Source organism: Alligator sinensis, unplaced genomic scaffold, assembly GCF_000455745.1.
Source record: "Alligator sinensis unplaced genomic scaffold, ASM45574v1 scaffold1283_1, whole genome shotgun sequence".
Classification (NCBI taxonomy): domain Eukaryota; kingdom Metazoa; phylum Chordata; order Crocodylia; family Alligatoridae; genus Alligator; species Alligator sinensis.
In genome coordinates, this window is record NW_005842091.1 from 2,113,131 (window position 1) to 2,184,503 (window position 71,373).

At 45.7% G+C, this 71,373-nt stretch overlaps 3 protein-coding genes across 4 annotated transcripts in view; 1 reads left to right on the forward strand and 2 right to left on the reverse strand.

Annotated features, from left to right (window-relative positions):
• Positions 1-2,611, forward strand: part of LOC102385357 (B9 domain-containing protein 1) — a 15,238-nt gene extending 12,627 nt beyond the window's left edge. The window contains exons 6-7 of the mRNA XM_006024027.2: positions 234-301; positions 483-2,611. Coding sequence (XP_006024089.1) covers positions 234-301; positions 483-628 — 214 coding nt within the window. The 3' untranslated portion in view covers positions 629-2,611. The remainder of the gene's footprint in view (positions 1-233; positions 302-482) is intronic.
• A 2,296-nt stretch (positions 2,612-4,907) lies between these two features.
• On the reverse strand, positions 4,908-10,698 carry LOC102370390 (melanin-concentrating hormone receptor 1-like). The gene is made up of 4 exons (XM_025204670.1): positions 10,634-10,698; positions 10,354-10,509; positions 5,411-6,111; positions 4,908-5,364 (listed from the first exon to the last, which is right to left on the reverse strand). The coding sequence occupies exons 3-4, from the start codon at positions 6,098-6,100 to the stop codon at positions 5,032-5,034; spliced, it is 1,023 nt and encodes a 340-aa protein (XP_025060455.1). The 5' UTR covers positions 6,101-6,111; positions 10,354-10,509; positions 10,634-10,698; the 3' UTR covers positions 4,908-5,031.
• Positions 10,699-26,320: 15,622 nt separating this feature from the next.
• Positions 26,321-53,691, reverse strand: EPN2 (epsin 2). Of its 2 annotated transcripts, XM_006024029.3 has the most exons (8): positions 53,061-53,691; positions 40,491-40,603; positions 38,959-39,051; positions 38,555-38,711; positions 33,195-33,368; positions 31,299-31,391; positions 30,187-30,402; positions 26,321-27,804 (listed from the first exon to the last, which is right to left on the reverse strand). In XM_006024029.3, the coding sequence occupies exons 1-8, from the start codon at positions 53,653-53,655 to the stop codon at positions 27,467-27,469; spliced, it is 1,779 nt and encodes a 592-aa protein (XP_006024091.1). In that variant the 5' UTR covers positions 53,656-53,691; the 3' UTR covers positions 26,321-27,466. The 2 variants fall into 2 exon arrangements, with proteins under 2 accessions (XP_006024091.1, XP_006024092.1); XM_006024030.3 differs by lacking the exon at positions 30,187-30,402.
• Between the last annotated feature and the right edge of the window lie 17,682 nt (positions 53,692-71,373).

Below are 71,373 nucleotides of genomic sequence, written 5' to 3' on the forward strand. Positions count from 1 at the left end.
ATGCTCCCCGCTTATAGCGCGCCACTACGGCAACGTAGCAAGCAAATCTAAGCCTGCGCCGCCCGCATGGCACGGTACGGACCCTAACTGCACCAATGTTAGCTCTTCAAAAAGGAAATGCTGAAACGTGGCAACGCGTAGACGCACCGTGTGGAGCTGATCCAGTGCTGACTTACGTCAGTAAAACAGCGTGGTCAATCTGTTTATAGCTTTCTTTTCTCTTTTTTTCCCAGCTGGCTCACAGGAAGGCGTCCGGAGTTCACCGACCCAAGGGTGGTTGCCCAGGGAGAAGGACGAGAAGGTAAATGATCGGGAGTTTCAGTCCCTGCTTCCTGTGTGCCGGTATTGGCCTTTCTTTTGTTTGCCAAAACTTCACGAGTGAATTGAGCGTGGTGAGAACAGCTCCATGCAGGTATTCTGGGGGGGCTGTAATGACTCTTCAGTGCGCTCTGCTGGCTAACGTTGTGTCCTCCTATTTCCAGTGACCAGGGTGCGTTCCCAAGGCTTTGTGACCATTTCCTTCAACGTGGTGACTAAAGACATGAAGAAGTTAGGTTACGATGTAAGCCTGAGTGACATGCAGAACCCTTCCCTAATGTCTCTGACCGAGGGGATTCATAAATATTAAAGTAGACAGGAGCTTTCCCAAGGCACGAACGGGAGTGACTGCCCACGCTGACTTCTGTTCTTCCGCTGGAATTGAATGACTTCCTGTTCTTAGAAAGTTTTGCCTGGAGCTCTACTTTCCGAATAAACTCCAGCCGGTTTGGCCTCTGTATGATATTATATCGCACGTACGTACAAAACGCAGTGCAGCGTGTTAAGCATACAGGGTTTTTGAAAATGTGTATGAATCCTAATGCTGTTGGATTAGTAAATGGTTATCGTTTTAAGATATTGTAAGCAGTTTCAAGACACACGGTGCATAACAAAACACTTTTTGTAAAAGAACCTTTTGTACATTTTTATTTACTTACAGAATTGCATGTTTTTACACTGTTAAATGTTTTCCTCATACTCAGAACATTAGCATGAACCCGAAGCCATTTACTAATGCTTTTATAATAGTCGTGTGAAATCCAAATTGAAATACCTTCAAAAGAAAGGGAGCCTGAGAATGTTTAATGAAACAGTCATGCTCTTTCCTCTACCACGGCAGTGTTTCTTGTTTGTGCAGCTATTGCAGGTTTCCATTATAATCCCATTTCAGTGCTTTAGAAGTTGCCTGTGACTAAGATGTTGAATAAACTGTAAAAGTAAATCCTCCCAAAATTATCAGCAAGAGCAATTTGGCTTTTGCTTTTAAAACAAGTACTGGGCACGCATGGACACATGCACATACTGCTTTCCCATTTCCAGATTTTTTTACATTGCTTTCCCATTTCCAGATTTTTTTCCCCCAATCAAGCCCAAAGCAAATCCTAAGTGGTTCATTTTCGGGGGGGAAATAATTCACTGTGTTCAGCGTGTCCTTGCTGCAAGCTCTTCAGTCTCATTTACGTGCAGCGAGGGTGAGGATCTGGGAAAAGGCAAATACAGTCCAAGCACACAGGATATGGGCACAGCCACAAGCAGTGGGCACTCCTCTACCCCAAAGGGCAGTAGCTGCCGCAGGGGTAGCTGTCAGGCCACATCTCTCTCCCCGCGTGTCCATTTGAAGTCTGCGCTCTGTCCAGTTCTGCCAAAGACATTTCTCCCGTCGGCCCAGCTCTACAAAGCAATAACTCTCGGATGATGGCCCCGGGCCTCTGCCGATGCAGCACCTGCAATACCTCATTCTACCGCCTGGGCAAGATCAACCGACAGAAGAGGGGCTTTGACAGAGGTGTATTTGTTTACCCTGGAATTACACCGTGGCTTCCTGTACTTGGCCCGCACGGTAAAGAGAATAATCAAACCGCACTGAATTTGACAGGCAGGCTTTTCTCCGCTCCTTAATTCTCTCCCTGGGGTTGGGCAGTGCTTGTTCAGCTCATCACAGTGACTGCTCCCTGGGCTCAGGGGTCTGCAGTATGAGGGTGCTGAAAATGACCTTCGTTTTGCAGAGCTTCTCTTGATGCCGTCTCCTGATGCTTTTCGATGAGTCCTGTTGTAAGCCAGGACTAGTGATCTCTGCCTTTGGAGTGAAAAAAACCAAGTACAAACATTTCTCTCTGTGTCCTCTGTGCTGCTTTTTCTGTCTCGGGGAAACGTGTTAATCCAAGATCATCTTGTGCCCTTTGTACCTGAGGTGAGTGTGTAAAATCTACTGTGAGACAATGTAGTCAGTTTGAGAGTAAATTCTGGGCATGCAGATTTGCAAAGTTTGGTCTCAAAAGCTAGAAGACCAGATTTAACGTGATCCCTGTCCCTTATGGAAATCAGAGACACATTAAAAAAACAGCACAAACAAAAAGTACTGGGCATTCGGCGTACGTACGTATTATACAAAGAGCATTGCTGGTAGGACTCTAGTTCCTCATGCTATAGAGCAGTCCACATGAACACTTTATTTGGAAATATAGTTTGCAAAGCTAATATAAAGCATTTTGGAATTTTTTTCTGTTCCCTAGTATGTTTTGTATGGCCAATGAATGGTTTTATAAAGTGCGTTCTCCATAAATTACTTTTTCATACATTAATTCTTGGTCTTTTTCTTCCTTTTCATCCACTCTGTATGATTTAATGAACGTGTTCTACCTGGTGCTTTGGCTACACCATACTGCCCCTTCTCCGTGACTAATTAGTTCAGGCACCATCCTTTCATCCCAGCCAACGGGAGAGGGATTTTTTTTTCTTCTTGTAAAGAATAATTGGGAGAGATTTGGTTACAGTGGTAATAATGGCTGTACCGCTGCCGAAGTAGACGAGATCTGACATACGTGAAAAGCAGAGTTAAATAACGTAGAACAGCTCAAATGCAACACGCTGGAGATTTTTACTCGTCTGGGATGATTTAACCTCAGTTCAAATGAGAGCAAAGCAGCATGACGGTTATCCCGTGCACAAAAATCTACGAAACTATGATTAAAACCTAAACTTTACTCTCGGAGACATGCGGTGATTTTATGCAGAAATAGCTTTTATTGTGTGGTGCTGATACACAAGCCTTTACATGATGCTTGCCCGCTCTAACGCAGTAGTTTGATGTTGGCTGTTTGTGCATTCGTTGGTTCTTCTTCCTCCGTCTTTTCTGTTCTTCTTCAGGGTGCCTCCATTTCCAAGACATAGAACGCTTTCCCCATTTGGCCCCACAGACCCTATATAAATGGGATGTCACTGAATGACATAACTCTCAATGCTGGCAACACTCAGGCATTAGGAGCTCTAAACTGGAATAGATTTAATCTTTATTCCACAGATATTTAAAAGAAAACAGCTGCAAATACCTTCGAGACAAAGCGTGTGGATCCGTATATTCATAGATAGTAAGGGGCTGGAAGGGACCTTGCAAGATCATCAGGTACCATAGGTGACAGGGGTTTGACCTGGCCCCATTTTTGTCCGTTACCTGGGTCCCTTTTGCCTACCAGGGACTCTGGGCATCCTGGGTGGTGTGTTTAAGATGGTCCCACTTCCTTCGGGATGCTCATTGTGCATGTCCGTCTTTCAGTCATCTCCCAGCACCGTCTAGCACGGTTCACCTATTACACCGCACCGCGTGTGCTTCTCGTGCTAGGCAAGCAGCAAACACCAGTGCTGTTCTTGGAGGATTTGCCAGCAGGCTGCCGCTGTCACGCCTTCATCTGCCACGAAGGGTCACTGTTGAGGTACGTAATCAGCACATCCTTTTTCCAGGGAAGGGCTTGCTCTTGCCTCCACACGAACGGAAAACAAGTGCAGCTGTGTGTACGCCCATAGCAGACCTAAAGCAAGAGTCCCCTGCCTTTTCAGGCAGTTGTCTATCAAAAAAAAATCTCCCGTTCCCGTTCGCATACCCATGCACGTGCTCCGTAAGACATACGTAAAAACAAAATTCAAACACTCGGTGGGGTTGCCCACATAAAAAAGCAGAACAGACCTGGGTATCCCAAGGCCCTGCCGCTGCAACAGCAGAGAAGTCTTGAGGAAGTTGAGCGCGGTGACGGGGGTACAGCCATATTCCCTTACAAAAAAGGGAGCAAACCTACATGCGTACCCCCTGCATGGCTGCGGTGATAACGCAGCGAGGAGGGGACCACGCTGTCACACCCAGCAGGGAGGAGGGTGACCGATCGAGCCCTAGAAACCAAATCCTTAATAACGAAGGTAGTGGTAGCTTCTGAGAAACCTTGCTGCTCTCAGGTTTGCATCTACTGCATTGAAAGGATTCGTATTATATATAGCCCTAATTTAGAAGCCCTCTGGCATGCTTTCCTGCTCTGCACACCCCTGGGACCTGTAACAAGCTCCCTGGCTTTATTTATTGGATAATTTTCCCTTTTCCCACAAACCTTTTCCTACCCACTCCTGCCACAAGGTTTCCCATGTGGCTCAACTGTGGCAATAACCCCAAGCATGTTATTGGGTTACATATTATAGGGAAATCTCTTCCAGCCAGCCAGATGGTTGACCTTAAGCCAAATGCTTGTGCCCATCCAAAACCGTGACATTTATAACACGTATGTCATCACCAACAAAGGGAGCAGCATCAGAAGAACACATTCTCCTTAAACTGAATGATTCGGCTTCCGTTCACAAAAAAATACCACCAAGATGATGGAAATCAGAGGCAAATAAGGGCCGTGTCGTCATTTAGATGTTCTCTTCCCAGGCAGCAGCCTTCCCGGCAATGAACCCATGCATGCTCAGTCAAATCAAGTGCAAGAAGTTCAGGCGATGGATGGGGCTTCCACCGCATTCCTTATTAAAATCTCCCACCATCTCGAAGCTCCTCGCTGGTAGGAACTCTTCAGCCTAAGTAGTCTCGTTCTTAAATTCACCCTCGTACCCCTAGTTGTGTCCCGCGTGAGCCAGTCACCACCATACTTCTCCCCCACAAAAAGGCCTACAATCTTGCAGTGTGCTCTCTGCAGCTTGATCGCGGTTCTGCTGAGTTTAAGCCCGGCCGCTTTAAGGAACCGAGACCGTGAGATAGTTGTCAGTATTGTGAGAGTACATCAAGCTCAGCGAGGTCTCCTGATGTGGCCCCGAATTTAGTTTCACGGAGGGACTGACTTTCCCGGCGGAGCGTCTCTTGCCTCTCCTGACCGGGCGCCCGGGGCAAATGGCCTTGACCAGGTTTCTTTGGAAAGTGTCACTCAGCACGATGTAGATGAATGGGTTGATGCAGCTGCTTGCATAACCGAGGCTGATGGCGACGTTGTAGGCGTAGAGAAAGGCAGTGGTGGGCTGGGGGACTCTGAGATGCACCAGCTGCAGTATATAATAGGGTGCCCAGCATGACTTTGAGATGAACCAGCTGCAGTATATAATAGGGTGCCCAGCACACAAAAAATGCGGAGCAGATGGTCACCGCGATCCGCGTGATTTTCTTAGTCCTGGCCCTGAAGTCCCTCTGGGGCAGTGGTAACACCACGCATGAAATGTGCTTCTGTATCTTCAGGTACACGATACAGATGACCAAGAGAGGAATGATGAACGCCAGGAAGAACTGATACAGCGTGTACCAGTAGATATCCACCGAGAGGTTGGGCAAGATGATGCCGCACCCCGCTTTGCTGCCTGGCAGGGCAATGGGCTGGCTGTACATGAACACCGGCACGCTGGTTAGCAGAGACAGGAGATAGAGCAGCAAGATCACCACCGCAGCCATGCAGGGGGTACGCACGTAGGCAGAGCGGATGGGGTGCACCGTGGCCAGGTAGCGGTCGATGGACATGGCCGTGAGGATGTAAGTACTAGCAAACTGGCTGTTGGCATCTAAGGCTGTGATGATGGTGCACATGGTAGCCCCGAAAAGCCAGACGCCGTTCCCAAGGAGCTGGTGGATGAGGAAGGGCATTCCCAGCAGGAAGAGGAGATCGGTGATGGAGAGGCTCACGATGAAGACATCTGCCGTGTTGCGGTTCCTCTTGGGCTTTCTGGTGATGGTGTAGATCACGATGCAGTTCCCTACGGTGCCCACGAGGCAAATGATGCCAAAAATGACGGGGAGGACGACGCTGCTGTGCTCTTCCATCTCGCCGGTGCCTGCAGAAGCAAAGAACGACATGATGGTAAGTATAGTCACTTGGACACGAGCCTCTTGAGGCAGGGAAGGAAGGAGCTTGAGCCGTTCCTCTGCGGCACTGCTTCTCGCCCATCCTTAATTAATCAAGAACAAAGCTCAACTTCCACTTGAGAAATCAAACCCAGAGTGATGCTGGAAAACCTTTAATTAACCCGCTACTCATTTTTGTAGCGCTCTCTCCAATCCCCGGCCCGGAAGCAGATGCACGAGGTATTCTTCACCTCTGTTATTTTCTACCCTACGTTTGAGACTTGCAAGAGCAATCAGGCAGCGCTCTCGGTTGCTCCTACACGGAATAAGGGAAGAAGTCGTGATGATCCTCTGACTATTGCTGTGATATGAACAGGGACAGCTGCTTGGCCGGCAAAACCATGTTTGCACACAGGCAATGACACCCTAATGTTGCCTAGGAAAATTTCTCAGAGGCTGAGGATAGCTACTCTCCCAAGGGTGTCATTAGCAGAGGAGAATAGCGAAGGCCATCCCCGCACAGAGCCAACCTTCAATCTTTCTTCTTGGCTGGTAGTCGGCAGCCTCGGCCATTGGATTTCCACCCGTTCCCCCCCCAGCGTATGAGCTGGGGCTGAGCTGATGCACAGCCAGCCTCCTGCACGCTTTGTAAGACCCTGAGTAAGGGGCTAATTGGACGCTCCAGTGGAAAGTCAGCCTTGAAAGGTGAACTGCTGCGGAAAGCCAAAAGTTCAGGTTAATCAAAATAAAACAGGCTTGTTCTGGCGGACGCTGCTTGTATCTGCAGCCTGTCACGCCTTGTACAAACAGCGCTTCCTGCTCATCCGCCGGCGGCAGGAGGACCATTTGCACTACTTCTGGCACGTGTTCCCACGGGTGTGCAAAGGGCTGCTCTGGCTGCTACCAGAAAGAGCAACCCTGACTTTGATGGGAGGAGGGCTAGGCTCTGTTAGCTCTCTCCGATAATCATCTACAGTAAACAGCGCGATGATCCATCGAATACATTTTACAGCGTTCACATTTAAGCAGCCAGCTATGATGCACCATTGCCTTCAAACGGATTCAAGACCAGCACAAAAGAAACGTATCTGTTTCTCCTTTTCAGGAGCAGGAGACGATTGTCAAATATTCCTTTTAAAAAAAAAAACACGGAAGAAAAAGGAAATGATGGTTTCTTTAAGTAAAACAATCTTCCTTTCATGTGACCTCCTGAATTGGGCAGATGAGTGCCATGCAATGCATGAGAAAGGGAAGCCAAGCAAAAGAAATGAAGAAACTCAGAGTTGCTGCCAAACTATGGGAGAGGGGGTTTTAAGAAGCAGGAAAGCCTGAGCTAACGAGTTAGTGCTTTTCTGGCTGCTAATTTATGCAGCGTGCTCGAAATGAGTGTTCAGAGGGACACGAATCAAGGTGTTGGCGCTGAGCTGACCCTCGCGGCCACGGCTTGACTCATGTGCGACGGGCCGCGGGCACGTTACGTCCTTTTGTGCTGGCGGAGGGTTGTTCCCGTGACGTGGCACCAGCGATGCACGTAAGACTCTCTCCCCGCATTCAGGTGACGGAGAGGCCCACCATGCCGTGTGAGTCACCGCATAAAAAGACCGGGTCTAAACCCATCGAAGTTCGCGCGGATGCAGCAGTGGTTTGGGCTCCACGGGACAACCCGACGCTGCGAGCCTCGCAGAAAGCCGGGCAGGTGGGAGGCCAGCTCTTGTGTCCTGCAACTCAGGGGTTTTTCCCAGCGGGTTTCAATGCCCGCCAGAGCTTTCCAAAGCAAGCCCTGACCCCTGCTTCCCAACACTGTCTGCCGTCATCCTGAAGCATGCCATTAACTCAGTGCTTCTGCCTGAGCTGAAACAACGACTGAGCCTGGAACGATGACTGGAAATCAATTGGCAGATCATTAGCAGCAGCACTTGTGCTTTCGAGCTGCGTTTTGACCATTAGCTCCCTGGCAGACGGAGGGGAAAACAACGCATGTGTCCATACCTTTTTATTAAAGTGCAGTTTAAAGACAGGGAACATTAACCCTTTATGTGAGGCGCGCTAGAGACAGCACGGAGAACACCTGCTCCGCGGTTGGCACGTGGGTAACCTCGCGGCCCGCCCTTCTCAGCCCCCACGCGGGGAAAGTGAGGCCCCGGGGAATGAAGGGACATGTTTGTTCAAATGCGGCTCTTAAAATCAAGCGCTAGACACTGACACTGAGCACCCAAAAACTGAAGGACCCCAAATTTTGAACGTTTGGACCTGAATGACTTGCCTAAGCTCACCCTGCAAGTAGGAGGCACAAAGGAGCTTGCGCATCCTGCTTTCCCATCCAGACAGAGAGAGGAGGACAGTCCTGGCCTCGTGTGCCAAACCCGAATGCGGGGGCCGTTTCACGACCTGCCCTCAGCACTTCAAACTCAAGGATCCCTTTGCTAGGCAGTGGGAACGGCACTTCAATTTTAAAGACTAGCTGCATTGCCTTTACATCGTGTAGCCACGGCGCTCTGTGCCCCCGTTGGCCCTGGAGAGCCCTCTCGCAGGGGAGGAAGAGCCTTAATTTGCTGCAGCGGTCGACGCAAGGCTGCGGCACACAGCTCACCGTCTCCCTCATGGACCCATTGTTGGTTCGTCACTCCCAGACAGGGTTGGGAGAGCAGAGCCGGCGGTCTCTTTAACTCCCTCTGGCCTGCATTTGTTGGTAGATCCGGCTGCCCCCGACTGCTGATTTGCATCATTCATCCCCAGTTTAGGGAGGGGAGCAGCATGGCTCACCAGGCACGTGCAGCCCCGTTTTAAGAGAGCTGTGAACCCAGTGGTATTCTCCATCTGTACACCTGGCCCCAAGCCAGCGTGTGGGCAGCATCCCCCGTGTCTCTGGGTCGGGGGCTCTGCAGGGACTCACCCCTGGCTGTGGCAATCGCAAGGGACTGTGAATGCAGGCAGGGACTCCTCCAAGATGAAATCAAATCCCATCGACTGTCTCGGCCCCTCCCCGCCCTACCTTGGGGGAGCTCGGGCCTGGCGGCATCGCTGCAGGACACATGCATGCACGGAGCCTATGCAACGGGTGTTTTCATCGTCGGCCCGCTCAGCAAAGCCAGGGCGGCAAACCTCACGCTCCGCACCCGTGGCAGGGCGTGCTCGGGGTGGCCGCCCGCTGCTTGCGGTACAGTTTTTTGCCCTGCTAATGTAATCGCGTCGCTGTTGCAGAGCAGAATAATTTCAGGGCCCGGTTACGTACGAGCCCCAATTGTGTCACCAGGAAAGCAGCGTGAAGTGGGACGCCCTGCGCGCCGCGTCAGAGGAACAATCCCCAAACACACTCGGTCTTGCCCTGGCAGCATTGCACTTGCACGTACCACCCGCCTTCAAATCGCCGATCCCTCGGGCACTGCTTAATGACTCACGGGGGCCGGGATGAGCCCTGGGTGGACTGTTCCCCACCAGAGCCCCTTCCCCTCCTAGCCTAACCTCAATGCTGTTGTGAGACCTCAGCGGTCCATGCAGGACTGATGTCAGCCAGGAGCAGGCTGAGATTTCACCTCTTCAGCTACATGAGTCCAAAGCCCCCTGAAGTCATTAGCAAATCTCCTGACGACTTTAATGAGCCCTGGCTCAGGCCAGGGAGGGAAAAGCTGCACTTATTGGGCTACACAGACTCAGTGACCAGTACTTCAGAGCATCCTATGGGCAGCTCTACAGGTGGCTCTAAAACAAGCTCAGGGTGGGAGTAACAAGGCTGAGGGGCTTTGCAGTGGAGAAGCAGGTGATATCCCTTACCCCAGACACACGACACCCGGAAAAGCCACCTGGGCTGCAGCTGCTCGAGCTTCCCAGCACTCGAAGGGCCAAGAGCTCAATGCACCAGGGAGCACGGGCACCGCGGTGCTCTCTGCCAGCCCCTCTTGCCCTCCCCAAGACAGCTTCAAAGGAGCAACCTCAGAGACCCGGTCCAGCCCGGCTGCAGCAGCGCAGCCCTCCGCGCAAGCCATAAAACCTTCCTGCAACACAGGGCAAGTGCTTGGGCAGTTACCCCAAGCCAAACCCTGCGCTCTCGGGGCTCGAGCCAGCTTTAAGATGCCTACTCCACTTCGTAGGCAAACATCTGCAGTGCAGACATGCCTAGCAGTGGGTGCTGGCGAGCCCCTTGCAGCCAGAAACTCTCCCCCCGGAGGCAGACCCTTATGTTATCCCTCCCTCTCCAGGCCTGGCCAGAGACCCCCACACCTTTCCTCACCCACCTGGGATGTGAGAGACCCAGGATCACGGCTTCTGTCTGCGTGAGAGACTTGTCCCCCAGCTCCTAGGCCCTCCGTCTTTGGGGCTGGGTGGTCTCAGTCTGTCGTGCGGCAGCTGCTGCACTTGGTGGGAAGCAACGAACTCGTCCTTGGGCCCCGCTGTAACAGAAGTAAAGTGAAAGAGCAGCACGCTAGCCCGGAGCCTGCCCCGGCACACCACACCGGCGTCTGGAGATGGGACCGGGAAGAGAAAGAAGCAGAGAGCGGAAGGGAGACACGTTACCTGCTGCAAGCACCACTGTCACGGGGAGATCATTCAGGCCCTCCCCCAGCTTGCTGAGACACGGCTCTGGGGCACGGTCATCTCCATGGGACACGCAGCAGCTGCCGCGGCTGTTACCGGAGCATCCAGCGTAGGAAAAACAACTTTCTAAAAACCCAGCGGAGCGAACAGGAGCTCCATGCACTGCTGCAACCGGGTGCTCGGCCTTTCTTCTGCAGCTCAGCGAGCTGCTTTGAGCCCACCGATGACCCTAAACATCTTTCCAGTGATTATAACTCGCTATTCTGCAGCATAGCACAGATAGTCATGCACGGCAGAGCTCACAAAATGCTCACAGAGGGAGAAGGAGAGGAACAACGACTGACGGGGAAACCAAAAGCCACAACAAACTCATTGCACCGCAGTCTCTCGCATGCAGGTCTCTCCGCACAAAGCGATGCTTTCATTTAAAAAAATAGGAATAACCAAAACGGCTTGACATGCAATGGTCAGGAAGTATTTGGTACGGAGCAGGCTGCGGGGTGGGGAGCAGCATCGGTGTGTGCATGGGGCGTAGGTCATCGTCGCCTAACCAGACCACACATCATTGCACGGGCCATGTCATGCTGAACTGTGATCGCAGGTTGTGGTGCAGCGAGTGGCATGCATGTCCTGGTTCCCATGGGTGATGACACAGGATGCATGTCAGTTTGCATGGATGATGACATGGGATGCATGTCCTGGTTCTCACGGGTAATGAGTGACAGGATGCATGTCACAGGTCTCATGAGTGATGACACGGGATGCATGTCGCAGGTCTCATGGATGATGACATGGGATGCATGTCACGGTTCTTCCGAGTGGTGACACGGGATGTATGTCACCGTTCTCACAGGTGGTGAAATGGGATGCATGTTACGGTTCGCATGGGTGATGACACGGGAATGCATGTCGCATGGGATGCCATGTCACAGTTGTCAGAGGCGATGACACAGGATGCATGCTGCCGTTCTCATGGGTAGTGGCATGGGATGCATGTTGCAGCTCTCCAGGGTACTGACATAGGGTGCGTGTCGCAGGTCTCACGGGTGACGGCACAGGATGCATGCTGCCGTTCTCATGGGTGACGATGACATCATGGTTCACAGGGGTGACGTGGGATGCATGTCATGCTCAACAACAGGCACAAGACACACCGAGACAGGGTCAAGCAGCTCCCAGGCCCGGCGCCACGCGGGAGAAGCCCTCGCGAACAGTGGAGAGAAAGTCCTCACCTGCTAAGAAAAGAAAGAAAGGAGCAGTACCTGCAAAGCCGGCCTCAGCAGCCCCCAGTGCCGCTCCCCTCCTGCCCGGTGCCTGGCGCGTCTGGCTGCTGAACGGAGCCGCTTGCAGAGCTCGACCGCGCTGCGTGGAGCACGGGCAGCCAGTAACGAGCAAGATCAGCTTGAGCGATGCGAGCTCCGAACAAGAGACTTCCCCTGCTAGGCTGGCGGCTCGCTCGGCTCAGGTAACGCGCTTCACCTCGAAGCACAAGTCGCTCCTCAGAGAGCAGCGAAGGACTGACACGCTCTGCACAGTCGTCACTGCTCTCGCCTGCCGCAGCCGTGCATCAAGCTACAGGTGGGAGCTGCACCCGGCTCCCAAAGACAGGGAGTTGGTGCAGCTGGAGCGGGGGACACCGCCTTCCCCCGGGTGGGTCCCACAGCACCCATGCCCCCATGCCGGGCACTTCACGGTGGCGGGATGATGGATAGGCAGCCCCCGCCAGGGAGGGGCCAACATGAATGAGGACAGCACGAATGTAGACCACTCGGGGGGGGGGGGGCACCCCAAGTGCCATGAATTAGCCCTGCACTTTCTGAGTCCTGCCACGATCCCTTCCCTGGGCTCTGCTTTCTGCTCCCTGCCCTGTGCCATGCACAGGGGCTGCCTCTGCCCCTTGCCGCAGGTCGGGCACCCCTGCCGCAGCACGCGGTCAGACGGCTCGGACACCGCACTGCAGGAGAGACCCCTGCAACGCACCCCCGGGCTCCGGCCCTGCGGATCATTTCTGAATCTACTTGGCTGGGCCCAGAGGCTGCGCTGCAAGGGCCGCGGACACAGCGGGATGCAGGCATCACTGTACCCGCGTGCCCTGACTGGGGTTCACCGGCATCAGAGTAAAAGAGGGATGCAACGTACCCCTGGGAGGGAGGGAAGGAGCCCTCTGAGCAGCTGCTTCCCAAACCCCGAGGCCGTAGGGCTCCCCAAGCAGAGCTGTGCCAAGCTCACCGGGCAAGGCTGTTTGCTGGACGCTAGCACGTGAGAACGGAGACGTGGGCTCCAGCCCCTGCTCTGAAGCCAGAGGGTCTAAAGAAGACTCTCCCTCTGCCTCAAGAAGGGGGTTTGCACCCAAAAGCTTGCAAAGAACAATTTTTCCAACTATTTAATTGGTCTAATAAAAGACATCACATTTGCCCCATGCAAGGGTGCGAACAGCTGGATTCTTGGGCTGGGCTATGCACAGCATGTTGGGGGGCAGGGGCCCGGCTGTTTGGGGTGCCCCGAGCACTGCGTGACCCTCCGGCCCTTCTCTAGGGAGCCGTAAGTTTAAACTTTCCAGCTTCCCACTCAGCCACCAGCCTGCATGGCTGCCACTGAGCCGGACGCCACGTGCCAGGGGAACAGCGCCTGGCCCAGGCCATTAGCGTGGCTGGGAGCCTCCTCAGGGCACCGCTGGAGCCTCGAGGGCCAGGCTGGCATCGTCCGAGCCAGGCGCTGCGCCCAGCTCTCCGTTGCAAGGTCAAGGCCCGAGGACGCATCTCACCTGCAGGTGCCACAGCACAGGGACGCGGCAGCCCCTTCTGAAAGCAGCTCGCAAAGCGGCCCAGCTGTGGCAGGGCAGGGTTCACGAGAGCGAACGCCCATGTGCTCGCTTGGCGTCTGGGGCTTTGCTGAGCCCCTGCCACGTGCCAGCTCGCTCAGAGCCACGCCACGCGGCAGCAAGGGCCCCAGATCCATCTTTGCCCCCGCACCCTGCAGCCTGGATGCCAGGAGCCCAGAGCACCCCCAACGAGAGGCTGTTCACGGGGGCACAGAGCCATGCAGCTTGGCCCAAGGCACAAGGTGTGGGTGCAGGTTTTAGGGGGTCATTTCAGGGCTGACTTTAGCCAGCGTTCCCAGTGAGGCCCTGGTGGGTTTGTCCCTGCCCCAGGGCAGGTGAAAACCAGCAAAGCCATCAGGGTTTGACCTCCCTCATCCCCTTCATCCCCAAACGAGCCCCAGGAGAAGTGCAGCAGGACTCCAGGTGTCTGAAGCACTTGGGAGAGCCTCCGGAAATGGGGAGTGCGGATCAAAGGGAACACGAACATGAGACGGGCGCCTTGCCCTTCGCTCCTGCAAGCCCCCCGTGCGATGCGTCCGTGATGGGACACACGTACATGACGTGCGATGCATCCGTGATGGGACACGCATCAACGACATGCAATGTGTCCGTGATGGGATACATGTCCGTGACGTGCGATGCATCCATGATGGGACACGCGATGTGTCCGTGATGGGATACATGTCCATGACGTGTGATGCGCCCATGATGGGACATGCAATGTGTCCATGATGGGCCACGTGTCCATGACGTGCAATGCCTCCATGATGAAACAAACCCAAAGCCAGGCCACGAGCCAAACATGGGGCATTCCCCTGCATGGGGGGGGAAATGCAGCTTGGGATGGCAGGGGAGCCACATCAATAGAAACCAGGCAGGTGCTCCAGCCACAGTAGTAGTTAGCACATGCTAGCACCATGTGGCCACAAAGGAGACAGGAGCACGGGCGTGCAAGGCGTGCACACATCTATAGTGAGATCACCCTAATCCAAACTCTGACAGGCTAAGCAAAGGGTCAGCGCAGGGAAGGCCCAGCAAGAAGTGACTTGCCCAAGGTCCTACAGCAGGTCAGTGGCAGAGCCCAGGGACAGTCACCGATGCACATCTGGCACGTAGAGAGCCCAGGACGCCTCCAGCACCAGAGACCCAAGCCTGCCTGCACTCAGCGTCCTTCTATTGAAGGCCTTTCTTTCATGATGGGGTCTGCAGGACCAAAGGATTTCATCCCCCACCCCCGGCCCTCCCTCCACCTGGCCGGGCGGATGCCAGACGCCAGCAGTCTGTGCACGAGCTATGCAGCGGCTGCCCCCTGCGCTGCAGCCCCAGGCACCATGTGCACGCCAGCACTGTCGCATGCACGCCCTGGAGACCCATCGCCACACCAGCGCCTCTGCTATTGCCATGACTACTGAGCCCCGGAGGCACAGAGGTAATAAAGCTGGGCGCAGGTAGACACTCGGAGCACGTGGAGACCAGCGCCGGAGCTGGCAGACAGCCCAGCAACGCGCGGCCGCCGCGGCACTGAGAGCACAGCGCGCCGGGCCCAGCCGACGAATAAGTGACGGAGCATCTTATCAGCACGATTAGAGCGGAGCCGGGGACGCGGGCCAGACCCACCGGGCTGGATGGCTGCAGGCGGCTCAGGAGGGAGACCCCCCTCAGCCAAGTCAGCTGCAGGCCAGAGCCGCTGGAGCAGAGCGTCCCCACACGGGCAGCGCGGAGCCTAGGACACTGCTGAGCTATATGCCGAAAAACCCACCGCTATATGGGCCCATTGCAGGGTGACCCCATCCCATCCCTGCTCCCTTGGGCCAGCCAGCGTGCCCCAGTGCCCCCTCTCCCCGTCCCCGCCATGTGCTCTGCAACGGCTTCCCGCTGAAATGGCTCTTCATCCCATTAAAGGCTGCTCATCCCTAGCAACCCCGTTGCCATGGCAAAGAGGATACGGAGGGGGCTGCGTGCTGCTCTCCATGCAGCCGGCGCCGGGGGCTGCCGCGGCGATAAGCAGGCATGGGAGGAGACGGGGATTGGGGCCGTGCCCCCAGTCCACCCCCATGCTGGAGGAGCTGGGGGGCAACTGGCAGAGTCCTGGGCTGCAAGGGGAGCGCGGTGCCACGCGGCAGGTGTGCCCGGTGCTGGGCTGGTGGTGATGTGCACGGCTCCTTGCTTTTCCCTGCACCCTGCCTCTCTCCGGTCACCCTCCCAGGCCTTCTCCCACGATCAAACCCCCCAGCCCTCCTTTGATGGGCTGATATATCTTAAAAGCAACAACCCCAGAGAAAATCAGCCGGGCTTCCGGGGCACCCAGCACTTTGCAAGCCTCCAGAGGATGTCGCCGGCACCCCAGATCTTCTCCACGCGTCTTGCTAATGCTCATCTTTCATGACTCGAACACAGCTGAGAAACGACGTGAGCCTTTCGGCTCGGACGTCTCCAAAGGGCAAGCAAGGGAGTGCCCGAGATGTCTCCCCTCCTTCGTGAGCCCACGGTCACTACGGCTTGTGCGATCGTTGGATCCACCTTGGGTCATCGTCAACCGACCGGCCTGGAGGTTTAGCACTGCGATGCTCTCGTGGGCCAAGTCCAGACGCTAGGGGGAGGCAGCTGCCTCCAGAAAATAAACCAGGACCCCTTGCACGGCAAGAGGCTGCAGGGCCTTTAGCATTCAGAGCCGAGTCGACATACGAACTGACCAAAATGAATAAGCTTGAGCTGGGTCTGCTTCTTTCCCAGCCCCGAGGAAGGCAGCTGTGCCCCAAAGCTGATCTTACACCTATACCGTTGCTCCCATAAAAACACATCACCACCAAAAACCCTTAACTGACACCAGAACCGGCTGTTTATCACCAAAAAAGGGGTTTGCTTTGCAAACGCGCCAAGGGACAGTGATTGCCTTCAAAGTCAACGGGAGCTGAAAGCAAAGCGACTTGCTTTGCCGCCTGTTTAGAGAGATCTTTCGAAGCGCCAGCGAGATGGACCTCGGGAGAGCCAGCGCCCTGTCCTGCCACGTGACAGGTGTCCAGGGGGTAGCCGTAGTGGTCTAGAGGCAAAAGGAATCAGACCTGGTGGTAGAAGCAAAAATTTTTATTAGATCACCTGGATTTTTGCAAAAAATAATTATTTTTTGCAAAAATCCAGTTGGTCTAATAAAAGATACCACCTCTACCACGAGCCCCGATTCCCGTTCTGCCGTTGCTTTCCTGCCCGAGCCTCCCCAGGACAGGGTCTGAAAAGAAATTGAGGTGTCGTGGGTCAGGAAGGGCTGCTGTGGGTTTGTTGGAAAGGTTCGTGTAGTCTCTTGAGTCCTTTAGGTTTCTAGAGGGGAGATTTTCAAAACCGCCTAGCTTTAGGTTCCTATTTTTAAGCATCTATCCAGGCCAAGCTATTTAAGTCTGCAAATTAACCCAGGGGAAGGTTTAGCATAAAACTATCTGATGAAATAAGGTTTTGTGGGGGGGTTTTCGGGGGTGGGGGAGAGTTTAAAGAACATCTGACTTTTCCTTCACCTGCTTTTCCGGTTAAAAATCCTTTTGCTTCTTTGCTTCCAGCTGGGATTGCCTCTGGTTTATTCCCAGCCAAATCCATTTTAAAGAACACGACGGTTGTCGCACTAAGCGCATTTAGCCTGTGAAAGCCAGACAAAAAAATGACACGCAGAAACTTCAGCTTCACAGAGTCGCAGGTTCACCTAATCCAAGCCCCCCGCACGGAGGCAGGGACGTGCACGCCTGGACGACCCCGGGGGCTCTCGACTCAAGACCCCCTCAGAAAATGCCAGCTCTTAGTTTGCATTTGCTTTTTGACCACAGAAAACAACAGGGGGGGTCTTCCGTTGAAAGAACTGGGAGCGATCGCAGCGTTTGACGCCGTGGATTCCCATTCGAAATCTCCGGGTTGATTTTGTGAATTGGGTTTGCGCACCTCACCGTGCTAAACGTGTGAGGGACGCCACAGCGCTCTTGAAAGGATCTCAAGGCAACCTGGTTGACAATCACAGACAAGGAGGGTGGGAAGGGACCTCGGGAGATTGCATCTAGTCCAACCCCTGCTCCAAGCAGGACCAGCCCCAACTACTTCATCCCAGCCAAGGCTTTGTCTAAAAAAAACCCAAGGATGGAGAGTCCACCACCTCTCTAGGTAATGCCTTCCAGCGTTTCACCACCCTCCGAGTGAGGAAGTTTTTCCTAAACTTCCCTTGCTGCAGCTTGAGCCCATTGCTCCTTGTCCTGTTGTCTGCCCCAACTGAGAACAGCCCAGCTCCAGCCTCTTTGTACCCCCCTGCAGGGAGTTGGAGGATGCTATTCAATCCCTGTTAGACCCACGCCTGCTCTTAAAACCTCCCGTGAAAGACTCACCAGCAGCGGCAGCCCGCCCAGCCCCGCACACAGATCCGGGAGTGCATGCCCCCACTCCCTCATGCCCCCCCGGGGTGCATGCAGTGGCAGGAGCTGCTCCCCCTCTCCCCCCATGCCTCACCCCTGCCCCAGCCCCACTCCCTCCTTCACTGCTGGGGCCTCATTCGGCCCCCTGCCCCTTCCCTCCCTCCTGGTAATGGTAATGGTAATGGTAACACTACAAGCAAGAAAAAAATATGAGCTGAAACCCCAGGACAGAAGGAGTATGTTCGTTTAAAAAGGCTGAAAACCCCTGCTGTAATGCATGATCTGGGTCCTTTTTATCCCATTTGGCACGCACAGAGTTGGGAGCAATGCTTTTGCAGCGGTCGTACTGCATCGCGTAAGTAAATTCTCGCCGTTCTCACTGCTCTGGAAGCTCTGCAGTTTGTACTGAGCCGCCTTCTGACCACAGACCAGGTAAGGTCTGAAATGGGAGAAGCTGGACCAGCCAGTTTCTTACACGATTGCTCCTCCTGCCAAGTCAAACCTGCTTGTTTCACACCACCCGATGGCAGGTGCACTTATAAGGCCCCATTGCCATACTTCGAACACCCTGCAGTTTCAATGCTTGAATTGGCCAGGACAAATCCATGATCCTCCTATTACAGAGGCAGGCAGAGACTAAAGGTCTCGTCTGCAGCAAAGTGAGGAACGGAGCAGAAGTCTCCCACGTCGCAAGTGTGCACCCTAACCAACCCGCGACTGTCCTTGTTGGCCACGGCCAGGAAGAGCTGGCGTTGCTCCTAGCAGGGCCTCAGACCTCTCTCCTGAGTAAGCTCAGGTTTTCAAGAGTCCTCAACTTCTGCAGCTCCCGTCTACACTAAAAATAATGCAAAGCTACCGTTTGGCCAACGCAGCTCTGAAGCTGCAGACCCCAGAATGAAGTAGAGGCAGGGCCGCCCTCCACTGCGGCTACGGCATCCTGTCTGAACACAGCTGCTCCCTCATCCGATTACAGGCCCTGCTCAGGTTGCAAGCATTAACTAACTAGTTGTATACCAGGATGCACAACTAGGTAAAAGCCTTGACCCGACCAAGATGCTCCCTGGTGATGAACACAGTTCGCGTTCCACCTTCTCCGCCAAGCTGTCCACATGCAACTGGATCCCTCAGCTCAGTTCGCTATCCGGGCACCGATTGCTACCAGCAGAGTCAAATTCTGTGGAGCAGCACCGTTATCAAGGCCACGATGCGAATCAGCGATGGTTGAAAGCCGACGGCCCCCAGTCCTCTGGCCCTGTGGGCCAGATGGGCAGTGGGGGTGGGTCTACAAACCCAATCCTGCGCCCGCCCACCGAATCCAGCTGTGCACTGGCCTGATGTGGCCGGTGTATTGGATCCAGCCATGCACTGGCATGATCTGGCATGCAGGGCCACGTTCTCCGACCCACGGGGCTCTCCATGGGTTCAGAAATTTGGCAGTGAAGGAACAGCGATTCACACTGCCATCGCTCTCCTGCTGCCAAATTGCAGGGATCTCTGCAAGCCAAATGACATGGCTTCCTAGGCCGGATCTGGCCCGGGGGCCAAGGGTTAAGCACCCCTGTCCTAGGCAGCTGCGTGGAGACATCACAGTGGCATCGTGGGCTCCATGCTGCGTCTCCACAACATTGGAGATAACATCATGACAACTCATCATGATCCTCCTCCATAGACAGGACCAAAATCCTCTACGGGCATCACTCTCCCCTGAAGCCAGGGCAGATCCTTAGTCACTTGAGACAGAAAGGCAAAAGCAACATCACAAACTGTCCCTTCGTTAAGCGAGAAGAGTTGATTTGGATAAAAATAATTATCCTGTAATCTTTAAGAGTAGGCAGCTTATGCCATGAAAGATGAGGCATCGCAAACCCGTTACTAGAGCAGCGGAGGAGAAGACCCAGGCTTGCATTCATTACAACCTGCCAGCTGAGGCTTTCGGTACAGTCTTGGGTCATCTTTTCTGCAGCGGGAGGCTCATCTCAGAGCTGCTTCCCATATTCTCGTGCCAGTGACTTTAGAGGAAAAAAGCTACAGTCACACAATGATCATCACTGCAGTTGTAGTTGTCCGGACAAGCCACGAAGGAACCGGAGAACGGCCCGGCTTTTACACTCTTCTTCCCAGACACCAACCGCCCTGTATGCACATTTCCAATCTCCCTATCAGTTTACAATGTACCACTGTGACCTTTGCAAACTACTCTGTTGGGTGACTGCCAATCCCCTGATTGATCACCGGACGGCTGGCGATTAATGGGTAATTGGCAGGGAATTTTAAAACACCAAAGGGAATGGGGACGGGGTATTTACATTCATTGAAATTCCAAGTCCCAGCAATTAGTGCCGGCAATCGATTGACAGCCAGGCCTCGAGAGCCGGGACGGTAACAACCACGCAGGACCCAGGGCGGGTAAGTTATCTAGAATCCTTGGGCCTGAAATCAACCCGCTACACTTATAAAAATCAAGGGATTTCCCTGCATTCAAAGATGTGAAGGAAAGAGATTATCTGCAAGGTTGAGAGCAGGAAGCTTCACATCAATATAAATATAATAAATGATAAATAGAAATGGAAAAAATAGAAATGGAGCTGGTTTGCTGCTTTGAAAGGCAGATGGCAAATCACTGCAAAAGTCTCACTATTGCATTAGCCCAGGGGGGCCAACCTACGGCACACAACGCAAGCGGCACAGGCAACCTCTATACGCGGGACACAGAAGATCGGGAAGGATACAGGCGGCCCTGTGACAACCGGGGCAAGAAACAAAGAGCAGAGCAGCAAATCAGGCAGGGAGCAAAGAGAAGGATACAGAAAGCAGAGCAGCAGATTGGGCAGGGAGCAGAAAACTGGGCAGAGGAAGGGGATCGGAGGTTAATCAAGGAGCGCCAATTTGTGGCACACCTGCCAAAAAGGTTTCAGGGAGGTGGTTGTAGCTGTGTCGGTCTAAGGAATTTGGCAGACGAGGTTCTTTGGGTAAATCCAATCTCTTTTATTAGACCGACTAAAATAGTTGGGAAAATTCTTCTTTGCAAGCTCTTACTCCATTGGCCCGTGCCAGCCGAAGCCATTTCCCCGAGTTCACTAGATATCTACCTACAATTAATACACCGGAGGCAGTGACGCACTGGCTCCGAATCTAAAATTAAGGAGAACAACAAAAGGGAATTGAAGTGCTCAGGAGGAATGACGAGATTTAATGCTTTGCTGACTAAAGACTCCCTGAGCTCCATCATTTTTTCCCATTGCCATCACAACACTTTGCGGGGGCAGATCTAGCCCCGTTTTACAAATAAGGGAAAGAAAGCATGGCGCAAAAGCAACCTGCAGATGGACACAGAGAAGACGGGTGACGGACACGGATGAAACAGAAGTCTGCCCTTCCGGTGCCTTCGGCTTTCGATCGGGTGGCCCCTAGGAGAGCCTTTGGCTCACAATGAAGAGCAATAAAGCTCCTTTCTTCTTTAAACGTGCTTTGAAACAACTACCACATTTCCAAGGCCACCTTCAGCAAAATGCGAAGACAGGAAAGAGTCTGAGCTGTATTCCTAGGGCCCGGTGCATGATGAGAAACCAAGGGAAGGAAAGAGCAACAACAAAAAGTCTCAGGAGGGGAAAATTGGCCAGAGGTAGGATTATGAATAGGCACAGAAGACTCGCTCTCTGCAGAAGCAGAAGGTACATGACAAAATGTTCAGATGTAAGGGAACAAGAAGCACCAAAAGCGAAGGATATCTAGACCGTCATCCTGGGGAGCAGATGGTTTTCTTCACTAGTTCATGTCAGGCGCAGAGAGAGAAGCAAAATGATTCACCAAGAGGTGACCACAAGCAGCCACGTCCTCCGGGGAAAGGGAAGTGTCGGCAACGATGGATTTGCAAAGTGCTCGCGTCTACGGGCACAGGCCGCCGCGGCTTCTAATGGCCCGATATCCCACAAGATGCTGCAACGGGGCACGATGTTTCTCCTCCCACCCCAGCATCTTTCCAACGAGCCATTTGCCAAGCTCCGCCCCAGCAGTCTTTGACATTAGCAGATTAGGTATTTGATTACCGATCGGTCTGATTAGCAGCAAACAGCGACTACAGGAAACGTGGAAGGTTTCTGAGAAGGAGCTCTTGAAACAACCTGATAACCAAGTACACTTCAATTGAGACCATCCAGAATTAGAAACTGAAATCACTACCCAACTGGAGGCAAGCTCATTGCTAAGAGATCTGCTAGGCCACTTGAATTAAGGTCACCGGCAGGACAATGCTGACGCAGCAAACAGGCCGGGGTCTCAAAGAGAACTGAAGAGCTTTTGATAATCTCTGACAAGCAGCAGCTTCCCACCCTCAAAAAACCTCCCTTGGCTTCTGGCCCGTTCCCTCCGTGCATCCTTGAAGATGCTGCACAGACTCGTGTTCTCACCTTTATCTATTTTTATTCTAGTCTAACATCTTTGAAACCAGACATTGTACCATCCTGTTTAGTCGCACATGCTGCATATACAGTCCAGGCATAGGAATATTTGGGAAACGGGCGCGAGTCCATAACACCACCCTAAGCACTGATGCCTAGGGAGGACGTTACTAGGCTTAGCATCCGCTCGGGTTTGCTAGTCTGAATTTTCCTTCAGACCGATGTCCGACAGATCCAGCACGCTGCCCGTTTCCAAACACAGGGGCGTGCATGCCCGGGCCAGTCGTCCAGATCAGCCAGCACCTGTTTTCAGGCAAGGGTCACCTTCAGAGAAAGATCCACATAGTCCCCCTAAACTCCAGAATAACCTATGAACGGAGGAAACGGCACGTGTGCATGTGTCATGTCTCGAAACATTCCCCCAGACCCGAAATCTGTGATAACAGGTAACCCTAAGCCAGGGTTTCCCCACACTTAGTTCAAGCCTCTTACGATCAAGTATCCCAGCCCGTTCTGACGTGACGGTTCGATTCCCATCTGAAAACACTCCTGAAAAGACCGTTCAGCCAGGTGGGCCAGGCAAGTACATCATTTTTACTGCATTACTCAGGATGTGACCACATCTGAATTAAATGATCATTTCTAAAACAAAAAAAACAAACAGGATCACTTTTCCTAGCACTTCCTTGTTCAGCCCAACAACTCCACGGCAAGTCAAACTCATGGTGGGAGAAGCCAAGATTCAGCCGGGAGCCTGGGTTTTTACTGCGCGTTTTCACCGCCTGATCCAACGCCTGGCTTCTAGCAAGCACTGGATCGGCCCCGAAAATGACTGCGCTTAAATGAGATACGAGCATGCCACACTTTGAATGCAGACAAGACGACGCAACTCGGGAATATAAGCAATACAATTTTTAATTCTGACCAGTCACCTACAAACCCCTTGTCTTTCCACTGTTCTGATGGCATTATTAAATATCACGTTTGTGACATCGCTAGGGAAAAAAATGACACAGAGATACAGAACATTATGATACAATAGTACAAATGATAAATTATTTATACAGTAAATAATGTCAATAGTCAGCACAAATTCATAAAAAGCAGCCTGCTCCCAGAATTATGAAAACAGTTTGGTAAATATTTAAATTGTAACACTTGTAAAGGAAGCAAGGTTTTGTGAGATTCTGCTGTGAAAAATAAACCGTATATTTCTCCACAATTTGTGCAATATTAATACATACAGTACACATTAGAAACCATAACAGCAAAAGGGAAGATGGACAACAATAGCTGTCTTAGCTATGGGACTTCAAAAAGACTGTAAACAGCACGACCCACCATGAATTCCCTTGCCTATCCCCTCACCGCGTTTTAGTTTCTACATAGTATAAAATGAATAAATAACTGAGCTTATTTTTTGGGATTAAAATTATACCAAGATGCTTTTACAAAATAATTAACGCTTTAATCTTTGGTCAATTTGACCAGTAAGGCTATTTTGGGATACTAACGTTTTCAAACAAAAGCACTTTCTTAGTTCGAGGTGGGGAGGGGGGTTAGGAGGTTTGGAGAAAGATCGGATAAATAGACATGCTCCATCCAAAAAAAGGGAGAAACTTTTTTCTGGAAACGTATGAAACTAGGACTATTCAGTGGATTTACAAAAGTCAGGACGTAACTGAAGCTTTGATCAACTACGGACGGGAACAACCTTTCACTGCTTTTTACCTGGTGCCACGAGTGTGCGCGGCACTTTACAGGGACACACACGTCTCTCTCTCGTCAATAAGTAGGTATTTACCAACCCAGCTATTGGTTCCGATTTCCTCCCCCCGCCATGCCTCAACACCCACTTCAGGTTGGGGATCAAGGTGGTTAAAAGTCCTTGGCCTAGTGCTATAAAACACCGCGAGGTGTGCCTATCGCTGTTCGGACACCAAGAATGTCGCCGTGATTTATTGTGCGGTACGTGTAAAAAAGTAGTACGGCTCTTACAAAAAGTGGCTTGGTCAAAGCAACAGTTTGCCATTCAGCAGTTTCATTAAACTAGGGTCCATACGCTCCCTACCAGACCCACAGACAATGTCCTAGCAATCCGTGACGATGGTTCGCTACTCTGAGCCGCAGATGTTTTAAGAAGGATTTTAATGTTTACTCTCCCCCATTTCTATCCTGCCTCCTAATGGGAAAGCCAAAAAATAAAAGAAGATACCTAACGTTTCTCAGAGGTCGCGATTAAAACGATCAGCTGAACTGATAATGCCCCAGTTAAACTCTGCTCGCACAAGCAGGTGACGGACTAAAATCTGGGGGAAATATCAAATGACCTCACTCCACCGCTAAGTAAATTAAATTCGAAATAACATGGCATGATTCTTGCCCTAGATGATGAACCGAAAAGCACTTTTTGCCCCCCCATCTGCTTAATATCACCACTTGCCGAGTTTCTCCTCCTAGCAAGAATCATGCCTTTCTGGTCTACACTGATCAACAGCTTCAGAAGAAATTCATTTTCCCTACGCCGAAAGGCAACATGAATGATTTTTTTTTTTTTTTTTTTAAAGACATAATGGGTGTGGACAGTATTTTTCCCTCCTGAATGAAACAGTAGCACATTCACATTCTGCATCCGACTCGGAAATCCAGTAGTAACAAGGAGGAGAGAACGAGCTGCGGAGAAATGTCCACACGTTTTACATTCTGGACAGTAACAGAGCTACCCCGACCAACAGAGCTAGGATCTGTGATTGTACCCTAGATTTGATCGTCGCTCAGCCTCCCCTGCTCCTGCCAAAGACACGCAATCCAGTCCCTTCCGCACCGAGCAGCCCTTGCTTTTCTGTGTGGCACGCTGCTAGGGGCTGGCACGATCGACGCAGCGTCACGCGGAGTCCTGGCATGGATCTGTTTGGGCGGTTTCGTCATCTGGCAAAGGCCACCGAGATGCACCAGTTCATTTGTGGAGATGCTCCAAAGCAGCGACGAGCTTTGGGACACCCCCCCCGAAACAGGCCCTTTGTGTCTGCGGGCACCGCACGTGAAAGCGGGGCTTCGGCCAGGCTGCCACCTTAGAGAAGGCCAGCTGCATACACCAGTAACGTTACCCGAAACCTGAGCGTGGTTCAGTGCTGATGAGCCCGAGTTAGAGTGTATAGTTCGGCTTACAATGAACAGCTGTAAATGGAATCAGTAATGATTACGGAGTGCACCTTTAGTTAGAGCAAATTAGGTGATGAAATTAATAAGTCATGTTCTTAAGTTAGAATTTCAAACATTTCACGAAGCGCTTCCGGGAAAACCAACAGCCTCGTTCGTGATCTTCCTGAAGGCTAACGGTCTGCCCGTTGCGGTAATCATCACGTAAGGAGTGAACCAAGGGAAAAAGCAATGTTAGTGTTTTTTTAATCGCAGTCTTAAAATCACATGATGCTCAAATTCTTTTAAAAAGTAATTAGTCACGAGACGTCATTTGTAATTTCCGCTATGAATTCTTAATTCCGAAAGAAAAATATTTTAGTTAATCTTCCCTTTTAAATTCTTTTTACAGAACAAAAAAAAAAAAAAAAAAAAAAAAAAAAAAAAAAAAAAAAAAAAAAAAAAAAAAAAAAAAAAAAAAAAAAAAAAAAAAAAAAAAAAAAAAAAAAAAAAAAAAAAAAAAAAAAAAAAAAAAAAAAAAAAAAAAAAAAAAAAAAAAAAAAAAAAAAAAAAAAAAAAAAAAAAAAAAAAAAAAAAAAAAAAAAAAAAAAAAAAAAAAAAAAAAAAAAAAAAAAAAAAAAAAAAAAAAAAAAAAAAAAAAAAAAAAAAAAAAAAAAAAAAAAAAAAAAAAAAAAAAAAAAAAAAAAAAAAAAAAAAAAAAAAAAAAAAAAAAAAAAAAAAAAAAAAAAAAAAAAAAAAAAAAAAAAAAAAAAAAAAAAAAAAAAAAAAAAAAAAAAAAAAAAAAAAAAAAAAAAAAAAAAAAAAAAAAAAAAAAAAAAAAAAAAAAAAAAAAAAAAAAAAAAAAAAAAAAAAAAAAAAAAAAAAAAAAAAAAAAAAAAAAAAAAAAAAAAAAAAAAAAAAAAAAAAAAAAAAAAAGCTAAAACCATAAATAAGAGGGCATTAAAACCATAACAGTGACATCTGCCAATATCTTAATTTTTCAGCCAGACGTGATAAGTCTATCAAAACTAGACAGTTAAATAAGAACCACATTATAAAAATTAGCCAAAAAAAGACTAATTAGGTCATTCTGCAAACTCAAAATATGAAACTGTACTAAAAAACAAAAATATGTGCAAAAGTATACCAGAGTAACTGCATATAGCAAGGTTAAGCCTGAATTAGTTTTAAAGCTTGCCCCGGTGAAACTGAATTCAAAGTTGTCCCACTGTATTTCTTTTAAACTCACATTGTAAGTCAAATAAAAACAAAATACACACAACAACTTCCAAATGAAGTCACTACTGGACAAGCACAGAGCAGACCACTCATTCAGCACGAGTGCAGCATGCCACTCACAGAAAATTCCTTAAGAGTCCTTAGATAGTAGTGTACAAATTCAACACCGCATACAACAGCACACTGTGTACGTGACAACTCGGGAATTTGCTTCGGATCTTTTCCTTCGGAGACAAGCCGGCTTTCTCGGTCAACCCTTTGCGAAGAAAGCAGTGCGGTTTTGTGTTGCAATGTTTAATGTGGGGGGGGAAAAAACCAGCCTCCTGGGCCCTCCAAATCTCTCCTAGGAATAAGGACTATGGGTGAACCAACAGTCTAGAACTGTGTATCGTTATGTGCAAAGACATTCACTAGCACTCAAGTCTCGTGTCTATCGTACGGGCAGAGGAAATGGCAGGTGCGTGTCATAGTATTTTTAGGATCCGGCACATCATCTGACATCTACAAAATAGCAAACGGAGTTTAAAATGGCAGGTTCTCCCTAGAAAGTGTATTGAAATGATTAACAAAGCAACAAAATGGGCGTAACCTAACTTTGGTGAAAAGTCTGAACATTTCATGTAATGCTCAACAAGCCAAAGTAAAGTACCATCTGTAGCAAGGACTAGCATTAGATTAACTGGTAAGTAGAGACAACTCTTCAAAGATCACAACTGTAAACTGCAAATCTACTTCCAAGTCTCTCATACACCGTTCAGTCCACACAGGCTTTGTTCATTTTGCTCCAAAGACTTCACCTGGAAACATTTTGAAAAGAGTTTCTTTGATTGGGTCTTTATAGGAGGAAAGGGTTAGTTGTATTTGTGGGCTGGGACGCCGATGGAGGGATTCCTGTACTGTGAAGAGGTTGGGTCATTGATCCTGCAATGCTCATGTTCATCCCCTGGCCCATTCTCGTTAGTGATGCCACGGTGCCCATCGCCGGGAGAGGTGCTATTCCCACAGCCACGGGTGCCATGGAAGACAGAGGTATTGGCTCCATGCTTATTGCTGGCACGGCACTAAAAGAAGGGCTGGTTCCCATCACGGGGCTTGCTCTCATTTGATTTAGAGTGAGGGGCTGAGGCTGATTCACTTGGAAGGGGTTGACTGGAGGTGGCACAGCAGCTGCTCCTAGTTTTGAGAGAGAAAAAGAGAGGAAAAAGACTGCAGCTCCACAGATGTCAAGGCACTGGGGAATGCCCTATACATTTCAGGTAGGGAACATGCATCCTTAACATCCCGGTACTCCCCACGCCCAAAGCACTCCTATGGAAGAGTGCCTATAGGGTACCACTCGTGTATTCAAGCCATTATGCTTTCCTGTTGCACAAGCCCCTTGACTTCAGAAAAGCTGCACCTGTTCCCAGTATTACCTGCCCCACTCTACACATGAAATGTCAACAGGATGCTTCGATGCTAAGGGGCAGTTTCTGCTTTTTTGCAAGAGATTCTGTACAAACAGGTCCCACAAGCTACAAATGTGGAGCGTGCCCGAACGTGACATTCAACTGCACTTTTTTTTTTTTTTTTTTTTTTTTTTAAAGGGCACTTAAAAATAACTTGCAGATATCCGCTATCCCTTTACTGCACCCAGCCTACTGCATATGGGTGTATTTGCTTCTGGACTGCAGCCACCCGGCTCCAAAAAGCTGCCCGAGTGTTTGGCTCGGGGATCCGACAAGAATGCGTAATGTAAACACGTTGCTTTCCAAATGACAGTCAAGTCAGGGAAAAAAGCAAACGAGAACTTTCCCAGCCTTCAAGTTTTTGAAGCACTGCCAGCAGTGCACATTCCTTACACCGTATATGTTCTTACTTCTGCGGATGGCCCAGTGACCCCTTGTAAACTTCTTGTAGTAACTGCGAATGACAGATATGCAGGCTTCCTGTTGCTGAAAACTGCCAGGTGGCTCATAATTACTGTTCATGCTTCAGTTTTCCCAAACCTTCTTAGGCTCTTGCTGTTTTCCACTATTAGAAAACAATTACCAACCTTGGAATAGACTAAAAACTGGTCAATATTTGTTACAGTGACTCATATGAAGACTCTGAATAAAGCATTTTTCCTATGCCTGCGGCAGAGTCAGTTGGTGTTTTGGAAAATGTTGCCCTGCAGCTGTTTTTCATTTCACACAAGTGTATGTGAGCCACAGCAGATCATCCCGGCTGCTCTTCTCACATCCAGAGCTGAAAACCTTCAGCACGTGATTGGCTTGTTTGGACGGTCCTCGCATACTTTTCATCCTAGGCAACTCAATCAAACCGTACAATTTTTTCAGCTTCTGTGTACATCACTATTCAGTACAGGTCCTCCTCCTCCACAGTTTTTATTAGCACTGATTATCATTTTTAGCAATTATGTTCAGCTTTTGAGGGGAAAGATGCATGTATGACTACCAAAGGTTTCATCCTGGGAGCTGCAAGGAACCTGCAATGGGCTCCTCCTGAGCCTGATGGTTTATTCAAGGATCAGGTCTTATGATATTAAACTAAGAAGAGATACAGGGCATGTCTACACATGCAAATATTGCTGGATGAGTAATTTACTCTAGAGTAAACCCACGGGCCCAGCCAGCTTTGGGCTCGCGCAGCACAAAGCTGGCTGGGTACTGCTCAAAACAGGGCAGTACCCAGCCAGCTCCAGGCTGCACGTGCACACTTGCCTGCACAGCATGGGGCTGGCCAGGAACTGTCCCGGTCTGAGGGAGGTCTCAGCCAGCTCCAGGCTGGGCGGGGAACTCTCCCGACTGTGAAGCGGAGCTGGGGCCAGGAGTCCCCTGCTGCTGGGACAGGGGGACACTACCCCTGACAGGCTCTGGTGGGGTGTCCCTGCTGCCCAGCTGACCGGGAGCAAATCTGCTCTTGGTTGGCCATCTACACATGCCTTACTGTGCAGTAATTACTGGGCAGTTAGTTTGCTATTTGCATTTGCAGGTAGCAAATTAACTGCCCAAAAGAGCAAATTACTGTGCAGTAAGAGTCTGCACGTGTAGACAGTGACACTCGCTATGCAGTAATTTGCTCTATTGAGCAGTAAAGCATCTCATGTAGATGCACCCACAGACTACTAACTTAGGAGGGGAAGAACTATATAGGATCCTAAAATCAGCAGTGTTATTATACAGATTGTAATAACGCTGAGGAACCAGCCATGCAGTAAATTGATGCAGATTCCTATCCTCAAAAGAGTTTGCGATTTGAACTGGCCAGAGAGATTGTGGGAAGGAAGAGAGCACACAGAGGGCAAATCACATACCCATGGCAGCACAGATCATCAGGAGAGCCAGGAAAAGAACACAGGTCCTTCCAAGTCCTAGTCCCTAAAACTACATTGCCTCTTCTCTGCTAAGCAATATGGAGCAAAACCTGCTGGCCATCGTTGTCTAGAAAAGCAGGCCAGGCTTTAAGTACAAGATGTAAATTAAGCCAAGAGAAGGAGGGCTGCTTCTACCAGGAAAGAAGATAAAATGGGAAAGCAAATTATATGGTGGAGAGGAATATACTGTAACATACCTGGAGCTAAGAATGGATTTAATGAAGCAACAGGCTGTGGTGGCTTAGACACCAATGAATCAAGATTCACCAAAGCTGCATTGGGGCCCAAGAAGGACTCGGGGGTTTTCCGAGCTGCATTTTGTTTGCTCAATGTCACGTTTGTGGGTTGAGAATCAAAGAGATCAGGACTTGCTGTACCACTGTGTTGGGATGGCAAATTGGAACCAGACTCAGCTGGAAGAAAAGGACAAGACAAAACCAAAAAAAAAATAGGAATCCACTAAATGCGACAGTTCAGTAAAGTCTGCTGCTTACGCAGTCATGTTGTCAGAGCTCTTTTACAAGAGTAAGGAAACAAACGATTTCATTCTGCCATTAAGTTTAACTACATATCAGAAGTAATAATGTACTTTTAAAATGTGTGTTCCATTTTTAGCTGGTTATTTAAATATATTCAATGCTAAACACCCCTTACGATATGATACAATATAAACAAAGCTTTATACAACTGGCCTTGACTTCCTAGTGTTTGTAGACACAGATAAGAGCCTCTGTGAAAAATATTCAGAAGCATCAATTATAAACTCGCTGTGTTAGCCCCTTCACTGACATTTCTTGTTGCAAAGGGACTTGCACAACTATTAAGCCAGTTCACCCACCTTCCGCTAATGTTTCAGACTGACAGTTTTCATTAAGTGGTATCAAAGTGCTCAAGAAAACAAAGTTTCTAATTTTTCCATTACTGTTAACTTCAAGAGTCTGTATGTCTACAAGACTGCCTTCAGGTTAGTGCATGTCACTGTTTTCTACCACGGGCATGACCTAATTATGACTCATATGAAAAATGCACTGGAAGATCATTTAAATCAAGCACAAGTTACTGGATTCAATACAGAGGTAACTGAATCAAGTTCTGGGGTATACCAGACTATTTTTAAGAAGCCCTGTGAATCAACGCAAAGGGAAGCTTGTTAACATCTGGCTTTTACTGCTTCATTGCATATATAACAGTTTTAAATCTGTTCATTGTGAAAAAAACTGCATCTTTTTTTAGAACAATTTTTTTATCAACGTGCTATCAAAATGATTACAAAAACTACCCATTTTCTGAGTATTTATTTGATCCGTACCTGGCTTCTTGGAAGTCCGAAGGGTGTCAAATTCAGAAAAGTCATCTTTAGCTGTACCATTCAAATTGCTGAAGAGGTCAAAAGACGAACTTCCTATTCAAGGTAAGAAAAGACCGCTGTCATTAATCGAGCTCCGGTGCTATTAAAAAGCCATTTCTAAACCATTTCTCTATGTCGAATCACAGCATTTAAGGTCAGCAAGGGGGCTTTTGCTGCTATCCAGGCCCAAGCTCTACGAGTATTGCTACCTCCTTGGTATATGGCCTTTACTTATACTTCTAGTTGCCCCTCTTTGTTCAGTGTTACAAGCCATTTGTGGAAATGGTCCGAGGCAAATCTTTGCATGCAGGTTCTTAGTTAAGTGCCCTTCGAATGTTGAGAGGTAATGTCAGTCAAACATTATTTGTGGGAAATCAGAGCAGTAGTAATTTTGTGGCCCAAAAGACAAGGGTACATTTACTGACTATAGCTTTTAAATAAAGCTTCATGCAGCTAGCTGTGGCAATGACAAATACATTCTCTATATTCTGGGATTGCAAGTGTGGAGAGAAAAGGAAGGCGTAACAAAGAAAAGGCAACACAAGGGCCAGCATGGCCATAATTGGGGTAAGAATTAGATTCCCAATTCTGCATCCTGCTTTCATATTAAAAGAACTGGGAAGGCAAAACAAAGGGTAATTCGCAGTACTGTATATAGCGAAGACCTACAGCACTAAGCAAAGGGACGCCTAGCCTTTCTAATATCTCCACTAGATAGGGAGATGTATTTAACCAAAAAGGAAGGTGGAACAGCCCATAAACCTGATGAGGAATCATTACTCCAAGTCTAACAGAGCATGGGCATTTGAAAAACCGTTATTTCTGAAAAGAAATACGGTCACGCTATCAGCTGACATTAAGCTTCCAGCAAACAAACGATCGGTAAACAATTCGTGACGATAAAAAAAACCAAGCTAGAATGGAAGCAAAATTCCACGCTCTGACCGACGCTATTTATTTCCAGACAGAGGGAAAGTCTCCATAAAACCCAGATTTCAGAATCATTTCCACAATGATTCAATTATTTTGCTTTGCCAATGGAAAAGGAGATTAGACGTGACCTTAATATCATTCCACTTATCGGTCCATTGTTTATTATGTGCAGATGAACGAATGCCAGCAAACCCATTTGCGCAGAAAATCAGGATACCACCATGAAAACACCCAGGTATTTCTGAGGCTAGTGAGAGTTACGAGAATGACGGCATAAGCAGCTTCTTGCTGCAATATCTTTGAGGGACAGATTTGCAAAGGCCCAAAGGGCAGAGAAGTGCCGAACTCCAGCTTGTGCCCTTGAAAAATCTTCTCCCCAGAACGCTGGCCATTGATCAAACACAGAACTAATGAGCCACATCTGCGGACGCACCCTTCTGCGCTACAAGGTCAAATTAAAAAAAAAAAAAAAAAAAAAAAAGACTGCTGCCTTTTAGCTTTCGGTTTAATGCTCTAGCTTCCAGAAATTCATTTTTTACCTAACCGAAGCTAAAGCTGGTCATACAGTCGAGGGTGTCAATGGCAGCCAGGCAGTTCCAGCTGCCTGGCTTATTCATGTGGCAGGTGTACATAGAGACAGGTCACAAAGAAAGAGGAAGGGAATTAGCGTGGAAAAGGTGAAACGTGAATTCGGTGCTCTGTGATTCAAGACGACGACGCAAAATTCTCCTTGTTGCGATCTTCTTTGCTGTCACGAGTCAACTCCCAAACCCTTCAGTGCAATGGCTTCTTTTACCTGATCCATTTTAGAAATTACCTGGATGAGGCAGAGAAATAACTCCTCCAGTTAAAAAAAAATATTTTAAAAGGGATTGGCTCCCTGCATTTAGGAAAAAGTTGTCAAATGTTAACACAGTCTCTTACCAGAAGTAGAAATAGGTTTGTTTGCAGGTGCTGGTCCCCAAGGATCTGCTGTAGCTTTTGCTGCCACAGACGATGACTGAGAAGGAGCCCAAGGATCTACATTTTTGGGGAGAGGCTGAGCGGTGGATCCAGCTGGTGCTCCCCAGGGGTCAGCAGAAGCCGCTGGCTTGGCACCTGGAGCAAGAGACCGCAGATCAAACATAATCTCACTCTGAAAAGCTTTCCTGGGTCGTTACTTGCCTCCAGGTATAAATTATCCCTGCAAGGTAAACACTAAGACAGCGGTGAAACAAATTGTTCAACATGAGTTGCTGTTGGCACACACGCGTTAACGTGCTATCCATCCAAACTGACAGCAGGCTCTGCGGAAGACTCCCACGCTATAAAAATAAGCTCCCACTTGAGCATGTAATTAAACTTGTAATTCCAAAACAAGGATGAATACGTTTGGGGGGGGGGTCTGAGCAGACTGTCCCTCCCCACAGCAGAGAATCAAGATTGACTGGAAATGACACAGGAAAATCCCAGGTTATATTTAAAGTTAACTCGGGGGGAGGGGGGGATTGTTTCGATAAGGCAATACCTAAAAGAAGCAATGTTTTCTGTGCAAAAACTGGCAGTGGTTAGGAAAAACCCTACCTAACAGCTTAACGTGAGTCCCCTTATAGCTGCCTTCTTTTTCCACTGAATTTAATTCTATAAAAGAATAACCGACCTATTCCACCTTCCCTGAGCTACGGTTTTCCCCATTTCTTACTCTGCTCCTCCCAAAGGCCTTCTCCAAGTCATCTCTCTTCTGTTCCTCGGTCATCCTTGCCTTCTCCCCATCACTGCTGGTTGCAATAGTCCTCCACCCTCAACCCACATCCCCCTGGTGCACTTCCATTCTAATGTCCTGATTGAGGTTTAGGATTCCCATTTTTAATGGAATAAATAGGTAATTCTTCACCCATGCAGGCCACAATGGCTAAATGATCTATATTTCAAGAGAAACGAAGGACTGACCCGGGTTGAGGCCTCCCTGGGATCCCCCAGAACAGAAGAAAGTCGGGACCGTAAAAAGCATATGACAAAATACAGAAGAGCAGCAACTTGTCCCCTGTACAGTATAGCTGCTGCCCAGTTTCTTCTGCAAATAAATCCCCTCCCCATCACCCTCTCCTGTAAACAGTCAAGCTTCTTCCTAACCCAGGTTCAGTCCAAGAAGTCATCCCTTCCATTCTCCCTACCCCAGGCTCAAATCCTGGCTCCACTGAGGGAGTCGACACTGGATTTCAGCAGTGCCAGGACCACACTGGCAGCACTTTGCCAGTACAGGTAATGTGAACACGACTTACAGTTTATTCCAGCCTCCCACCCCAGCGCGGGGCATGTGAATGGGATCTCTACTCACAAGAATCTTTTACTTTACAAAACCAAGAAATATGACAAATATTTTTGCTTTGACACCTGCCCACGCAACACGGAGGCGACCAATTTTCTTCTAGTTAGACAGTGCATTCACACACATCCTTTTTCCAAAAAATCAGATTTCTAGACAAACCGAGGTTTCGTTCCCAGCAGGAAGCATACATATGAGAGCCCCGCACTGTACTGCGAGAACTGGACAGAGCCACCCTTGTGCTAGGCAGCTGCATCACCTTGGATCACCTTGCCGGCTTTGGTCCACAATCAAACGCTCAGTTGTTCAAAACAGCACCCCAATACTCGTTGCTACAGCCAACGAGGAGACGCGCTCACCAGCACGGCTTCCAATTCCCATTGTTAGCTCACTTTCATCAACAGGTGCCGTGGTTTTGTTCCAGCTACAGAGCAGGAAATGCAGAAGTGCTCCAACTCAATGCAGCTCCTCTCGTTCCAGTTCTTAGATTGCCTTCATCTGCATTTTGGTTCGAGTTACGATGGAGGAGACCATGTGAGAAATGCTAATGACACGACTTCCCATAAACGGAAGCTTTAAAAAAAAAAAAAAAAAAAAAAAAAACCCAACAAAAAAACCCCCTTTTCTTTCATGAGACAGATCACAACAGTGAAGCATTTAGGAAGATACCTTCCCCCCTCCCCACCCCAACTCCCCTTTGTCTCTATTGAAATGCCACAGCACAGTGAGGCAGGATTAAAAATCTCTGTTTTAATGAGTCACTGTTTAACTAGCCATCGGTTTCATAAATCTGACATCTTCAAGACTATCCTTGGGAGCCAAGTAACTGGCAAGCTAAAACAAGGGGTTTTTATTAATGGCATTAATAAAGCTGGGAGCCAGCAAAAGGAACCGCTACAGCTGCAACTCTACCAGCCATTGACAAGTTTTTGCTTGTATTTTAAAACATGAGATGGATGAAATTTTCCATTAAAAAAAAAAAAAAAAAATCTTCCGAACAGTCTTAGTCTTAAAACCCCGGAACTGTGAGTGACCTTTTCTGATCTCGTGTTTCAGTTTCTAAAACAGCGAACTGTGGCTGGCCCAAAAGTTATGCAGTTGCACAAAGTGAGAATAAATTATTGCTTCAACGCTAATATTCCCATCCCTGACTTGCTTCCTACAGAGCAGCTGGAGTTGAGACAATCACAACGGGGATCTCCTTGCCACATGGGATGGGAAGAGAGTCCTAGCATCAGTCGGGGCTAAATAAGAAATCAAATCGCTTTCTACAGGAGAGGCAGGAGTAATAGACTCAGAAAGGGAAGAGCTCAGGATCGAACCTGCTGGAGAAGCTGTGCAGGAGACCACGGCTCCCCGCCCATCAGGATGATAGACTCCTGCCTGAAGCATTTCCTCCTTTTGCCAGTGGTACACGGCTCTGCCGTCTCCATTTGGCTTCCCAGGCACAGAATGGACTAGCAGTGCCTGGCGCCTCTCCCAGAAGATCATGACTTCTGGTCACACATTTGTGCCATCTGTCGCACCTTTCTTGCTACCTGAGTGTTGCTAGGACTATATTCATAGATGACATCCCTCTTTCCAGAAGTCCGAGCCTGATTTTCCCCGCTTTGCTCCACTGGATCTTTTTGCTGTCTACCTTGAGTGCCCCAGGAATTAGAAAGAGACTTTCCATTACCGCTCCATGCAGTAAGTTCCTTTTCAGTTTAAAATGGTGCTGAACATCTCTGCCCGCCTCCTTCCCCACCAAGCCATCATGATCATATTCAGAAAGACAAGGTTCTGGACACAATACTGTTGGCTTCTTAGGAAGTCACAGAATCACAGACAATGAGGGATGGAGGGGACCTCAGGAGGACATCCAGTCCAACTCCCTGCTCAAAGCAAGACCACCCCCATCCTCATGCCAACCAGGCTTTAAAGACCTCCAAGGATGGAGACTCCACCACCTCTCTAGGTAACCCATTCCAGTGCTTCAGGACCTGAGGCCTGGTACTTATGCTTTTCTTGTGCTCCCCTACTTACTAATGGAAATCACGAAGCTTGAAGTTTGCAAGGGGGGGCCTGAAGAGGTCACCTCTAGCCCATGAAGGAAGATACAAGAGGCTACAAGCTCCAATCTCAAATTTAACAGGCCATAACTACTCAAAATGACTGCAAACAAAGGCCTGTCTAATACCAGCCAACAAAATATGGGGGTTGACACTGATGACAGATACGAGGTGAACAGAATTAGATGGGTAATAAGAGGGACAGGGTTACCCAGCATGTCTCTTGTGCTTGACGTATTTGAGGAGGGAATGGGGCAAGTGATGGGTTAGCTCTATGGCCAAGAGCAGCAGCTGCTACAACATGAACAACTTGTACTATCTGCTTCCTGCTTACTCAGGGATTAGGTGGAAGAGAAGAGTGCATCTAGCCGCATTTCCTGGGTTTCTGAGCCAGGCAAGCCTGGTTCCTGCTTCACTAAATGATTCCTGGTTGGTCCAAAACCACTAGCCCAGAGGTTCTCAAACTTTGTCTTATTGCATATCCCCTCCCACATTTACCAGCTCCCTGTGTACCCCTATCAGCATACATTTTATATTTTGACCCCTTAAATGCCAATTATTATTATTATTATTATTATTATTATTATAATGAAAACTAAATTCACCATTACACAACTTCTTCCGTGTATCCCCCAGAGATGTTTTGCGTACCCCCAGGGGTATGCGTACAACAGTTTCAGAACCACTGCACTAGGTGTTACTGGTCACAAAGAACATAAATGCATTCAGTGATGGAGGATTTGCAAGGGAGCAAACTGGCCTTCCTTCTTTCTGGGTTTTTCTACCATTTCTGCAAACCTTATAGAATTGCAGCAAGTCAGTCCCGGTCAGGAAGTTTCTGGCAAATACGTAGCCATGGCGCTCAGCCAACCACCCCAAATGATATGCTCCAGAATGTAAAGCAGTCATTTACAAGGGTTTTTTTTTAATTAACCTTTTCCCAATGGTCTCTAGAAGGAGGGCTTGGAAACACCTGCCTGCAGCAGAGGAAGCCAAGAAAAACGTGGGTGTTCAGGACAAGGGCAAACCTCCCTTTGCCCATGACGACAAGCAGCTGTGGTTCTGCCCTCAAAGAAGACAGGCTGAGCAGTCACTGCAAGAAACTGTGATTCTTTCTGTACAGAAAAAAAAGCTTTGTGAGCATCTTGCTGTCTATGAGCCCCGGCTTCCAATTGCTAAAGGACTGACAACCCCAGAAGGACTTTGCTGCAAGGCATGCTGCATAGGTGACAGAAAGAAATAGGGAGACATCCAGAAAATGTATTTGTAGCTTTCTTTGACATGCTGGTCTGGAACTGCCACTTCAAGTGCATCTGGGTTTGGGTTTCTGCAGTTGAGAACCACCACTGCTTTGTAAACGATTAACATTCAAATCAGCGTAATTGTAAATCACAAAAAAGTCATTTAAGCAATTGAACTTGTTGACTGCAAGTCAGTATCAGTGCAGCCTTTTTCATTAACAATATTAAACACAATGTAATTCACTGCTACAGCCCTACTAATTATAGCAACTTTATCTACTTCCCCAACACTGCCTAATATAGTTGTTTAATCTTGGATACCGAGCACAACTACAAGTTGGAGCATGAACATCTCCCCAAGACGAGACAAATAGTTTCTGGTGCACAAAGGGAAAATGGAGTATCAGTTATCACTCTTCTACCCTTGGGGCAGAAACTTAAAACAGCCTTACCGTTTCTGAGCAAAGAACTATAAACAAGCAAACGAGATGGATCAGAATTTCCACTGCGGTTCTCTTTTCAATTAGTTAGCACACTTTTTTTTTTAAAAACCACCAAAATGGAGCAAAATACTTACACTGTGGAGTATGACGTTCTTTACCCTACTGAAAAGCTTTGAAAACAACTCAGTAAAACCAGAAGATTTTTTTCTATGTAATCCTCTCTTCAGGCACTTTTTGTTCTTACCAAACGATTGCCATGGATCAGAGGTGGTAGCTGTCACTGCAGTTCCTCCCCAGGGGTCAGTTTGGTTTGCCACAGCGGTGGGTCCCCAGGGCTCTGTTTTTTGGGGGGCCGGTGCTGACGAGGGCAGAGCATCCATGAGATCCAACAAAGTCGTATGCTGGGGGTAGGAACATTTTACGCTTTAATAAAGAGCACTACTAACTGGTAGTAGCATATCCAGCATAATGAAGTCACAAGGAAACTTTTTGTTCCTCTGTACACCCGGGGTTAAAAGTGCATAAATGGAAGAATCCTACTAACAAAAGCAACCCCAAAGCATACAAGAGCTCGGTATTAGACTAGACGTTTATGGTGTTGGAGCATTTTGAAGCATAATCCAGGAATTTCTTAATTGAAGGCATTACCTCCTTCTTTTTGGGAATTTTAACTGTGTCTCTGCGACTCTCCTCCAGAGCCATCTGTAATCTCAGATCATCTCCACGTCTGAGGCGCTCCTCCTACAAAGGAAACAGACCCCGTGAGTACTGCCCATCAGCCTAGACTCTGCCTATAAAGATGGTACAGCATGCTCTATCCTGGTCCTTATCAGACTAGTGCAGGGAGAAGGCTTCCACTCCCTGCTTCCTTTGGAGCAACTTGCAATGTAAGCGCAGGCATTGGGACTGCCAGGACAGATCACCAAGATCCCTCCGTGCAATGCGACTGGAGAGAAATTCCCTTTGCATCTCTCCCCCGGACTCCCAACGAAAATCAGCAATATACCATTAGACCTGCATCACCATTTCTGGTTGAAACCTTTTGTTGAGAACATGTTTCATCTACAATTTCCCCAAAACGAGCAACACAGGTTTAAATAATAAGGACTTCATAATGCAGTAGCAAAAACCAGTGCAAAGCAGATACTCCAACCTTAAATTATGACTCTTCTGCCCCTTTAAATCATCATTTAAAGCCATATGTCAGTTTTAACTTCAGATTTCATGGCTTTTGTCAGCCTCTGTCCACATTTAGTACAACTCTCAGATCTAAAAGGAAGTGAACGGATTATCTAGTCAACTCCTTGCCTTTTTGGATTCGAAGACAAATAGACCACCTATAACAAGTTCATGTCAAATATGAATATTTGATTCTACTACCTCTTTCTAAAGCTGGTACTTTTTTATAGCTTTTTCAAACCATTTAAGTTAGGGTTGGCAAGCCAGTCATTTGACCAGCCAATTTACCAGTCAATTGACTCCATATTTTTGACTGGTCAAAGATTATAGCAATTTTAACAAAAAACCTATATTTTTTGTAGTTTTGACAAATAAGATTTTTTTACCCATTTCTTATGGAAAAATGTGTGCTTTTTCTGGGTATTATTTGCACCTACTGGCAATTATTTTTACAATTTTTGACCAATCAAATCAACTGACCGAACTTTATTTGACCGGTCAAATAAATACCCAACTCTCATTTAAATGCAGTTTTTCTACTTGGTTTAAAACCACTCTTTCTAGCTTTATTGATAAATGATGAATGCTTTCCTCTTTACTGAATCGCTTTGCAGAGATACGAACTTTGAATTGTGGCATTCAGTTTCACGCTAATGTATTCCACAAGGAAACATCCCACGTCACTCCAGGAAAAAAATGACATAGTTCCATAATTGAGACCGAGTTGAATTTTGAATGTACATCAGATTCAGCTGTTCATACAATAGTACTTTTCCACTGAAAATTGCTTTGTAATCAAATGGCTGCCATCTCATCGCTTTCGATGGGAATGAGGCCACAGTCCCTTCTCGGAAACGGTGACCCCTTCCAAACGGGCAACCCTCTCCCGCTACTTGCAACTGGTGCGAAGCCAAGCTGCCCCCAGGGAAAGACAACGGCAACGTATGCGTGTGGGCAGAGAAGTCGAATGATATTTTAGCTAACCTGCACAGGGTACTGACCTGCTCTGCAACTTCTCTGCTCATTGCTAACGCCAGCTGCAGTTGGAGCTCTTCCTCTCCGCTCGTCTGAGGCCGCGCCTGCTCTAGTTCTGACGACACTCGAGGGGACGTAGCTGTTGAAAGGAAGAGAAATATGTCAAATATGAGGGACCGCGCATCAAGCTTACTGCCATTTCCTTGCACTTTTGATTCCAGTCTCTCAACCCACTGTCCCACTTCTGTGCAGATGCTCCTGGAAGGCCTTCATTACAAGAATTGGGTCAGATTGTGAAGCATGCTGAGGGCTGTCTGCTCCATAGACCAAACTCGACTTCTCGAACTGTCTCTATTTGTTGACCTCAAATGGGAGTTGAATGCAAAACAGCCTAATGCATTCAACTCTCATTTGAGGTCAACACATAGAGACAGTTTTAAAAGGGAGAAACGTGGAAGGCACCCTTCAATCACATTAGAGAAAGCCTGTTCTTCGAAAGCAAGAGTTTGATTTGTTAAGAAGGATGATAAAAGTCAATAAATGCTGAATATCTGGGTGGTGCAATGGATGCTAAATGGGCTGCCGTAGCATATATCAGAGCTTTGAGAGACAGGTCACCGACTTTATAAACTGTAAATGATCATTCAAGACACGCTTTGCTGTATGTTCGGAGTACTCAAATGTCACAATACAGCAAGGGAATTTGCTGGAAGTCAGCCAGTACAAGGGTAAAATAGGATACCACCCACTTTTATGTAAAATAACACCCAGCCCTGAACGGAGCAGAAAAAAGAACTATTCTTAACTACTCTCAGTATTTAGACACAAACAAGTCAACTATTCATGCTGAAGGGTTACAAAATGCAGTCTCTGCAAAAACACAGATCCTTTCATCCACACAGATTATGCAAATTGAAAAAAAAAAAAAGATTACAATTTAAATTAGCGTGAAGATATGTTTTAAAGGTAGGCTGCACCGTTTTATAAGCAGGGGTGCTTAAAAAAGTATAGGGAGCGCGGATGCAGTTGTAACATCTGCTGAAGTCACGGGAAATAAATGAGCTGCGAGAATTAGTTTCAGACTTATGCCACTGTACCAAAAAAGTTAAACTGCTTGCCAAAAGAATCAGTGGGCTTCTTTCTACACTGGTCTTTATACAATGACGCTTGTATTAGAGGCAACCAGATGCTGCAAGTGGGACTGGATTCCAGTGCGCTCAGCACTGCACAATCATTAAGCAGTTTTTGTGCTCCCTCAAAGATTGGCACAGGTGGCACAGGTGCCAGGCAGCTTCTGTGTGGGGCATATATCAAACTGGGAAGGGAAAAGGCAGCACAGAGGCAGACAGGGCAGGGAGCAGAGAGCAGAGCAGCCAGGGAGCAGAACAGCAACTTGGGCAGGGAGCACAGGACGGAGCAGAAAGCTGAGCAGTGGATCAGATAAGGGAAAGGGACTGGAGCGGCACTTGGGCAGGGTGTGGGGCTGATTTGTGGCAAGAGCTGTGACTGGTTTTATAACAGTGCTTGGCAAAAATATTAATGGGGTTGTTCTTTTTAATGACGTGGTTCCCTCCAAACAACTAGGGACTGAACTGCCCCGACTGCAGCTAGAGAGAAAAGAAAAGAAGATCCTAGTAGGGTTTCCCTGAACGCTGTACACAAAGATTCCCCTCCTCTCCCTGCCAGCATTATTAAGCTATGCTATTGAATATCTAGGAAGCTGATGCCAGCAGGGTTTCCAAGCTCCATTGACAGGGAATCACTAAGCTAATTCCTTTATTATTCGATCTATTTTTGCCCATAAAGAGCTGCTCAGTGCTCGTGTTCATTGTAACTCCAGCTTGCAGAGACATACCAGTTGCAACACCCCAATCATTAAAGAGCTGCAAGAATGGCTGGAATCAAGTCATTCAAGCCCCTTTTTCCCATCCCTCTACCCCGGCCAAAAAAAGCGCGCTGAAGAATGACATTCTTGCCTTGGCAAGAAAACACATTACCTCACTGTTCCCAACAGCGACCAGCATTCATCAGTGCCAGGAATCGAACGTGGTTAACAGAAAAGCTATATAAATGAGACCTCCGCTCATCTTTTAGATTTTGCCAGCGATTAGATTCATGTGGCTGCAATCACTTTACTTTTAAATGGCATTTTAGCAAAATAAATTAATCTCGTGGCCGTTTTTAAATGAGTCGCATATTATAAACTGATTTCAAATGAAAAAAAAAAAAAAAAAAAAAGGTTTCATATGAAAAACTGAGAACATCACCAAGCTACAGGCACGCAGCAGAGGTCATCGGTGCATTTTTCGTGCAAGCAAAATTAAATAAATGAACGCGGGGGGGTTATCTTTGAGGCTAATGTGGTCCCCGCAACCCACTGCACTTTTAAATTCCTACGTTATCGGAACGGTCCCTCTCGATCGGCCGAGGGCTGCAGGACATGTTTTAGTTGCAAGGATAGAGTAGAAAGGTTATTTATTGCCTTAGTAACAGTATCTCTGCTGCACAAAGGATCTCTTATGCCGTAGCACATGACAGTTAACTCAGATGTTTATGTAAGATGGGACTGAATGGATCGATTCGGACCCGGTAAGCCCGGCTTTGTTGCTGGCAGAGAATTTTAAGATTCAGGCTTCTCCAGGCCACATGTGGGATATTTGCTGTTAGTAATAAATCCCCTTGGCCTGCTTTCTCACCAAGACTCTAGCTACAGTATGAAGAAATACTTTCCAATGTTGGTGAACAGCTAGGTCCTGTTCTACTTTACATCTGTATTACCAGCCGTGATGTCTGCCATACGTATTTACCGATCGTTTCTTGGCTAGGCTATATTTTGGCTGTGCTTACAAGCCATCCAGGAATTCCCCCCCCCCCCCCTTTTTTTTTAAAATTTTTTTGCCCCCCCCATTTTCTGATAAATTTTGTTAGGTTAAGCAAAAATAGTCAGCAGCTACTCACCCTTCATCAGGCACAGGAGACAGCAGAGATTGTAAAAGTTCTCCTAGGTAGAAATGAAGATTCATATTTCACAGGAGAGCTGAAGTGTGGCAGTATAAACCTTCATTTCTACTAGGAGATCTTTAACAATCTCTGCTCTCTCCTATGCCTAGTTAAAGGCGAATGTGCCCGAAAGCTTGCAAATAAATACTTTTTTTTTTTTTTTTTTTTTTTTTTTTTTTTTTTTAAAATTTCCGTTGGTTTTAAAAAAAAAAATCCCTTCCATGAGTTTTGATTTCTTTTGCCTCTAGACCAATACAACTATAATCTGGATACTCAATTTAATCATGCAAAAAATGCATTCTTGCTGTTTGATATCCTCTATTCATTTAAATTCTTGACACTGCACTTTTAGAGAGAGGTAAGGGCTTGTCTCTGTGTATACAAACTTGTAGGGAGAACCAGGGCTGATGGGTAGGTAATTGGGTCTGCTAGCTCTCATCTCCAAATACTGCTGTTAACAAGGATGTTATCTCTGGAGACACTAATCCACAGTTTGAGAACTGAAACTAAGCACCGCAGAGATGCTTAATGGGATCTTCTAGACTGAGCACCGAGTCCCACTGGGTACAGTGGTTTTCTTTAATATGTACTAATCTATAGAGGAGCTCTGGAAACCCCATAAGATTGGGCCCCTGATACAGTTCATGGCCTGTTGTGACCTATTTATAAAACTTTTTTTTAAAAGGTTACATGAATATAAGGCATATATATTGTCCATATCATTAGAAGGTATAATGATATCTTTGAGCTTTAACATATCTTAAATTAAAACTATCTTCATATAAGTTTAAGAAAAAAAAAGCATCTTAACAAAAAAAAAAGCAAAAAATATAATTAAATTTAAAAAATCTGATTTAAATTTTAAAAATCCATTTTTTAATTGTTGATTTTTATCCACCCTGATGTCCGTCATACCTACTTACTGATCATTTCTTGGCTAGGCTATATTGTGGCTATGCTTATAAGCCATCCAGGAACCCCCAAAGTTTTCTCATAAATGTTGTTAGGTTAAGCAAAAATATTCAGAGACAGAGAGCTATATTATGGTTTAAATCAGTAATTGGGGGGGGAAGGAATCAATTATAGTATACAATTAGAGTACACTTTTTTTATGCAAATACTCAGGCAGAAATTCTTTAAAGGTTCTCTATGCCAAGTGATTTCAGGTGCTTAGAAGGGAAAAACAAAGTCTTGTCTTCACCTACTTGTGGTAGGGATCCTTTTCAAAGACTGCAATGACCTTACAATAATCTGTTTTTGTGAGACAGGCATGCTATTATATGTAGACTGTGGAACCAAGGAGTACATAAATATAAAGACAGAAAAGAAATAGAAATAATACCATCACTGTGTCACCCTACGATCCATGAGTAAGCCGACGCGGATCCTGAACATCAGGCTACGTATCGGCAAGTTTTACGGTAGGCAGAATACAGAAAGAAGCAAAGAGAAAGTATCTGATCTTGCTAGCTGCAAATGTCAGAAGGAGGAGCAATGGGCTCAAGCTGCAGCAAGGGACGTTTATGTTGGATATTGGGAAGAATTTTCTCACTAGGAGGGTGGGGAAGCACTGGACCAGGTTACCTAGAGAGGTGGGGGGAAGCACCATCCTTGGAGGTTTTCAAAACCCGGCTAGACAAAGCCCTCATTAGGATGATGTAGCTGGGGCTGGTCCTGCTTTGAGCAGGGGGTTGGACTAGATGTGACCTCCTGAGGTCCCGTCCAACCTGAATTTTCTATGATTCTAAATGTAGCATACTGGTAGCACATTTTATGAGCTCACTGGGGTAAAAAACAAGATTTTTGATATCAGGAGAGAAACAGTACCATCAAATATTGCAGCTGTGTGCCAGGTGATCAGATCTGCGGCATAATTTCATCAGTAGTCAGTCAGTTTGTCACACTCCAGATTTTGAGTGTCAGGAAGCAACTTCATTTGGAATGAAACTTCTCCCTTACTGACATCATTTTATTTCATTATTATCATCAAAGATCAAAGCTGGGATTGCTTTCTAGGTCAAAGCTGAGATCAAACTCCTTCAGCCCTTATCGGTTTCCACTGCTCTTTGACATCTGTTCCACCCTGAACATTTATTTGTAAGATATAAACCCCCGGAGGATAAAGCAGTACACATGCACACCAATTTAAACCTTTACTCCCCCAGTCTTTGCAAACTTTTAATAGCCAGTAGTCGTCTAGTCTACTGCAAAGCCATCACTGAAAGTCCCTTTTAAAAAGTACCTAATGTTGCAAAGATCCTTCTGGCTTGCTTCAATTAAGCAGTGATTATTTAACACCCCCCACCTCCCTTAATAAAAATGCTTCAAGCATTTCACGCAACAGAAAAGCCTGATTACAGGAACAACAGTGCTCTTTTGTACCTGCTCTTAGGTCCTGTGGTACACTAAATAGCGCGTGTTACCAGGGAATTAAACCAAGTTGTCACTTTTCTTAACCAATATGCGACAGGTCAACCGTGGTTTTCAACCTGTGGCCCATGAACACCTGGGGGGGTAGCAGACTATTATCTAAGTGGTCTGCAAAATATGACTATTATGGATCAAAAGTATATGAATACACACACTTCCAAATCAAAGGGGTCCGCACCTCCATTCAAAATTTTTTAGGAGTCTGCAAATGAAAAGGGGCTGAAAACTACTGTGCACATAGCCTTGCCCAAATCAGAACTGGTCTTCTGAATACTAATCCAGTTTCATCAATACTTGACGTGCACAGACACTGGCATAAAACCAGAATTGAATCTGGCTGGCACAGTGTTAGCATGGAATAAGGAAAAAAAAAAAACAAACCCTGAATTTCTTTTCCACGACAATCCTATTAACTAATTCCACTGAAATTCTCTCCCTGTATGGTAGGAGAAAAAGCTGAACTCCATGAGTAAATGCTGAAACTTGCAAGTTCATCACAAAACATGCTTTCAGATAACAAAACTGTTTCATATGTATAACCACACGTGTTAAAAACTAATCAGATGTTAATCTTGCAACAAGTACAGGATTACTCAGAACAATTCTATTAGGGTTAAAAGTCTCCACATCTCATAAACTGCAGACGAGCTCTTCTCAGCCCATCTCCCTGGTCACCAACTCTTTATCAAACATTGTGTTGTATAATAGGCATTTTGTTTCTCAGCTAAATTGCTACTGGAAGCCTCAAGGCAAAAAGCTCCTCGAGACTGGGCTGCTATGTGCGCACCGCGGTTCCTATCATCTGCTCTGTACGTGTCAACCAAGCCAGGGTGTTAAGATGCACAAGAGCCCTGCACTGCAATGCTTCGGAGAGCAGGATCTCGGTGCTTTGCAAAACACGCCAACCAGCATATAACTCGGGGGGCTGGGGATGAGAAAGGCAATAGCACAGAGAATGGGTAGCTGTACCTTCCCAAAGTTAAGTAGGCAGACCTTGTCTTTGGCTTACCAAGGCAAGGCCCCTTCAAAAAGCAGGGCTTAAAACCTTATGGGATAAGGTTGGGGCGGAGAAAGGAAGCAAAATCTCTGCCACCTGAAAGATACTTTTGAAGCCAGAATGAACCCACCTAACCTCCTATGTCCTCCATAAAAAAAAAAAAATTCATATTTGTGTATCTTTTGAGGTTTTTAAGATCTGACTCGACAAAGCCCTGGTTGGGATGATGTAGTTGGGGCTGGTCCTGCTTTGAGCGGGGGTTTGGACAAGATGTGACCTCCTGAGTTCCCTTCCAATTTTCATTTTCTACGATTCTTTGTTTCTATGATCTTTCCTTCACATCAGCAAGTTCTCCTAAGACTCGCACTGTGGTCAGGACAAGGGTGTCTGCTTTAACAGCCTCTCGTGTCAACCTCAGATGGAGAATGGCAATCCTAGATGGACAGGGACACTATTATTCAACTGGTGCTGGGAGAGGTAGTTTGGGACCAAAAAGAAAAGTAAAAGAAGTTAGACCCTTCAAACGCCCGCCCAGTTTCTTGAGTCCTCCTACAGCTGCTGAGTATCTTGCTTGCAAATGTGCCCCAAGTCGAGCACCAGACTCAGATAAGGGCTAGTACAATTTTATTCTGTTAATAATTGGCTAGCTCCAATACAGCCCTGCAATAATACAGGACTCCTGTAGCCTAATGTCCAATTTAAACACCCTGCTTAGAGAGCAATTTTTAAAATTACTAAATTGGAATAGTTGATGGTCTCGGCCTAATGGTTAAGGCATGTTTTGCTATCTGAAATACCATCACAATCAACATCCTTCCCTGCGTTCTGTATTAAATACTGGAATGTATTTATTTGCCGGCTATAAAGCAGTGCTTGCATTTAAGTGATTGTCAGTACATTTTTTCCTGGAAACTCCAGATTTCCTGTTCAGCTTCTTAGGGGAAATGAATGTGGAGAATCGGATGAGCAAATTCCCACTAGAACTACATATATCCTTGGAAAAACACCCCCCCAAAGGAGACAGCAATGGGCTCTCTTGGCAACCTCAGCAAGAACGAACGGTGGCAGAGACAAGAGACCGAAATGTTCAAATGCAGGTGCCTAACCTTCGGGACCCAAATCTGTACTTGGGCAGCTTATATAACTGAACTGATTTTTCACCCACCACTCCCAAAGACTTCAAATCCTCATCTTCCTTTCCTGCTATTCCCAGAGGTTTCCATTTGCATCAGGAGCAAGGATGGAGAGGCAAAAAACCACTGTGGGGGTCAAGAAGCAACTTGTGTTTTGGGGGCTGGTAACCCAGAACCAACGGGAAGCATCCGAGCGACTTGGAAAAAAACGTTAAGATTTCATAAAAGTCTTTTCAGCAGGGATATAAGGATTTAAAAGCTTTTCAAAATGACCTAGGCATTCCACATATTTTGTCATATGATTATTTTACGTAACTATCCAAAGCCTGAAAATTATCAAGCACAGCAAACTCAAAAACTAGAACACAGTTATCTATGATACCGTGTCAGAATCTACTGATATGACTGCCTTTTTGTAGTTTTATGCTACGTGTTTGGGTTTCCACTGAAGATGATGCTGCAAGGCAGTAATGATAAAAAATGTGCTTATTAACTATTCCTGATATCAGCATTAATGACACGTGGATACTGCTGACAAGAACACCTACCCTAGAATTACTCCAGCCTTACAACACAAGAGTTTCACTGCCTTTGAGGATCTCTGAAATAAAGCTTTGTGGAAAGGAGTCTACCGAAAAACTTTCCTTTACCATTCCATTTTCTTTACTTTTATACTGACTGCTACAGATCAGAACAAATATTTGCAGGAACGAAAATAATGAAAGAAAAAAGAAGTGTGGGGCACGATTAAAGATATGAAGTGGATGGGCACATCTACGCGTGCAATTCATGCTATTTGGCTCTACTGCTGCATATGCAGGTGGTAAATTTACACCGCAGTAAGTGCCTGCACGTGTAGACAGTGACACTTTACTGCGCAGTACATTAGTCTACGGAGCAGTAAAGTGTCTCATGTAGACACAGCCGCCGTCTGCAAATAGCAGGTGAATGGACTTGATCTAGGAGGTCATTTCCACTTCATTCCTATTCTGGAGGTGCAGGGCTTACATGCACTAGGGATTTTTGTACTGCTTCAGCAAACCGTTTGGTAGATGCAAATGTATAAAAAGTGACCTGCATCAGCACCCAATGGCCGGGAAGACTCCTCTCAGTCCTCTGTTCTCAAAGTGCTTATCATTGTGATAAAGTTTCTAACCCCAAAAACACAACGCAACTCGTCTTGGGTAGAGACACAAGTGACGGCAAAGATGGCATCACAAAACGTTAAACTTCCTCAAAGGAGGGGAAACTGCCTATAGGCAGAAATGACTGGATTCAGAGACTATTAACGCAGCATTAAAAATATGCTCCAGCACATCTCAAGTTGAGAAGGGAGATTGAGAATGTTGCTGTGAAGTAAAACTGTTTCAATGACAGCATCTCTACCGCGGCTAGGAATTCATGCTCAAGTCTGGATGTGAGCTACAAGTTGAAAACAGTTGTCAGCCAGTTTGTAAGAAATGGAAATGTTCCACAGAAAAAAAGAAGTGAAGCAATAAGAGCAACTATGCAATATAAAACTATTTATAGGAACAATTTTGGTTGAAAACAATAAACCTCCAATTATAAGCTTTTCCTTTTACCAGTCATTTAACTCTCCTCTTCTTTCCCGCTACATTGGACTATCATGATAACTTGTGACAGAACAACGCCAGCTGCTGTTCTCGTTTGGCCTTATCCCTCATGTTGCTGATATTGCTACTCCACCTCCTTTCTGTAACTTAGTCTTCTGTCAATTAAATAATTGAGCTTTACAGCAAACAGTGCATATCATAATATTAAGTGCATATTGTTTATAACCACAGACCAAATGCTTTCCATATGCAGCTATGCATCATTATTCCAGTTTTACACGAAAAAAATTGAGGATAGGAAGTTCTCTCTCTTACCCAATATTGATAAAGTCAATGGCTGAACTGACCAGGACACCAGTCAGATGTAGTAGCTGTTAGACCATATGGTCTCTATTGCTATGATTTGTCCCACACAAAACTATGATTTTTTTTTAATGACACTCAGATCCTATTTTTATGATCAAGAGGCAAGTGCAGAAGGCACGCATAAAGAACTTCATGCCAGATAATGGGAAGGAAAACAGAATGTATTTAAGTATGAATTAATTAAAAGGTATTTTCCAGAATTCCTACACATTCTGCCGAGCAAGAGAGAAGCAAATGAGGTCACCTAAAATTATGCACGCCCTAGCAGATGAAACTCGAATTTGTGTTTAGGCAAAAGATACATCCAAAGTTCAATTTATTAAAACGAGTTAATGAATATTCAAATCACTGTGCGAATGAACTGTAAGTGGCCTGTATTTTTCTAGAGGCAAGACTCAAATGCTATGGGTTGAGAAAATGTCTCCCAATTAAAACGGGAAACCTGTGTGCTCGTAAGCAGCAGAGAGCAAGGCGCAAGAAAGATTACTTCCTATCGGAATAGACAGTTCACTGCTTACAAAGAAGATATTTTCCCAAGGGTTTGCAAAACAAAACTTTCATTCCTTGTATGCAGGTTTTTAAAGCTGTAAGTTCAGACTGCATGAGAAGAAGGGATAAACTGATAGGAGTACTCTTCTAGATGGTGGCAATCAGATTTTTTACTGCATTGTTAGGCATAGATCAATGCAACACTAATAGTGAAGGCTTTACATTTCTGGGTTTCTGGTATGCACGGGGATTTCCCCCTTCAGCAGTCAACTCAATGACCCACCAGACAGCTTCACATACGCTAGACAACCCCTGCCTGAAGCCTGACCATACCTATGCAAGCCATCCTATACAGTCCATCATCGAAACTCTACATAAGACTACCATCAACACTGACACAACACAAGGCCTAACACCCGAACCTGCCACAGGTAAAGCCGGGGAACCACGGCAGCCAACTTCTAGAAAACCTTGTAGGTCATGGACAGAGGGCCACGCCGTCCGCTACAGAAGAGGACAAAACCCCGCAGTCCCTACCAACCTGACCATGGGGTAAAATTCCTTCCCGACTCCAAGTGTGGCGTCGGTCTGTCCCTGAGCAGCAGGGCAAGACGGTTTAGCCAGACAGCTCCGGCTTTGCTCCTAGGAGGGCACTGCCGAGTGGAAGTCGGCAGCCTCCAGTACCCAATACCCTTTTGAAATAGGTTCTGCTTTTCCTGTGTTTCTATTGCCTAGCTCCACCAAGTTAAAAAATATACTGATTTGTGGTCTGTATGGTTCGACCTGTACTTAACTCATTAGAAATGAAACGTTGGAGACTTCACAGCCCAGGAAGCAAAGACCATAAGAAACAGCAGGAGCTTGCCACTTTTCCTTACTTGTGGATGTCTGAGAAGGAACACAAAAAAACCTTGCCCCTCCTACAGCAGTTCTTCAAATAGAGAATATATTCATTTGATGTATTGACTGAAGTAACACTTTGTACTGCAAGAATGATCTGAAGTTGATGCTCATCATGTTGCACACCATAGGACTTCCTAAAACTTAAAATGAATAATAATGATTCAGCAGCATACCCTTCTGCTGCACCAAAAACACAGCCCAGAAAAATTTTGAACCCTCTGGTATCTCACTGAATATGAGAAATAAAAAAAAGATACAACTGGCACAGCTATATCATTTGTTGAAGAAATAACTTTGCAGAACAGAGCCAAGGCATTGTTAGCGTGACTTGGTAAGCATTACTCTAATAAGAGAGCAAAAGTTGAGAACAAAGATGCTGCCGCCTGATCTTCCAGCTAAGCCTATTCCGGTTAAATCAGTATTTTGAACAGAGAAAAACCAATACCCTCACAACGCAGTGAGGAGCCTGTAGTGAATCAATACTGCACAAGGATAATCAAGTACTTAGACGTTGGAAATTCCATGTTTTCTGGTAAGACAGAAGTTCTTAATATCTGAGATTATTTAAGGTCCCACCGTTCTTTTCATGATATGAGTTTTAGCCTAAGGGGGAAAAAAGAGCAGCTTAGGTAGCGATACTTTCCCTGCTTCTCTTTGTAATTCTGAACGGATAAGCCATTTTTTCTACTGCCTGCCCTAAACTCATAGAATATTCCTATGTGCTTCTAAATGGCTGAAACCCTCCACACAAAAGGTGGGCATGTGTCAATGGTGCTTGAAGCGATCCCCGTATTTATAATTTGAGAAGTGCTTCAGGATGAAGGGCGTGACAAATGTAAGATTATAATAACTGATGTTCGATCGAGTCACCACGTCGGCTCTTTCACAGGCACTCATAAGTGCTCACTTAAAGATTTTCCTTTAAAATTATACTGCAAACATTGACATTTCCTCCAAAGCAGCTTTCAGCAGAACATTATTTATATTAAGCAGCGTTCGGTGCCAAACCAGGCTGCCTTGTAACATGACAGGAAGCCCCCCAAAACAGTTGCACAAAGAAGCTATTCCTCCTACATCATCGTATTTTCATTTATTTTGAGAATGAAGCATAGTTCAGTATTGATATTTGGACACAAAACCCTGATGTTATAAATGGGCATTGTGCAGAATCGAGCATGCCAAGTACTGAACTGTTACAACTACACTTGTTGAGCAGTCAGGAAAAAGAAAATGAAATGCCTTGCTCATAATAAAAAAAAAAAAAAAAAAAAAATGCAACAGCATCAATAGAAAAGGAAACCTGGTCAGACAGCTGGGTGCAGGGGAATTCCCCGTGCTGATATTTTTAAAGCAGGATTTCAGAAAAATCAAAAATGGTGACGTGATAAAGACGACAAACCTCTGCTGGCACTTCTGACTACTGGAAATGCACACAGATTATTAGCAGACACCTCTGTGCCCCGAACAGGTTGTGTTACCCACTGGAACCTCCCAAACGTGCATTTAAGTCTAGTCCTGGGTAAAGGTATTAGGGCTTCCCAGTAAAACTACAGCGTTTTAGGCACCGCACCAACTCTTAGTGATCTGTTTATTACGTCAGAAGGATCCATTGATCCTGCAAGTCGGAATCTAAATGCTCCGGAAGAGGTGCAGACGTACAGGACAAAAACCCCATCTTTCTACACGCCCGCGGTTGGTACTTACAGCCATGGTAAGATGCGGGCGAGCCGCCAGATTTGCCGTACTCTTGCTCCGAGTAGCTAGTAGATAGGTTAGGCTGACTAGACCCTCGGCCAAATGTGATCTGGTTGCTACCAACGCCAGTGGCCACCTGAGCCATACGCTCTTTGGTCTTCAGGGCTTGGGCCCTCTCTGTCTTGAGGCGCTCATCATCCTTCAGAAGAGACACCAGCTGCTTGGACTTCTCCCTTACATTGATGCCCTGGTCCTTGCCGTCTCGGTCAATATACTGAAAGTCTTTCAGGGTCTGAATAGCAAAAATGTTCTCTTTACATTGCTGCGCCACCCTCTCAGAGCCCGTTTTAATCAGGTAATCTAACAGAGTGAGGGCCTTGTACACGTGCCGCCAGTTTTTGCCGTGGTCATTCAGCCGTTTCCAGATCATGCTCATAATTTCAGAAAAGGCCACGACATTGTAAGTCAGATCTGCTATCTCAGTCATTAAGGAACTGGAGGGACCCCAGGGGTCATTGGAGGTTGCTTCCCGAACTTTTATTTCTGCCTCTGAATAATTGTTCACAATGTTTTTCATTTGCCGCCGAATAGACGAAGTCGTCATTTTTATTTTCCTTGTAACACGACAGACCCCCCCCAAAAACCCTCAGAAAATGGTTAAATCTGTTTTACTGTACAAGCATCTGAACTATGAAGACTCTGTGTCAGTGACTGATGTGACCCTTGTTCCACAAAAATCATTTCCTCCCTTCGAGAAAAAGGTCCAAGAAACAGTGAACCATGACCTGTAAAGAAAGAAAACAGAAAATGTATTAGCCATGACTTTAATTCCTCTTTTATCAATAAAATCTCCAAAGTTTTGAACAAATGACATGGAAATCAACTGAAGCAACTTTCAAAATCAGGCCCCTCACACATTTTACATGGAGAAAACCTAGCCTGACTCCTCAACTTCAAACAAAGGCTGGGTTACCTGCTGAAAGCAAACATCTGAATAAATTAAACCAAGGCGTTAGAACTGCAAGGTAGATCACGATCTTTACTGTATTCCGATTAATTAAAAACATTTTTGCACGATGAAGGAAAGCTAAATCAAAGAACCCACTTGAGCCAGTGAAAGGGGTGAGGTCTCTAATTACCTTTCATAAAATTAAGTACCAAAGTTTAGATCCAACTGGCTTGTAAGTTGTATCTCACTTGTAAGCCTCCCTCTGTTGGTTAACGTTCGTTGTTCAAGTAATATAGGTTGTAGCCGTGTTGGTCTAAGGATATAGGTAGGCGAGGTTCTTTGGGTAAGTCTGATATCTTTTATTAGATCAACTCAAATAGCTGGAAAAAGTTTTTGCACGCTTTCAGGTACAAAAACCCTTTGTCAGGCTGAGGAAACTACCCCAGATGCTTCCTCAGCCTGATGAAGAGTGTTTGTACCTGAAAGCTTGCAAAGAAGAATTGCTCCAACTATCTGAGTTGGTCTAATAAATGATATCAGACTTACCCAAAGAACTTCGCCTGCCGTGTTGAAGTAAAACAGTTGCCTGACAACTCTCATAGGATCACAGAATCGAAGGACCGGAAAGGACCTGCAAGATCATCAAATCCAGTCTTCTGCCATGGGCAGGAGGTTATGATGAATGGAAAAGGCCAGAAAATTTCCTATAAACTAACCAGTTCATTCCTGCGGTGCCCAGGGACAAACCTAAAGCCAGTTTTGAATATCAGGACAGAGATCCTGAGCTCTTCAATGGGGAGCCCAAGAAGGAGAAGCACTAAAACAATAGTCAAGGTGACCCTGATAATGCTCATCAAATTAGATGAGAAATGCTTTTGCAGCTCCTTTACGTGGTGCATTTGACAGCACTAGTCAAACTCTCCGTTTCAGTTGCTTACCCGTGTCTTTCACACAGCACGGAAGATTTTTTTTTTCCATTATATGAAAAAAAAAACTATTTTTTTTTCATTACATGAACAGTAAAAACAAAACTACTTGCAAGGAAAGCCGAGGGCAGGCTGTAGAACTGGAAAGCATTTTTCTTTTTTTTTTTTTTTTTTTTTTTTGAAGACTACTAAATTTCAAACAGACAAAGCCCCTTTACTCAAGTGAACTTCACTCCAAACCTTAAACTGCCTCTAATTCTGATGCTACGTAAAAATATTTTGCTGCTCGTCAAAACAATACTTTACAAATTAAAGGCAATTTAAAAAAAATACTTAATAGTGATGCCATAATGCAGCTGACCACCTTAGCAGCACAAGGATAGTATTTTTAAGTTCTCCAAGACCACTTCTTCTGCAACGAAGCAGCAAGCTCACTGTGAAAGGAGTGGGTGAGAACAAAAGCACCGATTGAAAGCCCAACATTATCGTCATTCTTCAGATTACTATCGTGCCATTTCAAATGAAGGGAGAATTAAATTTCAGTTTAGACCGCTGGATTATTTATCATGATTTGCAAAAGGCTCCTAAGGGTGAACAGCAGCACAGAGGAATACAGCTCTCAGCAAATAAAATCCCTCTGTGACAAGAAGACCAATGAACGGGTCCTCTCTCGCTCAAAACATTCATCTTTGGCCGTAAGATTTAAAATCAGACTCCAGGGAAATTGCGTCATCACTGCATTTTCCTTCACACTCCTTTAAATTCAAGTCACAGGAAAATCATTTGAAACTATTATCGAACTGAGTGATACTCTGAGCTGTGAAGCACCCTCTGAATAGGAAAGAGACTACACACTGCTCCTGGAGAGAGTCCTGCACGCTGCAAATCCAGAGCCTGAAGTGAAAACCCCATCTAAACAGTCATTTTGCTCTCCAGCATATCAAGTAGGAAATGTTGCAAAGATTTGAGGGTAAGGTATTAGGACACTTAAGGGCGCGTCCACATGAGCCCGACCGTATGGTATGTGGCACCGCAAACTTGTCTGCAGCACCGCATACTGTACAGTCAGGCGCCCTCCGCGCTGCAAGGGTGTGCTGTCCATGCATACGCTGCTCTGGGGGGGGGGTTTCCCCCCCATGGGTTTTTTTTGACTCCTGGATATCCCTGGGGGGAAAAACGGGGCAGTGCATGCATGGGCAGCACGTGCTGCTGAACAGCAGGGCCGGGCCACCTGGAACTGCGCTGCAGCTGCAGCCCCGAGAGGCCCCCAGGACCCCAGATAAGGCTGCTGGGGCCAGCACAGTGCCTCCGCTACTGCCCCCGGGGTAGGTAATATGCTGCACGCCAAAGCATGCATGGCATGGGCGTTCCCTGGGGACAAGTAGCTGTGGCGCAAGGTGGGCCGCTGTGTCCCCAGGAAACCAAACATCTATGCTCATCTGGACGCGTGCGAAGAGCTTAGCAGGATTCAGACGCTGGCCGGGGTCTTTATCGGGGTGACGAGCATTCTGAATTATAATAAAGGTATTATCATGAGTTTGGGAAGAAATCTAGACCCGCTTGCTAGCCACCTTCAAATGGATACAGCTTGGGAACTAGCTTTTCTTGTTGTATCCCATAACTGACCTTTGCAGGGTTTCTTGCCCCTTCCTCTGAAGCAGCTGGTCAAAGAGCGGATACCAAACTACACTCAGCTGGGGACTGATCCACCATGCCAGTTCCTATGTTTCGGAGTCTGCACTCCAAAAACAAAAAAAAAAAATCCCAAAATTAACAGCACACCTTCAAGCATTTATTTGAAACCAGCACAAGCATGCAAATCTGCAGTATGCGCATGAGATTAGACTGAAACAGTGTGTTAAATAATGCTGTTTTTTCCCCCCACCAGTGTAGCTACCCAATGGCACTGCTCTGAGTATCATGACGGAGGATGTTCACACCAACACTTAGGTAGCAGCAGGGAAATCAAGAACCAAATGTCTTGTAACCATAAGATTAAAAGAAAAATTATAATTACATTTAAGCTATAATTAACTCTTCCTATATGCATGGCTAACAACATTTCTCAGTCACAATAACCATATCACATCCACATCATTTTATACCTTCCTAAACCATGTTCTACAATCAGCTAGATGGTGTTTCCCATCAATGTTTCCCTTGGAGGAAGAAAGAAGAAAAAAAAAAAAAAAAGCTTCAAGAGACTTGCAACTGGTTGTAATTTATTTCCAAAAGAGCTGCTATCTTTGATCTGATAGACACAATGGAATTGCAGGGGGAAAGTCAATGAGATATTGCAAAACATCTGGATCAACTACAGAAAATGAGGAGGTCACAGAGTGGACACTAGGCACTATATTTAAAAATACACCCCAAAAGTGAGACAGTAATTCTGAATGGAAAAAAACCACAGTGAGCAGCAGTCCAAGTATATGAAAATCCCAAGACAGAATAAAAAGTATAATAGGAAGAGTATGAAACCACATCAGAAAGAAGCTACTGGGCAAGCAATATTGCCAGGATATCAAAGAACAACTGTGACACAAAACATGAATCAATGACTTTGGTGACTGATGTATAAACTCTTAGGCCAGGTACAGACATTGCACTTTTACTGGTATAAGTGATCAGACACTGGTCTATACCTATAACAGAAAAGAAGTTCGGCACAAAAAAAACAGTCTGTACCCATAAGAGTATGGAAGTTTGGCGCACAGACTGGTTTCAAAATGGCACAACCCGGTCTAAGATTTGCCCCCCACCCACCAAACAGCGAACACATCTTCTGTTCGCTACAAATCTACACTACACCGCTTAGAGAAAACAGCATAACTTAGATCGATTCCACCTAGGGCTTTTTGAATATCTGCACCTTGTCAAAGTGTTACAACCAGATGTAGTTTGGAGGGGGAAAAAACCCCACCTTAAATTATTTCTTGAATCTCTCTAAAAGAAATAATTTAGCACGCATGGGAAATGGTGTATTTTCACTTAGCCCCAAGAAACATAGGAAGGTTGGTTCAAGAAATAACTATAGTTGAACTAAGCAATAGCAACCACAATATAGTGAAGTCCAATACCCTTGCAGGACCGTTCACCTAAAAAAAAAATTAGCACTGCTGCACTAGACTGCAGAAAGAAATATATCAAAGTGATGTAGGAAGAGAAATACACCCTTAATTATTGCTTGACTTTAACCATGTGCATTAGTAAGAAACTGTTTCTGGTTTTTAATGATATTCCCTTTATTGAGGCACCTGTTTTAAACGAAAAACGAAACAGGGGCTGGAGTCATTTTCAGGCCAGAAATGGCCTGCATAGAAATTCCAAACTTGAAGAGAAGCGTAGTTGATGCTTATATTTTATTATTGGTAACACATACCAAAAGTGCCAGATCCTGGAAGTGGGAAAGTGTGGATTATGTGCGTACAGGCTCTGGAACAGGATGGGATGCCCACGTGATTACCTCCTCGCTCTCACAGTTTGAAGCTTTCCTGCAAGGCTGTGTCAGCTGCTCTGCAGCACTAACAGAAGGAGACAGAGATGCTACAGGCACAAGTGACAAACCTAGCCGAGAGAACAGGCTACGGGGATCGGGAAAAGGCATGAACGCTTGGAGGGAATATTAAGCATAGCCAGCAAACATTTTAAACAAAGCGAGTGTGCCAAATTCTGTGCAACAGGCACGAAGGTACCCCTAACTTTCCCAAAGAATTCAAGATTTCATTTGATGTTGTATAGTTCAACAGCAAGGATAAGATTGCTGGAGGTTTAGAGTTTGTGCCGTGTAGCAATCGGGCATTCAACATATTTGATATTCTGAAATAACTTCTCCATTTCAATTGGCAAGTAAATAGTTTGCATACTAAGGGATGTAGAGTACAGGCATTAACCCGGTACTTAATGAACCAAAGGTATGTGTAGAGCCACTTCATTTCTCTAATACAAGTATTCCACCTCCGACCTGCTAACATCAACTACAATTTTAGAAGGGGGTTTTATTTTATCTTGTTTAAAAAAATCAAAGGAGAATTGGGGGGGGGTCACCTATTTAATGCTTTAGCTATATTAGTGACCTGGCAGGAATTTAATGTTTATGGCAAATATTTTGGCCCTACCGATATATCAAGGTCAGGGAACTTCATAAAGCAACTGCTGAACGGTATGCAAATCAGCTGCTGCCTCAGCCCACAAAATTAATAATTTCGTTGATCACTGCTGCTTGGGGAATACCACAACTGCCTTTGAGATGAAAAGCCAAATATTGCCATTTCCTAAAGGAAGTGAGAACACATTTTTAATGCACGATTAGTTACTTTCATAGAAAATGTAGTGCTATTTTCATAGAAAATTTAAGTTTCTTTCAGTGAGCCTTAGTGAATTAGCATCCCACCAATGAACCACTGGAAAAGGACAATGCACTTGCAACTTCAGCAAAAGTCTGGGTCTGCATTACAAACAGTACAGTTGCAAGTACAGCAGAAAGTAAGACTAGTTCTACAGCTGCTGCTCTTTGCAGAAAACCAAGAACAGGCACAATCAACCTGAACAGACTTTTCTTAAAAGCAGCAGGCAAGATTTGTGTTGGAAATTTTTTTTTTTTTTTTTTTAAATTGTGCCTCCCAAATTTACTCATTTAACCTTAGAGGCAACTTTGCCTCTTCTCTCTAATAATCTTGTCTTCTGTCTGACGGCAAATGAACATGCAATTTTGCAGAAAGCAAACTGGCACGGACAGAGGCTGTCGAGGGGAACGTGCATGCAAAGGGGGGCATCTAATTTTTTCACTTGCTCTTGCATCTTGCTCCACACTTTCATTAAGTGAATAACCCTAAAACATACATATTCGGACAGTGAATGCAGAGTGAAGAAATTTGACTGTAGTTCTTCCTACTGGATCTCTCAAAGAGATTAAGTTCAGTAAATGAATTTGCACAAGAGAAACCACCGTCTTTAACTGGCAAAGACCAATATAGAAGAAAAGCCAGGCCACACAAACCTTTATGAACATCACACGAAGAAGCTGCAATACAAGCCTACCTAACATACCGGCTTTCAACAAAATCCTTTGAGTTCTCTGGAATGTAAAAAAAACCCCCGAAACCCATGGTTTATCTGTGCTGATAAAACAGTCTTCACTATAAACATTAAGCTTAGTAAGTAAATAGACCTGGACTAGTTGACTATTCAGCTAAATTAACTGGAAAATAATGCTGTTAATATGTTCCTTTCATAACAAGGCAGTATTACTGTTAACTTTTGCCCTGTTTAAAAATTCACCAGGGCACAGATGTAAATACAGGAGTTAGTTCTGAGCTGCATATGTTGGAGGAAAGAAATACACACACAATTCAGATCGGGCCCGTTACTCTCAGCGGATATGAAAAATTTCTTTTTTTAGAACTGCTGGAACTAATTATGTCTTTAAACTGCAGGAGACAGTTGTCAAATTAAATGGCACATAGTGCTAGAAGCACAAGATATTTTGACCCATATAAAAATCCACTGTCTTTCTTTTTTCTGCAACAAATCTGAATTTTTTCTCCCGAAGATTCAGAGAGTGTTTGTAAGAGACAGTCACCTGGACCCAGTTTATATATACAGGCAACCCCTGCTTAGCGCTCTTAATTGGTTCCCGAAAAGTGAGCGTTAAGCAGAAATAGCCTTAAATGAAACCAAAAGTTTTTGATGAACCAAGATGGTGACCACGGGCGTTATAAAGAAGCTAGCTGAGCGCTAAGTGCAATCGGGTATCAACGTAAAACGAGCGTTATAGCGAAATAGCGCTAAGCAAAACAGCATTAAGTGGGGGTTGCTTGTGTGTGTGTTATATATATAAAAAGAAAAGAAACATGTTCTTTAAGTCGGAAACAACCCATGAAACATCTTCAGGATAATGGCTATGCAGCTTCAAGTAAAGAGAAGGAGATGGTTTATTAGCTGATGTACCATCACCTTGTATTGGTTAAATCAGAGATCAAATCCCCTTTATTCATGGCCACGATGGTCTTCTCTTGGTACAGAAATATTTGTATTACTATGAAACCTAGAGGCCCACAAAGATCGTGTTAAGTGCTATAACACAACAGAAAAGACCATGCCTCAAAACGGTGCTAAACTTGACACACAAAAACAAAGGGAGGGAGAGCGAAAAAAGGTAAAAATCTGCGAAATGACTCGTGAAAGACGCGCAGTAGATGACAAAGAGCCAAGAACAAAACCAAGGTCTGCCAACCCTCTGTCCAGTTGCTCTATCCGCTAGACTATCCTGTCTCCAGTTAAGATATCCCTCATGCCTAAGCATTAGTTCATGCAAACTGCAACATCAAGGTAGTGATTCAAACGTAGACCCCAATGTCAGCAGAAGCAGCTCTAATGAAGTTGATGCTTATGCCGTTATTTAAAAATACTTCTGCTACTGAAAAAAAATAAAATAAAAGTACATTAAAGTTTACTGCTGAAGCACTCAAAGTCAGGAACTAGTGAAGCGAACCTTAATTCTTCCCCAATTTGCATAAACCTAATGATTCAGTTGTTTAAAACTTGAAGCAGTATATGGCCATGTAATACGTGATTTGTTGGATTAATGGTCAAATCCACTATAGCAAATCCTCTCTTCTTATATTAAATTCCATTCCCCGGATCTTCGGGACAAGCCAAGTTATTACACAGAATTGCTTAATAAAGCTGTTAACACCAAATGCTAAATCTGGAAACACTGCTTATAATTCAGTGCTCCCTGGAAGATGACAGCAAATTTGTTTTAATTACTGCGGCAGTAAAAGTCCTCGGAAAGAGGAGACATTTATTGAATAAAGGACTGCCTGCAGTGAAAGCCTTTAGTCAGAATTGAGGGATCAGGTATTGTTATTTCTATTATTTTGGAATAATAGGCACATATTTTTTTCTTATACATTATATAGGGCTGAAACCCTATCTGGCTTCAAAAACGATTCCATTCTGTAGCTGCAAAAACTTTGAAAGGGTTTTTTTCTCAGGCTCCCACTGATTGTACTTCACAGATTTCCATATTCATAAATAATTCTCACAGAACAAACAGATAAGTGAGTGGGTATAGCTGTACGGCCTACCGCATATTAAGCTACTTTGATACAAACACTTGTTTTCCAATCCATACACAAAAAAGAGGAGCAACTGTGCACTGTGATGCCTCCGAGAAGAGTATTAAAAGACGCTATGAAGCTTTGCACAATGCATAAAAGCTAACAAGCAGAACACATATTAGCTCTCTTGTGCTACTGTACAATGAAGAAATCCAGAGTCGTGAGTATAAGGCAGGCACTGAAACGACTGCTGATGCCTTCCTGCCATCTCCCTTACAAATTACTTAAGGAATCCACGTAGTTTCATAGGTGTTAGAGGCTGTGTGGCAAAGCGGGCCTCCCCAACTAGCCACAGTGCTAGGGTCCCCACTTGCCTGTGGGCATGCCACCCACCTGACTCGCCTGCCATGCCTTGTTCTTAATTAAGATGTTATTTAAGACAGGACGCTGCCCATTCTTGCCCCGATGCCAGGGGGCACTATCTGTGGCTCCGTACCTCCCCTACACCGCCCCCTTAGAATGAGATCTGGGGGGCTTCACCTGGCTGACTTCCATGCTGGGCTCTGCCCCAGCCTACTGCAGCCCCTGCCACGTGGTGAGCACCCCCCAAAGGTGCTCTGCCACAGGCTGGAAGGGACCTTACAACATCATCAGGTCCAGCCCCCTGCACTTAGGCAGGAAAGATGGCTGGGGTCAGATGACCCCAGCAAGGAGAGAGGGTTCAATTTAGGAGGAAAAAAAACAGTCCTCTTCCCCTGAAAGCTAAATACTGGTCCCCTGCAAACAATTTGGGGGGGATGAGGAAGCCCCAAAAAATGAGCCAATTCTGGAAGCTTTCCGCTCCCTTTCGCCAAAAAGAGAAAGAGGGGTCAGCTTTCATGGAGGACAGGTGGCCAAAGTACGTCTTTAAAGATTTAATGCTGATAAACCCCCACAAATAAATTTAGATTCATGATCTGCAAGGTTTGATTTTACCATAGATTTTTCAGCCATGCCTCAAGGTCCCAGAGATAAATTAAGTGGTTTTTAATGTGGACAGAGACATAGGTACACAACAGATCTCTGCATCCAGGGGTAAGCATTACCAGGTGATTTTCTCCATCGTGCTTTTTTATTATTATTATAATTACATTTGTTTGCAAGGACCCAGCATCTGGCATATTATCAGAGCCATGTTCAGAATATCTGGATACTTGGGCAGTTTAGTGAAAGAGGAAAGTGTCCCTAGCCAGTTGCACTTTGCAGCTCAGCACGTAGCTGTATCACCTGGCCACTTTACTCCAGGACCTGGAAAAAAGTCAATGATGTGAATGTTTAACTTTACAACCTATGACACAAATTAAAATCACTGGAAAGAAAACTGATGCAGACTGCATGGGGGTGGGACACCGTCTGGAAGAGTCTTGCAGTTCACTGCACATCACAGCTTCATAAGGGGCCTAATTTTAGCTTTGGCAGCATATCTTTATAAAAATAACACATCCCTTTGCTTATACCTAGGTCAAGTGTCACCCTGACAGCAAGCTAGCTTCATTTCATGCAGCAGGTCTCGTTTTATTCCTCACTCGTAATACAGAGATGACTGGACAGGTAATGAATAATGAAACAGTTCCGAAGCGTAGAACAGCATAAGGTCAAGCCATTATGCACTGAACCAAAAACCCTAAATGTAAATTAATCTAATAGTACAACAAATAAGTATCTACCGGGACTCTCCAAGGGGAAGCCGTTCTCTCGGGAGTTTCAATCAAAGCATTTCTACATGTATTCAGCAAATAATAAGGAAAGGAAAATTGTCTTGATGTGCTTCACAAAACTTAGTGTAGAAATCTAAAGCATGTGCAACCTGCTACACCCATACGGTCATTATTTTAGGCTGAAATAAAGAAGATGGGAGAGATTTTCCAAGATGAAACCCCATGAAAGCTTGGTTGGAGACGCACCTGGAAGGACTTCTCCTTAGAATCCATCCCTGTTAGCGTAGTATGTGCTTGCTATTTTAAAAGTTAACAAAACCTCAAAGCAAAGCCAGCTTCCTATCAGCTAAAAACATGCGCTAAGATATAACACATTTACCCCACATTTACTTCCAGATTACAATCGGCTTAGTTTCATGGTTATTAGTCTTGGAAGGGACCTATTAGATCATCAAGTCTGACCCCCTGCCCTGGGCAGGAAAGAGCGCTGGGGTCAGATGACCCCAGCCAGGTGTCTGTCGACCCCAGCCAGGTGTCTGTCCAATCTCCACTTCTTAGCTCAAGAAGTTAAATGTACAAGGCATGTCATGAAATCACAGAATCATAGAAAATGAGGGTGGGAAGGGACCTCAGGAGGTCACATCTAGTCCCAACCCCTGCTCAAAGCAGGACCAGCCCCAACTAAATTGTGCTGGATATTAGGAAATGTATATTATCAGCTATTCACAGGGCTTTAGGGATAAAAATACTTTGATCATTTTTAATTGTAGCTAACCCCTGGGGGAAAAAAATATAGATATATATCTTTTTAGATCTCTCTCTCTCTCTTTGTATATCTATAGCTATATCTATAGATACATAGATCTATATTGATCTGTATCTATCTATAGATCTATATCTAACTAGATGTATGTCTAGATATAGACATATATTATTTACCTCAACCTCAATCATTTTTAGATAAGTAAACCACATAGCCAAAGTAGTCTGTAGGTGAAAAGTAATCATTTAAAGACAGGGTTTGGTTACCAGATGAATGTCGGGGGTTTTTTTTTTTTAACGTGAACTCAGTGCTTAATGTAAAAATCTGCATAAATAAAGAGAAGTGGTCTTTGGGTTGAAAGTGCTGCCATGGAAGGCTGAAGCCCTTGACGAAATTCCTGCAAAAAGCCTGCAAAACTATTTCTTTTCATCAGGTTTGTGGCAATCTTGAAAACCCGTATCTTCAGTCTGAAGGCCTGTGTGTACTGCAGAGACTCTGCCCCCCAGAAGGATGCTAGCAGCAGAGCCCCTTAACGGAGACAATGGATGCCAGCAGAAAGGAGGTTTTTCTGCCAGCACAGCTACACCACAGCACTGAATACTAGCTAAGCTGATAAAAGCAGCATAGTCTCACTTACATGAGAGGTTACTGGTGGAAACGCAGCTGTACTTGTGAAATATCGTAGGCTAAACCAACCCACAGCTTCCTAAACGTGTTGTTTTAAACTGGTTAAAGGCAGACAGGGGATCCCAAAGTCTAGTCTTCCAAACTCTTACAGCACTAGAAAAATACCGATACACTCCCTAGTGATGCGAAAGACTTCCCTGGCAAGGTGCCGGGGGTGCGAGGGAAGGAGAGGGCACTAACCTATCATTTTCTACAGAGAATTCCTTCAAACGTTATTGCTCTAGTCCTTACAGCTGTTGAGAAAGACTTGACTATGAATGGCATTTCACGTCGTGCCCCCAAGCATGCAGAGACTTCTAGTGGCTGTGCTGCTCCGTTTGGTCCGGATGCTGCAGAGCGAACATGTCCCCTCCTCATCCGAGAAGGGAGAGCATCAATACCGGTCAGCATCAATACCGATATTCAGGGGGTTGTTGGCACAATGTCAACTGCAGCAACAATTTTGTGATGCTGCTAGAGAAACCTGGAGTGGCACAGAAGGACACCGCTGTGCTGCTTAAAGATGGGTGGATGGAAAGACTGATCCCAGCCAGCTCAATACGAGACAGCTCAATACTTTGGTATATTAACACGGCACAAGGAAGCTTACACTGCTATATCCTCATGACCGAGTGGTTTTGAAAATTTGGCTATGTGAGCCAGCCTACAAGGGGCCTGCCATCTAGAAATTACGCAGCACTGGAAGAAACACCTTTTCCAGTATGCCCTAAAGCACTGAGTTTTTCTTCAAAAGCTTTGGCTTGCGTGTGCAGAAGGAAATGCAGTCCCCTGGTCTGTCGATCTCCCATCCTTCATCTGGACAACATTCAATTAGAAGTCCAGCAGACATCGATTCACCCCATGTGAAGTATTCACTCTGAGCAGCAGATTGCCTGAACACCATTCAGCTGCTTCACACTATAAATGGAAGGAGGAAAGCAACCTTTATTCTACACAGCAAAGTAAAAGCCTCCTGCTGACCTGGTCTATCCTGAAATGCAGATATCTGCAACCATTTCTTCTAGGAACTGCCTGCTTTTCAAGCTGGACCAGTTGTTCTTATCAGAAAAAAAAAAATACGGTGGATTATCATTCCTTTTAGAATTGCTCTTATGGGAAAAAACAAATAGTTTAGCAGGGTTGTTGGTTGTAGCTGGGTTGGTCTAAGGACAAGGCTCTTTGCGTAGATGTGATGTCTTTTATTAGATCAACTAAATAGTTGGAAAAAAGTTCTTTGCAAGCTTTCGGGCACAAATGCCCTTCTTCAGGCAATGGGAGAATCTCAGGCCATGAGCCTTTGTGGGACTCAATCTAATACTTTTTTCCACTGGTCATCTCTAGATATGAATCAATAGGAGACTCTTCCATTGCCTGAAGAAGGGTGTTTGCGCCCGAAAGCTTGCAAAGAACTTTTTTTCCCAACTATTTAAATTGGTCTAATAAAAGATATCACATCTACCCAAAGAACCTGGCCTGCCAAATAGTTTAGCACAAATTACTCCACAACAAGATATCCCAAATTCAAGTCTCTCTGCTCCACATCACCTTGCTTCCCCATAGATTCGTATCTAGAGATGGCCAGTGGAAAAAGTATTAGGTCGAGCCCTGCAAAGGCATTCAGGCACAAATAAACACAGCTGGGGAAAATGTGACATATCAGCTTTGATCAATGCAAAGAATCCTGTTGCGTTGATTATAGAATAGATAATTCAAGTTTCAGGTCTCACTTTATCACTCTGACGCAGTCTACTTGGCTCTGAGCAGTATTCTCCCCGACACCCACCCACAAATCACCACAGGAACACACTAACAAATTCAGAAACTCATCAAGCTACAAACACTCATGCACACCAGTGATTAGAGAAAAAAAAAAAAAAAAATCAATCTGTATCCATGTTACTGAGTTAGAATGGAAAGGCTTCAATTAATTAGTGCTTTTAGCACGACATGAATTTCAAATGAGAAGGTCTCACTCAAGTGGCATGGAAGTTTTGCAAAGCTCAGTCTATTCCCACGTGGAAAACCTCCATCAAATCTGGAGTTAAAATTGTCGGACAAACACATGCCACTTGTGCAAACCAAAAACAGCAAGAAAATTACTCAAACACCCTGTTGACACCTCTCAATATAAAACTATCTCCATTCCACCATGCCCGGTCCATACACCTCCACTCTCACCCTGAAAAGTGAACGTGTAGCCTTAATTCATAATGTACATGGCTGCAGAGAATCTGTTTTGATGATTACCGTAGGGTCATCGTGACTTGCACCAATTTTTTATATATATTAAAATGGTGAAAGTCACATATATATTAATATATAGAATTGCACCAGTACAGTCACATATATATTAAAATATAGAATTGCACCAATTATATGACATGGAGCTCTCACCAGGCGGTTCTGCTATGCCAGGGGTGGGCAAAATGCAGCCCGGGGGCCGAATGCGGCCTGCAGGGCCCCTAAAAGAAATTAGAAAATTAATATTTATCTGCCCTGGGCTGCCTGTCATGTGACCCTCAATGGCTTGCTGAAACAGCCCTCCGTCCAAAATAATTGCCCACCCCTGTGCTATGTGGTGCGTGTAGCATGGTGACAGGCTACAATTTTTTTCCTGTAATATTAGGAAAAGTTAGGTGAATGAGAGTCCCATGCTAGCAACCACTCCAAATTTAGTAATAATTTTAGAGCAGGAGTTGGAAAATAAAAGCTGTGCATGCACATGTCTTGCTGTAGGAGGTTTATGGTTGAATTCAAGGTTATGTATTGGTTGGTTAGGACGGTGGGAGGAGACATATGGGCTGTGGGTGGTGGACGGGATGAGAGGTTCAGAAGGGGGAAGATGTGGAGAGTAGATGGGCTATGAGCTGATATACCTCCTTTTTTTTTTTCCCCCCTCACTTTTGTGGACTGTCTTGGTGGACTAGGCAGCTTAGCTTTAATTCAAAGTCAACTAGTGTGAGAAATCCCCAGGTTTTTTATAGCTATATTCTTACGCATATCCTTGATGGGAATGAATTACCAAACTACGACAAAGCAGACCACTGGATATGAAGAGAGCTCATTTAGACTGAAAAACCTTTCAGTATTAAGCTACCCACAAAGGAAGGTGAAAGCGTTAATAAATCCTCCACGTTGCTGGGATAATCACTCTTTTTTGGCCACATTAAGTGTGATTGTATGGGTTATTTTATTTTTTCTCGTGCAAACTTAGCTCTGAAAATTCTTGATATATATTGATCTGCCATCAGCTTCCTAAGGTTTTCTGAATCTATCCTTCTGCAATACTTCTACCTACTCTCCTGTTTCAAGTTCTTAGATGGTATATGCTGTGAGTAGGTGTTAGCTTGCTTTTCTCAAAGAGGATGACAACGGCTTGTTTCTCCAAAGCATCTGCTGCCTGTTCCATTGCTAAATGTCGCTTTCTTCAAGTTGGCTTCTGTAGGGAACATGTGTTCTCTCCTCTCAGATTTGATCTTTTGTCATCAGCAACTCTGTAAATACCCTTAGTGCTAAAAAACCAAATCAATACTGGTAGCCTACATTTCTATGCAACATTTCAGCTATCTTCCAAGGAAGTGACTAGATCTAGATAGGGTTTGTAGCCAAAATCTTGAAACAAGAATTGTTATCATTCATGCAAAAACAGATATGTGGCTTCCCCAGCGTACAGATTATTCTCTTGATGGTCTTTTAAGGACAAATAATTTCTCCTGACTCTTGGCATCAGAGACCTCCTTTCTTTCCCTTCTCGAGAGAGGAGGGGACAGTGAAGCTTTCTCTTCTACTTGTTATTCTAAGACTTTTTAAGACTCCACCAGACTTATTGTTTCTTGCAAGAGCATCCCAGTCCACCCAGTCACAAGACACAAGAGATTCTAACCTATTAATGACCATCAACTAGCAGAGGCGATGAATCCATCGATACCGTCCCTAAATCGATCGGTATAACATTATGCTGAAGAGGTTACTATTTTGAGCTGATGAAATTCAAACATCTCTGCCTTAAGCTGTCAGCAACCATTTCACTGAAGGTGGAGGAATGGATGTATTAAAATCACCCTCAATTTTGTTATCCCTCTCGAAATGCTTGGTGCAGTGTCTACTTGCCAGTATTTCCCTGCCAATCAAAGGCTTGTCCCTACAGCTCTTGGGACATCTGCTTCCTTGGCAAGATGGGGAGCACACCTTCCACTGTTCATTTTCATGTATGGGGTGTGAGGACCCAGCCTTTCCCTTCTTCTTAATATCCAAGTCAGGTACTACTGAATCTTAAATTGTGCTTTTTAGTTTGTGAACACAACTCCATAAAGCCCTCAACACAAGGCTGCTGCGAATGTTCCAGTGCCTTGGATTTCCACCTCGTCTTCTCAGATGTGGCTGTCTTCTCCATCTTGGGAGAAGAACATCAGGATGCAAAGACATGTGCTTCCTGAATCCAACCAGTACCTCTGAGTTTTGAGCTATCCCTAAGAACGACCTGAAAAGGCATTTAACTTAAATGAACCGAGAGTTTGCTATTATGTATTTTCTGAAGGATGCTTAAGGTAGACCTGAATGTTCTTGTAGTAAAAGAGCAGAACAAAGACTATTCTGCCTGTCTTATCTTACCCGGGAACCTCAAGTCTAGTCTTCTGCCGCTTTGCTGCAAGACTTTTGGGGGCTGACTTCAAACCTCAGCATAGTTTTTGAACAGGCGGTCTGCCTAACTTAACCCTCTTTACACTTGCAGATAAACTTGTATCAGCACCAAGCCAGCTTGTGAATAAAGTGGGTCTTTGTTGAAGTCACTTCTTAAGATTCAGCACCATTAAATGCAACATCTCAGAATAGGCATCTATAACATCGTGTTAGAGAAGCTGTTGAAAAAAGTTAAGGGGGTCGAGATTAGTGAGCCCAATAGCTGCTATCACAATTTTCAGCACCACAGAATCTCCTCCTGCTCCAAAGGAGACTTATCAACATGGCATGTGCACACGCATACTGAGTCAACTTAAAATAAGCTAACTTAATTAAGCCGCCTTATCTAAGCTGCCCTGAGTCGACTTAGCTACGCCTGCTTAACTAAGCCTGTTTATGTAAGCTGCCTTAATTGAGCCACCTTAACTGCAACAACTTAAGTTAAACCACATTGGAACACACACGCATACAGCTCCTTGACATGGTGGCAGCCATCTTGTGAACTAAGTCAACTCAGCTAATACAGCTCAAGATAATCCACCTTGGAGGTGTACTATCTTGCGCTGCATTTAAGCTGACTCTGCTCCACATACGTGCGTACGCTCTGACAGTTAAGGGGGGTTTAAAAAATTAAGCCGGCTTAACTGTCAGAAAGTTAGTATGTGTGTACACACCAATGGTGCTGAAAGCAGTGAGAGCTGCCACATTACCTGAGCTACAACACCAGAAATGCTACAGCTGAACCAAAGCTGGTAACTACAGTGAGGTTCAGGTGCACCGAAGGCCACTGCTCACACCCTAAACTTCCACCCAGAAAATGGATTAACAGGGCTTGAATCTCTGGATGCCACCAACAATTCTTTCTTTTTTTTTTCTTTTATATTGCTAACAGGTACATATTGAGTCCTTCAAATTAATCTTATATTAACTTGTCTTCCTTCATTCCTTCTCATTGTCTTCTTTTTTTTCCAGCACAACCCTATGTCCGGGGCAGCTCCTGAATTTTTGTTCTGCGAGACAACATCACAAATATCATAGATATGCTAATCACTTGGTTGTAAGCAGGGTTTTTTTTTCCTCTCCCCTGCCCCAGAGGCTGGGAGTTGGCTAAAATAATAGCTTTAATCAAAACAGTGTAGCAACCTGTAAATAAAAAGGAGGCAATAGAGAAAGACTTGAATGCAGTCGGCATCTGTTTAGAACGCAGTCATGTAAGCAGAAGGCGGTGCTTAAATCCCTCTTGCTAGGGGAACAGATGCAAGAGGCACTATTTTATTAAGAAGCATTAAAACAAGGGTTTGGACAAAGATGAGGCAGAGACTGATCTTCAGAGATCACCAGCCTCATAGTGACTTTTAACAAACACAGCCCCTCTCTTACGCTCATTAGACACTAAAGTTAAACAGGTATTAACAAAAGATTTTGTGAAGCATCTAAGGTGGGGATCTCAGCCACATGTGCTCATGAAGCAACATATGGTGGTTCCAGCCTGCAAAGCTAGAGGGCTTTGCCCGTGCCTGCACCCCTGCCCACTCCGGAGCTGGGCAGTGAGGAGCTGTGCCAGTGCCAAGCAGCAT

Coding starts and splice junctions, on each gene's coding strand:
- LOC102370390 (XM_025204670.1), bottom strand. CDS start 6,100: ATGGAAGAGCACAGCAGCGTCGTCCTCCCCGTCATTTTTGGCATCATT. Junction 5,365..5,410: donor CCATCTGCTCCGCATTTTTT/GTGTGCTGGGCA, acceptor TTCATCTCAAAG/TCATGCTGGGCACCCTATTA.
- EPN2 (XM_006024029.3), bottom strand. CDS start 53,655: ATGACGACTTCGTCTATTCGGCGGCAAATGAAAAACATTGTGAACAAT. Junction 38,712..38,958: donor AAATTCCCAAAAAGAAGGAG/GTAATGCCTTCA, acceptor TCCTACCCCCAG/CATACGACTTTGTTGGATCT. Junction 31,392..33,194: donor CAAACCTATTTCTACTTCTG/GTAAGAGACTGT, acceptor TACCTTGAATAG/GAAGTTCGTCTTTTGACCTC.